The sequence below is a fragment of the Zingiber officinale genome, chromosome 8A, assembly GCF_018446385.1.
Source record: "Zingiber officinale cultivar Zhangliang chromosome 8A, Zo_v1.1, whole genome shotgun sequence".
In the NCBI taxonomy this organism is placed as follows: Eukaryota; Viridiplantae; Streptophyta; class Magnoliopsida; order Zingiberales; family Zingiberaceae; genus Zingiber; species Zingiber officinale.
The window spans coordinates 34,813,548-34,885,203 of NC_056000.1; the positions used below are offsets into that span (position 1 = coordinate 34,813,548).

The 71,656-nt window shown below is 41.2% G+C and overlaps 5 protein-coding genes, 1 long non-coding RNA gene and 1 other non-coding gene across 8 annotated transcripts in view; 1 reads left to right on the forward strand and 6 right to left on the reverse strand.

Annotated features, from left to right (window-relative positions):
• Positions 1–7,052: 7,052 nt before the first annotated feature.
• On the forward strand, positions 7,053–18,489 carry LOC122010680. Its single transcript, XM_042567184.1, has 8 exons — positions 7,053–7,179; positions 7,795–7,862; positions 7,937–8,202; positions 8,279–8,405; positions 8,473–8,757; positions 8,832–8,933; positions 9,044–9,437; positions 18,326–18,489. Exons 1-8 carry the CDS (start codon positions 7,053–7,055, stop codon positions 18,487–18,489), a joined length of 1,533 nt encoding a protein of 510 aa, XP_042423118.1.
• A 314-nt stretch (positions 18,490–18,803) lies between these two features.
• Positions 18,804–20,761, reverse strand: LOC122008423. Its single transcript, XR_006119283.1, has 2 exons — positions 20,097–20,761; positions 18,804–19,417 (listed from the first exon to the last, which is right to left on the reverse strand). It is a non-coding gene; the product is annotated as an uncharacterized LOC122008423 (long non-coding RNA).
• Positions 20,762–20,842: 81 nt separating this feature from the next.
• TRNAL-AAG lies at positions 20,843–20,923 on the reverse strand. The gene has a single exon. It is a non-coding gene; the product is annotated as a tRNA-Leu (tRNA).
• Positions 20,924–21,871: 948 nt separating this feature from the next.
• On the reverse strand, positions 21,872–27,724 carry LOC122008424. The gene is made up of 2 exons (XM_042564152.1): positions 27,643–27,724; positions 21,872–26,357 (listed from the first exon to the last, which is right to left on the reverse strand). Exon 2 carries the CDS (start codon positions 26,321–26,323, stop codon positions 22,193–22,195), a length of 4,131 nt encoding a protein of 1,376 aa, XP_042420086.1. The 5' UTR covers positions 26,324–26,357; positions 27,643–27,724; the 3' UTR covers positions 21,872–22,192.
• Positions 27,725–28,288: 564 nt separating this feature from the next.
• LOC122008425 lies at positions 28,289–33,949 on the reverse strand. 2 transcript variants are annotated; one of them, XM_042564153.1, is made up of 10 exons: positions 33,686–33,949; positions 31,222–31,635; positions 31,021–31,104; positions 30,413–30,937; positions 29,970–30,105; positions 29,724–29,886; positions 29,507–29,635; positions 29,248–29,442; positions 28,918–29,040; positions 28,289–28,695 (listed from the first exon to the last, which is right to left on the reverse strand). In XM_042564153.1, exons 2-10 carry the CDS (start codon positions 31,478–31,480, stop codon positions 28,558–28,560), a joined length of 1,752 nt encoding a protein of 583 aa, XP_042420087.1. In that variant the 5' UTR covers positions 31,481–31,635; positions 33,686–33,949; the 3' UTR covers positions 28,289–28,557. The 2 variants fall into 2 exon arrangements, with proteins under 2 accessions (XP_042420087.1, XP_042420088.1); XM_042564154.1 differs by lacking the exon at positions 33,686–33,949 and adding an exon at positions 31,866–31,991.
• A 12,033-nt stretch (positions 33,950–45,982) lies between these two features.
• Positions 45,983–46,708, reverse strand: LOC122011390 (WPP domain-containing protein 2-like). The gene has a single exon (XM_042567778.1). It carries the CDS (start codon positions 46,653–46,655, stop codon positions 46,263–46,265), a length of 393 nt encoding a protein of 130 aa, XP_042423712.1. The 5' UTR covers positions 46,656–46,708; the 3' UTR covers positions 45,983–46,262.
• Positions 46,709–69,365: 22,657 nt separating this feature from the next.
• Positions 69,366–71,656, reverse strand: part of LOC122008427 (subtilisin-like protease SBT1.7) — a 2,623-nt gene continuing 332 nt past the window's right edge. Inside the window, exon 1 of the mRNA XM_042564155.1 lies at positions 69,366–71,656. This exon is cut by the window's right edge and continues 332 nt beyond it. Within this exon, the coding sequence (XP_042420089.1) occupies positions 69,582–71,656 (2,075 nt within the window). The 3' untranslated portion in view covers positions 69,366–69,581.

The following is a 71,656-nucleotide window of genomic DNA, read 5'->3' on the forward strand; positions in this document are numbered from 1 at the left end:
GTAATATTTTCGGGTTTTTTAATTTTTGAAAATGATTATTTAAATTTTTCATAAAAAAATTTATCAACCCCAAAATATAGAGTGGAAAAAATGTTTTTGGCCATCATTACGATCAGGAGATCGATACGAACGCAAAGGAACTGGTTTCGTGTCATTCTGAGGTGTCTAGGTCATGCATCCGTATTTTTATTGTTTAATTTTGTAATTTAAGAAAATTAGAGATCTGGGACGAACTCCAGAATTCGTCCCAGATCTGGGACGAATTATGGAGTTCGTCCCAAACTGTGAATATATGAAAATTCAAAAAAAAATCTTTTAAAAAATAAAGACTTGACCTATAGAACTCGGATTGGCGCGGAACAAATTTCTATGCGCTCGTATCGATCTTATGATCATAATGATGACACGATATTATTTTTTTAGCTAATATTTTCGGTTTTTTAATTTTTGAAAATGATTATTTAAATTTTTGATAAAAAAATTTATCAACCCCAAAATATAGAGTGGAAAAAATGTTTGGGGCCATCATTGCGATCAGGAGATCGATACAAACGCATAGGAACTGGTTTCGTGTCATTCTGAGGTGTCTAGGTCATGCATCCGTATTTTTATTGTTTACTTTTGTAATTTAAGAAAATTAGAGATCTGGGACGAACTCCAAAATTCGTCCCAGATCTGGGACGAACTTTGGAGTTCGTCCCAAACTGTGAATATATGAAAATTGTAAAAAAAATCTTTTAAAAAATAAAAACTTGACCTATAGAGCTCCGAATGGTGCGGAACAAATTTCTATGCGCTCGTATCGATCTCATGACCACATTAGTGAACTTGAAAACCCAATATAGTTAGTGATGATTAAATTGAAAATATCAATTTGATAGAACCTATGACTTGGTAAAAATAAGAGTTGTTTTGAATAAGGTAAAGCCATTTTGATATTAGAAAATTTTTGATCTATTTTTGTTAAGATTTTGAAAAAATGTTTGAGGCCACTAATGCGTTCATGAGATCAATACGAGCACATGGAAATTTGTTCCATATCATTCCGAGCTCTCTAGGTTAGTTTTTTATTTTCGAAAGGATTTATTTTTAATTTTTAAGAAAATAGAGATCTGGGACGAACTCCAAAGTTCGTCCCAGATCTGGGACGAACTGTGGAGTTCGTCCCAAACTGTAAATATTAGAAAATTCAAAAAAAAATCTTTTAAAAAATAAAAACTTGACCTATAGAACTCGGATTGGCGCGGAACAAATTTCTATGCGCTCGTATCGATCTTATGATCATAATGATGACACGATATTATTTTTTTAGGTAATATTTTCGGATTTTTTAATTTTTGAGAATGATTATTTAAATTTTTGATAAAAAAATTTATCAATCCCAAAATATAGAGTGGAAAAAATGTTTTGGGCCATCATTGCGATCAGGAGATCGATACGAACGCAAAGGAACTGGTTTCGTGTCATTCTGAGGTGTCTAGGTCATGCATCCGTATTTTTATTGTTTAATTTTGTAATTTAAGAAAATTAGAGATCTGGGACGAACTCCAGAATTCGTCCCAAATCTGGGACGAATTATGGAGATCGTCCCAAACTGTGAATATATGAAAATTCAGAAAAAAATCTTTAAAAAAATAAAGACTTGACCTATAGAACTCGGATTGGCGCGGAACAAATTTCTATGCGCTCGTATCGATCTTATGATCATAATGATGACACGATATTATTTTCTTAGCTAATATTTTCGGTTTTTTAATTTTTGAAAATGATTATTTAAATTTTTGATAAAAAAATTTATCAACCCCAAAATATAGAGTGGAAAAAATGTTTGGGGCCATCATTGCGATCAGGAGATCGATACGAACGCATAGGAACTGGTTTCGTGTCATTCTGAGGTGTCTAGGTCATGCATCCGTATTTTTATTGTTTACTTTTGTAATTTAAGAAAATTAGAGATCTGGGACGAATTCCAAAATTCGTCCCAGATCTGGGACGAACTTTGGAGTTCGTCCCAAACTGTGAATATATGAAAATTGTAAAAAAAATCTTTTAAAAAATAAAAACTTGACCTATAGAGCTCCGAATGGCACGGAACAAATTTCTATGCGCTCGTATCGATCTCATGACCACATTAGTGAACTCGAAAACCCAATATAGTTAGTGATGATTAAATTGAAAATATCAATTTGATAGAACCTATGACTTGGTAAAAATAAGAGTTGTTTTGAATAAGGTAAAGCCATTTTGATATTAGAAAATTTCTGATCTATTTTTGTTAAGATTTTGAAAAAATGTTTGAGGCCACTAATGCGTTCATGAGATCAATACGAGCACATGGAAATTTGTTCCATATCATTCCGAGCTCTCTAGGTTAGTTTTTTATTTTCGAAAGAATTTATTTTTAATTTTTAAGAAAATAGAGATCTGGGACGAACTCCAAAGTTCGTCCCAGATCTGGGACGAACTGTGGAGTTCGTCCCAAACTGTAAATATTAGAAAATTAGGAAAAAAATCTTTTAAAAAACAAAAACTTGACCTATAGAACTCGGATTGGCGCGGAACAAATTTCTATGCGCTCGTATCGATCTTATGATCATAATGATGACACGATATTATTTTTTTAGGTAATATTTTCGGATTTTTTAATTTTTGAAAATGATTATTTAAATTTTTGATAAAAAAATTTATCAACCCCAAAATATAGAGTGGAAAAAATGTTTTGGGCCATCATTGCGATCAGGAGATCGATATGAACGCAAAGGAACTGGTTTCGTGTCATTCTGAGGTGTCTAGGTCATGCATCCGTATTTTTATTGTTTAATTTTGTAATATAAGAAAATTAGAGATCTGGGACGAACTCCAGAATTCGTCCCAGATCTGGGACGAATTATGGAGTTCGTCCCAAATTGTGAATATATGAAAATTCAAAAAAAAATCTTTTAAAAAATAAAGACTTGACCTATAGAACTCGGATTGGCGCGGAACAAATTTCTATGCGCTCGTATCGATCTTATGATCATAATGATGACACGATATTATTTTTTTAGCTAATATTTTCGGTTTTTTAATTTTTGAAAATGATTATTTAAATTTTTGATAAAAAAATTTATCAACCCCAAAATATAGAGTGGAAAAAATGTTTGGGGCCATCATTGCGATCAGGAGATCGATACAAACGCATAGGAACTGGTTTCGTGTCATTCTGAGGTGTCTAGGTCATGCATCCGTATTTTTATTGTTTACTTTTGTAATTTAAGAAAATTAGAGATCTGGGACGAACTCCAAAATTCGTCCCAGATCTGGGACGAACTTTGGAGTTCGTCCCAAACTGTGAATATATGAAAATTGTAAAAAAATCTTTTAAAAAATAAAAACTTGACCTATAGAGCTCCGAATGGCGCGGAACAAATTTCTATGCGCTCGTATCGATCTCATGACCACATTAGTGAACTCGAAAACCCAATATAGTTAGTGATGATTAAATTGAAAATATCAATTTGATAGAACCTATGACTTGGTAAAAATAAGAGTTGTTTTGAATAAGGTAAAGCCATTTTGATATTAGAAAATTTCTGATCTATTTTTGTTAAGATTTTGAAAAAATGTTTGAGGCCACTAATGCGTTCATGAGATCAATACGAGCACATGGAAATTTGTTCCATATCATTCCGAGCTCTCTAGGTTAGTTTTTTATTTTCGAAAGAATTTATTTTTAATTTTTAAGAAAATAGAGATCTGGGACGAACTCCAAAGTTCGTCCCAGATCTGGGACGAACTGTGGAGTTCGTCCCAAACTGTAAATATTAGAAAATTAGGAAAAAAATCTTTTAAAAAATAAAAACTTGACCTATAGAACTCGGATTGGCGCGGAACAAATTTCTATGCGCTCGTATCGATCTTATGATCATAATGATGACACGATATTATTTTTTTAGGTAATATTTTCGGATTTTTTAATTTTTGAGAATGATTATTTAAATTTTTGATAAAAAAATTTATCAACCCCAAAATATAGAGTGGAAAAAATGTTTTGGGCCATCATTGCGATCAGGAGATCAATACGAACGCAAAGGAACTGGTTTCGTGTCATTCTGAGGTGTCTAGGTCATGCATCCGTATTTTTATTGTTTAATTTTATAATTTAAGAAAATTAGAGATCTGGGACGAACTCCAGAATTCGTCCCAGATCTGGGACGAATTATGGAGTTCGTCCCAAACTGTGAATATATGAAAATTCAAAAAAAATCTTTTAAAAAATAAAGACTTGACCTATAGAACTCGGATTGGCGCGGAACAAATTTCTATGCGCTCGTATCGATCTTATGATCATAATGATGACACGATATTATTTTTTTAGCTAATTTTTTTGATTTTTTAATTTTTGAAAATGATTATTTAAATTTTTGATAAAAAAATTTATCAACCCCAAAATATAGAGTGGAAAAAATGTTTGGGGCCATCATTGCGATCAGGAGATCGATACGAACGCATAGGAACTGGTTTCGTGTCATTCTGAGGTGTCTAGGTCATGCATCCGTATTTTTATTGTTTACTTTTGTAATTTAATAAAATTAGATATCTGGGACAAACTCCAAAATTCGTCCCAGATATGGGACGAACTTTGGAGTTCGTCCCAGAATAGGGACGAACCAGGGGACGAAATAAAATTCGTCCCCAAATTTGCCCTAATTACAGCCCCGATTATTCCTCTTCCTTCTTGTCACGGGAGCTAACTTTTTCTTCCCTCTTTCACGCGAGCAGCCTCTTGTTCCTTCTTTTCACGCGCGGCGAGAGTGGACGTTGCTCTCCGGCCTCGATTCCACGCTCTCCGGCAGGTAAGCTTTGGGTCCTCATCTCCGACGTGTATTCTCACTTCTTTCCCCTCGCTCGACAGCTACGGCCTCGCCTTGTCGTGCGGCTGACTACGATCGCCAGCTAGGGTTCCTCCTTGTCGAGGCTACCCATGCACGGCAGCCGCAAGCCGCTGGATCCGGGCCTTGCTCGGCGCTGGCAGCCACTGGGAACCGCCGGATCCGGGCCTTGCTCGGCGCCGGCAGCCACTGGGAACCGCCGGAGCAGGCCATTGCTGACGGCTGGTAGCCGCCGGCTGCCGGATCCGGCCCTTCCTGGCCGTTGGCAGTCGCTGGTAGCTGGTGGCTGCCGGATCCAGCCCTTCCTGGCCGTTGGCAGTCGCTGGTAGCTGGTGGCTGCCGGATCCAGCCCTTCCTGGCCGTTGGCAGCCGCTGGTAGCCCGCTTGCAGCTGCACCTTGCCGGATCTGGGCCTTACTGGCGGCTGGCAGCCCCGCGCCATCAGATATGGACCTTCACATGGCTGCTAGCAATCGCTGCCCTAGCTGGTTATTGGCAGCCGCGCCCTAGCAGCCACTTTTGGCCTCTAGGGCTGCTGCCTGCAGCCCCATAGTGTAGTAATGTTATTTGTGGATGACAAATATTATAGTTACTTGTGTACTCTAATATATGATTGTAAGCTTCATATTATTGTTTATGCAGGTTAATTTGTATTTGACGTGGCTTGGATAGACGCTCATCTTTGTTCTTCGTTGTGAGGTATATGTATCTATATATGTTATTTTAATTTAATCATTATAGCATTAGTGTAAGGATGAAATTAATGTGTTTATTATAATATTTGATGTTATTGTTTTCTTTGTTATATATTATTTCATTTGTATGTACATTAAGTACATATTCATCATTAGTTTATTATCATTAGTAATATTGTTTATTTGAAATAGACAAAATGCAGAATGAAAGAAGTTGGATGTATAACAAGAACTTGCCTAATCATCGCGGTTTAACGGATGAATTTATCACGGGCTTGCGACATTTTTTGAATTTTGCATCTAGTCAAGTTGATTATATGGATGGCAATAAGATAAGATGTCCTTGTAAAAAGTGTCACAATGGAAAATTTTTACTTTGCGATAAAGTTGAAGAACATCTTTGTAGATTTGGATTTACTCCGAAGTACTATAATTGGACATCTCATGGTGAACCGTTCATATCTGATGATGATTATGCACGAAACATACAAGTCTCAATTAGTGGTGAGCAGAGTTATTATGATCAATTAAATCCATATCAGAGGATGGTTCTTGGAAAGGATATTCCAATTATTTTATGTAATTTGGAAAGGATATTTCCACCCTCATTTTTTGATTCCATGGAACATCTTTTGGTTCACTTGCCATATGAGGCTAGAGTTGGAGGACCTGTCCATTTTCGATGGATGTATCCATTTGAAAGGTAAAATTTTCATCTGCTATATTCCGACAAATTGAATGTATCAAAATATACTCATTTTATTATAAAATTAATCTAATATAATTTGTTTTATTGCAATCAGATTCTTATATCATTTGAAGAAAAAAATCAAAAATAAGGCACATGTTGAAGCATCTATTGTTAATGCATATATTGTGGAGGAGGTAACAACTTTTGCTTCATATTATTTTGAGCCTCATGTTCAAAGCAAACGACAGAGACCAAGAAGAAATGATGAAGGTCCAATTGATCCCAATATAAACTCATTCTTAATTTTTAACTATCTTGGTCGACCAAGTGGAACATGTAAGGAGAGATACTTAACTGGTCAAGAATGGCAGGCAGCTCATACATATATTTTACTGAATTGTCCAGAAGTATCGTCACATTATGAGTTAGTATATATTTGTAATTTTTTTTTTCTTATGTCGCAACTTTTAGTGTTATAATTTAACTTTTTTATCGTAGGATTTTTGAAAATTTATATTCTGGCTTATCACCACAAGAGTTTGATCGCTTATGCGAAGAAGAATTTGCATCATGGTTCAAATCATTTGTAAGTAGTCAATTTAAATTTGAATTTAATATGAATGTTTGTAATAATTGTCAAATTTGAATTTAGGTTCATGATAATCAAACTCAGATTGAGCAAGAATTGCTTATCCATCTAGCATGGGGTCCGAAAGCAATGGTACGCACATGGCCAATGTATTTCATAAATGGATATAATTTTCATATTCAAGAATATGGAATGGGAAAGAGTACGATGAATAGTGGAGTTTGTGTTAAGTCATCAAATGATGGAGATGCAAGAAATGATTTCTATGGCTTATTGGATGAAATTATAGAGGTAGCATACCCTGGCCCAGAAATGCGAGTTATTCTATTCAAGTGTCGCTGGTTTGACCCTATCAAAGGGATGAAGGTGCATCCACAATATAATTTGGTTGAAATAAATCATAAAAGATTTTATAAAAAATATGAACCATTTGTGTTGGCACAACAAGCAATTCAAGTATTCTATGCTTCATATCCTAGTTTGAAACGTGACAAAATTGATTGGTGGGCTGTGTGTAAAACGAAGGCACGGAAAAAAATTGAGGAACATTGGGAGGACATTGCTTATCAACAAGAGGAAGTTACTAATACATTTCATATAGAAGAATATATTATTCCAACGTTACAAGATCCTACCGGAATAGTGATAAATGTGGATACAACTGAAATTGATGATGATGAGGAGGAGGAGGAGGAGGAGGAGGAGGAGGAAGATGCGGACGAGGAGGAGGAGGAGGAGGAGGAGGAGGATGAAGACTTTGAGTTTTTATAATGAGTAAGTTTTTATATTTTATTTTCATATATTATACTACTTTATTAAGAATAAATTTATTTTCAATTTGTAATTCCTAACTCATAGCTCAATTAGTTTATTTGTCTCAAATATATACAAAACTATTTCATTTTTAAAGTTATATATCTTATTTGTTAATACTCTGTATTTTTTATAGATAATTACAAGTTATATCTTATCGTCTTCTCGGGAGTTCGTGGATTCACTTTTTTCTTAGCAAATATGGTAAGTTCTTTGGTTTCATATTATTTATTATGAAACAAATTTGTATTAAATTTATTATTTGTTTGAATATTCAGAATCTCTTTCGACGAGGTGGTCGTAGACGGAGGCCTCAGCATACACCACCTACAGACACTGTATCTACACCCCCACCTAATCAAGCTGACACTGCAGGACCGTCGCATACACCTTCAACAATACCTTCCTGTGCACCATCGCCTTCCCCTTCCCCTTCGGCTGTACCTTCACCGATCGAGTCCCCAGCAGCCTCTTCCATTCCTTCCCGACATTCGATTGCAGAGAGGCCAGACACTCGAGAGTCTATAGCCCCTTGTGGAGATTCGTAAGTAAAATTAAAATATTTTATTTTATCAATTTCCATAATTCTTTAACATGCTTTTTTTTATAAATTATAATAGGTTCGATAATTCTGTCCATGTTATTCACGAGATTAATAGAATCGTGAATAACCATTGGAGAGGGGACTCGATGAGTTATACTAGCACTCCAGTACCGACTAGAGAGTTATGGTGGAGTGAATTTAAGGTATCTCATTTATTTTATATCTTAAATGAAAGTAAACATATAAATAATTATTTTTTTTCTATTACAGCGATCATTCACTTGGGACATGAATGATGACATGGAAATAAGAAGGATTTTCATGAAAAAATGTGGCGATCACATTCGTCATGTACTCAATCATGCGAAGTCAAAGGGGAAAAAACCACCATTCATTACTGAGGAAAACTGGATAAAGATTACCAATTATTGGGAAAGTGAGGAGTTTAAAACAAGAAGTCACCAGAATAAAACTAATCAATCTTTTAATTCTGGAGACATGTCTGCTACATATGCGGGAGGATCTATCAATATTGATGAGCATAGACGCAGATTGGTAATTTCTTAACACTCCTATTATTTTCTTACTCTATTTAACACTATTTGATTTTCTTTAATCATCTTTTTTAGTCCAAAGAACTAGGAAAGGAGCCTACATTTATAGAAACTTTCACCCGCACCTTTCAGAAAAAAGATAAGACTTGGAGCGGGGGCAGAGCTAGAGCAATCAAGGTTTGAATAAATTTTTGATCTAAATTTATACCTTAGATTCTATTATTAATGTACCCACTATAATAACTTAATGTTATTATAATTATAAATTATTTTTTATTACAATACAGGAGAAATATGATGAACTAGAGGTAGCACAAAGATGTTCTGGTTCTACTAGTGCAGATATGGAGGGGTCTGAGCCATCTGTTGGTACTGATTTAAATTTATGGCTACAAGCGAGTGGAGGATCAAAAAAAGGAGGAAAGATATTTGGAATGGGTTCTTTGAGCAGAATCCATAGAGTTGGCCGTATTTCTTCCTCCTCCTCACAGACCCAGCAGATGACCCACTTGACTGAAGAGGTTTCACAGTTGAAGGATATTTTAAATGAAAGGGATGAAGAAATGAGACAAATGCGCCAAAATCAAGAATTGATTTTACGACATTTCAAGTTAATTTCTGCTCCAAGTGAAAATCCTCCCGGTGACGGTGACGATGGTGATCATGATGATGGCGATGGTGGTGAATCTTAGTTAAATTATTGTAAGTTTTATATTAGATTTTTTTTTACACTTATTGTTATAGTTTCTTTTAAATTTTTACTTTACCTTGCTACTTTGCATTTTATGCCATGTTTTATATTTTTGATCTGTCTATTACTAATCTATGCAATTTAGTTATATACGTGTCAATAATTTTATTATGTTATAAACATTTGATACATGTATTTTTGATTACATAAGGATTTTTTTGCTATCTAAGTCTTTGATCTATTATGATAACCATGTATTAAGACCATATCTCTAGATTTATTTGGTTAATCTTATTTTATTTTCTTACTTCTTCTAGCTATGAAACTCCACTGTTTATGTTGAAGTGATCTTCTAATATTTATTGGGTTTTGTGCAAAGTTGAAGCTTGCCTTGAAGAGATGAAAGGAAAGGTAATGTCATAATGTAAGTAAACTTATTTCCCACTTTGGTTAATTTGTTTACCCCTCTATTATCTTTAAGAGAATGATCAAGATTTCCTTGTAGCCATTAGGAATCACAAGGATATTTAAAGAATGAGACAAGCAAAGATAAAAGTAAAGATTTCCTTGTTTTTCTTATGCGGTCTTGTGTTTTCATTGAGAGACTCCAATCTATTTTTAATTTTTTTTAAAATTATAATCAAAAATCAAAACTCAACTCTACCATTTATGTGATAAATTCAAACACTATATAGCTACTTACTAATTATCAGTAGGATTAACATTTATTATACAAATTTATAATAACTTTAGTTTAATTTTATTGATTATATTAATTAGAATCCATTACTCATTAGAATTTCCTATTTTCCATGTAAACAATGCTTTACTCTTTGAGTTGATAGTAAGAGAGATGTACGTGAGGGAGGGAGATCCAAAATAAATGAAGTGCAAGTTTGTATAATAAACATCTTCAAAATGGAAAATAATCAATAAACTCCTCATAATGATCATTCCCCTTCTTTCATTTGAGCTATGTTGTGAAAATTGTACTAGCTTTTATTAGGCATATAGTGAATCTAGATTGCCTTAGTTAATAGATAAGAAATAACTCCTTAGCTCCAGGAAGATTCTAGCATGAACAAAGTATGACTTGTTTATGTCCTAAGCATTAATTGTAAATGTTTATGTTTGCATGGATTAAACATAAACTAGATCAGTGAAACATACCATAAGTTGGATTAAAGTGATCAACTAGCTTGGTATCCAAACCCAGTTAGAAACTAAAATATGTGAAAGTATATATATGTAGATGTGAGCACATATGATAGGATGAAGCATTAGATATGCACATGTAGGTACAGGTCGAAATTGTATTACCAATTGTATTTCTAATTGGTAATACAACTACCAATTGTATTTCTAATTTTCATTTATGTTGTAGTTAATTTTCTTTATTATAGAATCGTTAATTTTCTTAGTTTTTTTTAAAACAAGACAATATTTAACTTGTTAGTTGCATAAGTTTTAGATGTCTTATTTCAATATGATATCATTGATGTATGTTTTAGATCTATATATATATTGTTATAAATGTTAGTTATTCATTTGTAATTTGATGTAGGAAAAGGAGAACGAAGCATGGAAGAAGGTGCATGAAGCTCCCGGAGCATAACGATTAGTATTTTATTTTATGCTTAGATGTATTTGTTATTTGGATTATGAGTTGTTGAACCAAACTAGTTCTTGTTTTCATGTGTAAATATGATGTTTGTTGAATTGATATATTTGAATGTTAGTTTGGATGTGTAAATATTATGAGTTGATATATTTGTATGTAGTTTGGATGTGTATAAATATGATGTGTGTTGAAGTTTGGTATAAATATTTGAATGTTTGGATGTTTGTTGTTTGAATGTTTGTTTGGATGTGTATAAATATTTGAATGTATTTGATATGTAAAATAGGATGAAGAAATGAAAAATGTTTGGTTGCTGGTTATTGTATTTTGGGACAAATTTTGGGACGAATTTGAGTTCGTTCCAAATTTGGGACGAACCCGATTTTGTCCCTAATTTGGGACGAATCTAAAGTTCGTCCCTAATTTGGGACGAATCTAAAGTTCGTCCCTAATTTGGGACGAAATTTGGGTTCGTTCCAAAATCTGATTTATTTTGATTTACCAAATTTTAGGGATAATTCGGGACGAAATATGGTTCGTCCCGAATTCGGGACGAATTTTTTTCGTCCCGAATTCGGGTCGAATATTTTTCGTCCCGAATTCGGGACGAATATCTGTTCCTCCCGAATTTGGGACGAATATCTGTTCGTCCCGAATTTGGGACGAATAATTTCGTCCCGAAATTGAATGAACCGGGAACTCGAATTTTGGGACGAACTGAAATTCATCCCAAATTTGGAACAAACCAGAATTTGTCCCTAATTTGGGACGAAAATCTAATTTCGTCCCAAATTTGAAGACACTATACAGTGTAGATTTGCAACAAAATTTGTGACGAAAATTGTAGTTCGTTGCTAAATTTGGGACGAATATTTTATTTTCGTTGCAAAATGTGGCAACGACTAATTTGCGACGAATATATTTTCGTCACAAAATTTGTCGCAAAAAATTTTGCGACGAAAATTTTGGGAAAATTCGTCCCTAAATTTGTCCCTAAATTACAGTTTTTTTGTTGTGTGCGTCTATATATATATATATATATAACAAAAAAAATCAAACAAATAAAAAAAATGAAAATGGTACCAACACGAACGACGTCCACGTGCCATGGTCCAGAGCATAAATGTTTCGTGTGTGTGTGTATATACATGTTACCCCGCACAATGCGCGTGTGCAACGTGCGTGGGTGTCTCTCATGCAGGGAGGCGCCCCGATCATTGGAAGTGTTTCTGTGTGTGAGAGGCACCCACGTGCATTGTGAAAGATATCAACGTTGTGTGTATATATATATATAACATTATAGTAGTTATAATTTATACATGCTACAATATGAATAATTCGCGTCGCTAGTCGTCCGAGATTCAGTGTTATTTGGTTTATCACTTTTTTTACAATATGAATACTTCATTTTTAGTCAATATTATATTATAATAGCTATGAATGGTAACTGTTACAATATACACACTTCATAATACAACTTCATCTCTGATCAATATTAATCATATTATATTGCATCAGTTACGAGATCTAACTGTTATACATTCGTAGCACATATGATCTCGTAACTACTATAAGTTTATAATTATAACAATTATGGATCATAGTTATTACAATAGTATAAAAAAAATAAAAAAATAGGCTTATGTGGATGTGACATTCTTTTGATAATAAATAATAAAAAATGAAATATCCTTTTAATTTTGATGCTCGTTTGATTGAAGAAAAATTATGGGTGTAGGACCTTATGTTTGGGATAATGTTGACAATGTAACACAATTTAACTTAGAATATAAACATCCTAAACAAATGTCACAATGCAACTTAAATAGGCAAATAAATTATTCTTTCTATCTTACATAATTTAACTTTGTTAATTAATATATATTTTTTATAATATATAATAAATTGGTATTAGGTCAGTTTTGTTTCATATGAATAGACTTCACCCTATGGACCCTACTAATCTCTAATTTCGATTTTATATATTTGTATATATTATCCCTCCATCATTTTTCTTTATCTTTCCAACTCAATCAATCTCTAGTTTAGAAACCATGAAGTCATGTACTGAATTAATTGAGTCGAGAATCTCTTATCTCTTATCGTTATCTATCTATCCATCTAACTTGTTGCATGTGTTTGGTAGGGTTTTTGTCGCGACTTAGGACATGGATTGAAACCCAACGTAATTTCTCATTTTAGTTAGGTTTGTTTAATGATGCATATACATGTTTATTTGTGAACTTATAATGCTTAAAGGAAGAATATCGTCTTACTTGCAATCTATTCATCAATTTATAGCGATTCAATAGTTGATGAGACATCGAAATCCTTTTATGAAGATAACAATCGAAGGAAAATCTAGCATCAAGAAAGCGAGATGGGTGGGTGCTTAATTGGCTTTTGGAAAAAAGGTGAAAGGGTCTTTGTCTCTATAATAGGTGTTTATGAACTCGTTTGATAGGCAGTTGGATGGAGGATAAAGTTTACGGTTGATAGATCGTATGAACGAGCTAGAGATAATCATTGATTCGATGCAATCTTGTCGGCAAAGAATCTTAAGTACTATTGTTGAGTCAACATGAATAGCAAATCTGAAAACGATCGAGAGATTATAGAGTTGCTTGCTTCGCCTTTAGGTCATGATATTTTAATCAATCAATCAAAACTTCATAGTATCTAAATGTAAAGTGAAGTACCTGTTGTTGTAGATTGAGAGCACTAATACAGTAATATATTTGTACTAAAATAGTAAGCATGTAATGAACAGATAAACAAAAGAGTAAGGTACAGAAATCGTTATCCTCCGATTGAAGCGTCAGCGTGTCGACTGTCTTTAGAGAATATATTGCCGCCCACGGTGCAGAGGCTCTCCGGTAAAATTCTCCCAACCACTTGCGTCGTCCGTAGGTGCACTCCAAAACAGACGTTGCACTCGGACCCAACACACGAACGACGAACAGAGGCGCAACATTTATCCACTCTGAAGCACTGCTTCACCAAAAACAAATCAGACCGCCTGCAAGCATGAGACCCACGAGCTGAAGATTTGCCCGGTTTATGGATTTCCAACTCGAATCCTTGAAATCACTGTCCGCGCATACATGTAGGTCTCCTTAAGTTTGCTAAGTAAGGATGGAAGGATTCCATATATAAGGTTTTCTAACTTTCTTGACTTAGCAATATGGGACTAAATGCATACACATATGCATTAACAAAAAATAAGAAAAATAGTTTGAATTAAATTACAGAACTCAACAGTACCATCATGATTAAACAAACTCAATCAAGTCTCTAATCCTAAACACATATTCAATACTGACCATAGGTCGAGCAATGGTCCATAATCACATTTCTATGTCTCATACATTAATAGTGAGACAAGGCCATCATTAATAGTGAGACAAGGCCATCAAACTCCAAGGTCGATCTTTCAAGTAGTTAACGTTCTAAGTTGACTGTTTATCTCTTACTCCATCCATTTTGTTTTATAATAAAAGATTATTATATTCACTTCAGATGTTCTCGTCTCCAATTTATATAAGTGAAGATAAATCACAAAGTATACTCTATCCATCCTCAGAGGTAGCTCACTTATCGTCCATATTATACTGTTATGGTCAAGTTTGCTTGATTATACTGCCCATTGTGGTTCAAATACATTAGGATTGTTAAAAATTTTGGGCAAAAAAAATCAAAAGAGCATTTTTTTTTTATAGGAATTGTTAAAATGTTGCTCCTCTTTCATTTATGAGAACATTTTAGTAAGTGAGTTGGACTGAGATACAGGAAGATCTAGTAGGTCGGTTGAATCGAGGGCAAGAAGATCTAGTAGGTCGAGGATCGAACGTCAAATGGATAGACTTTTCGCATGAGTGGGGGTCTGTGAACCTTTGTTTGCGGGGGATTTGTTAAGGTTGTAAGATTGTAAACAAAGTCCCATATTGAAAACACATGAAAAAAATCATGAGTTTAAAAGAGAAAGATATCTTCATTGGTATAAGGTCTTTGTCTAAAGACCTTGGTCCAAATTTTTATTATTCACGTATCACAAACGTACAAGCGATAATATTTTTTTCTCTTTCTTTTTCTGATATTTGTATTTTACGTATCACAGTAATGTTATTAGGAATTCAGAATTTATATCAAATAAGGGTCCTCTTGTTGAGATGATGGTATTGTTGGTGCGTGTTGCACTAACGGTCTAACTCAAGTTTTGATGAATGATAAAGTAAGTTAAGTTAGGTTTATTGTGATCTAACAAATTAACCAAGTGTGCAGGAGAAGTCCAGATAGGTCGAAGGACTGACTGGATATCTGGCAAGAAATCCAGCTAGGTTGACGAGCTGACCGGATAGTTGGTACGAAATCCAGCTAAGTCGATGGACTAACCGAATAGCTGGTACAAAGTCTAGATAAGTCGACGGACTAACTGAATATTTGGCACAAAGTCCAGCTAGGTCAACGGCCCGATCGGATAGCTGACACGAAGTTCAGACAGGTCGATGGGCTGACCAGATGTCTGGCAAAATGGTAAGTTAAGGTAAGTCACTGGAGGGGAGTGACTTTGTTGAGGACGTATTCCCCATTTGAGGGAACAATAGGCGTCAATCCAACTTAGATCCATATTGAAAACTTAAGTTGAGATCTTGACTAGATTCTGGTCTCGAGGAGATAGAATCTAATTACTACTCTATTTGTCATATTGTGCTTTGTTTTGCAGGGTAGTATAATTTTTATTTGCATCGGACTAACTTTTTCTTATAATAAAAAGGGTTGTTGGAAAAGGGGGTCCAAGCACCCGAAGCTAGTCCGAGCGCCCGGAGCTGGTTCGGGCACCCGAAAGGGATTCGAATGCCTGGAAGGGATCCGGACGCTCAGAATACTCGAAGCTTATCTCGTCGCCAGTGTGGAGTGCATTGATTGGTTGGTCGACATCACAGTCCAGGCACTCGGAAGGGGTCCGGGCGCCTGGAACTGCTTATATAAGCAGACTTCCACCAAGAGTCAAACACAACTTCTTCTATGATTGTTCTATTGTGCGTTACTCTAAAGACGCTCTTGCGACACTACGAAGCTCCTTCGACAACTTGTGACTCAGTTTCATTTTCCTTGTTATCAGTATTTTTTATAGTTTATGTACTAAATTGTGTAATACTTTTTGCAAATTATTAGTGATTGCCCAACAAAAGCACTCTCACGTGTGGACCTTGGAATAGGAGTCAACGAAGACTCTGAACCAAGTAAAACTGGTTTGTTAGCATTGCTTCAATTTTTCTCTTCCGCTGCATACTTGATTTCTGCTTCGATTTTTGACGAACGATAGGCACCACCCCCCCTTCTAACATTTCTTTACGATCCAACAAGTGGTATCAGAGCAGGTACCACTCTGATTTGGTGCAACCACCAATCAGGAAAAGGGTCAAAAGTTATGGCCTTTAAAAATTTGCTACGTCGAAACTTCCTCGTTTCATGCCAGCTCCCTGTTGGACTTATGACCGCCAAGTGTCCGGTCAACCTTTGACCCACTTGGACTTTCTTTTTATCAACTCTCATTGGACTTTCTTTTCTCTTGTCTAACCTCAGTTAAAACTTTCCTTTGTCTAACTACAGTTAGGATTTTACCTTTACTAACGTGCGATCCTCCTTGACTCACTTGGACTTTCCTTTATCTAACCGTAATTAGAACTTTCCTTTGCCTAACCCTTGAGTTAGGACTTTACCTTGCCTAACTTCCAGTTAGGATTTTCTAGTCAAGTATCCGATCTTCCATGACTTACTTGACTTTTCTCACACATATTGTCAAATATTTGATCAACTTTAATCTACTTGACCTCTTTTTCGCATATTATCCAAAAATTGAAAGTTAAGCTTGAATCTATTCGAGTTTAGTTAAATTTGTCAACCTTAATCCGAAAATAATTACACCAACAATCTCCCAACATGATTTGTATTTAACAGTAGGTTAGACTAGGTTAGTTTACTTGTTTTCCAATTTTATAAGTCTATTTACATTTGTAGTTTAGTTTCCTTAATTCTATATTCAATGCAAGTAGGTGATAAATTTCATTAAATGCTTGGTTTCCTTAATTTCTTGTTCTTCTTTAATTCGTTAAGATCATAGTTTAGGTTAGATAGGTTGTCTTTGTTAATCGACTTTACCATTAGAACTAAAATCCAAAATCTCAAACCAATAACAATTCAATCCTAATATTAGAATTCACTATCTACATTCCTTGTGAGACATGATATGGGTCATTCCTTATGCTATATTAGTGTAGTGGGGCTTCGATACTTAATTGGTTATAAACGCGTCACGACAAAATGTTCTATCAAATTGGCAATGTTGTTGGGGAGCGTAGAGGTGTTTGATAATTTTATGATTATTTTCTATTTTTACATAAAAAAATTTGAATTTTTATTGTTGTTGAGTGTTTTAATATTTAGACGTCCATATGTTTGATCTTATATATTCGTATGTCTTCTGAACCTATTTTCTAGTGTTTTACTATAAGAATAGAAAATTTCTTAAACATGGATCCATATTATCAACATTTTTAAGGTAGGATAGAGAGTCAATACAATCAGCCTAAACAACCTCAATACTACCATCCCGACCCTCATTATTATCAACCTCAGACTCAATGTTATCAGCGTGAACTTCAATATTACCCACCTATAGAGAAGTAGAATAGGCATGAAACATTTTCAAATACCTATAATTCTAATTGGATGGATCAGTCACATTTCAGCTATGAAAGTACACAAAGTCATTTCACTAAGCCATAGCCAATATATCAAAATCCATAGGGATTTTCGGATGATCTTTTACTACATGGTCACATCTAGTCCAATCAGATTGTGTCAGTTCCCTAGGGAACATTTCAAGAGTTCAGTGAAAAAGCTCATACCCCTAGTACCCCTAGTTAACTAGAAGGGTAAGATCTGAAGAAGTTTTTACGGCAAATGATAGAACAATAAACATCTTATCATGTCTAAGCAAAACAAGAAGATGTTGAAAATCAAGTCGGAAATTGCAAATAGATCAAATTGTAGCATCCATCGTCCAGTAACAAACACAAGTTTTCAGTTAGCTTTCCTTAAAGGTCATTCCGACTGGTATCGAGTGTTGGAGGAGATGGATTATAGAACTTTTAACAGTTCTAATTTTGAAGCTTTACATGACTCTCGTCTAGTTTTTGTATTGTGATAAAATAGTTATAGTTGATTCTAACTCTGCTAATATTGTTGTTGTAGATTATGTTGATGATGCAGATGTTCTTGATGATAAGAAGTCTATTGAACCTAACTATGCATTTGTTGATAAGGAGAGTATAGAAACTTGTGCTGTGGAGACAACCCAGGAATCACTTCCTTTAGTTGTAGAGTCAGAATCAGAGCCAAACCGAGAGGAGTCTTAGTCGCTATTTTAGAACCTCCAAATACCTTCTAGCATTATAAGGTTATTATTTTTTTTCTAATTTTTTTTTAGAAAATCTCATGGAGTTATCTAACATTGATTTTATTAGATGTAATACATTTTTCGATACATTTTTCGATACATTTTGTGTAGAAAATAATTGTATTTCATTTTTTTCTTACTCCGTATGCTGTGGAAGGTGTTTGCTAGCTGTTCGTAGTCTTGTAAGTTTTTTAAGCTTCTGGAGTGGCTGCTGCAACTGAACCACCTTCGACCTCCGGAAAAGATTCTTCACAGATCATAGGATAATGAGGGTGATCTTAAATTCAACTCGTAGCATTCCACTTCCATAGTGAATTTCACATTTGAACGCCTCCAGCCACCTGGAGGAACCATGAGACTCTGATGAAGAAAAGAGTGGCACATTATAATTACATTGGGACAGCTCTCTCCTCTACTCATTATCATTCCACTACTCTCCTCTACTCAGGATCATTCCATTTCTGGCGGGCTTTTACTTCTGAATGTTTACAACCTGAAGCTTTTGCTCCATCTCTGGGAACATCTGATTCTCTATTCATTTAGATGAATCAGTGGATTTAGGAAGATTTTACGGGAGCAAGGAAAGTATGCACCGTGAGGCCCAGCAATCCGACCTGCGCCGACAAGTCATCGCCGGCCTTACTCTGCACGTCGAACGACGGCGGTAGCGGCTGCGGTAATCCGGCGACGTTTCCAGTTCAGGAAGTACCGGAAGGAACTCGGCGGCGCCGTCGGTAGTGGGAAGAGCGGGCCCGATTTTATCCCGCGACAGGATCGACGAGTCTGGGAAGGCGACAGTAGTAGCCGTCGGAGAAGAAAGAACGAATGGTGGCGTCGAATTAGGAGTGGCTGTCGACGGCGTCGAGGTCGAGAAGATTGGGAAGAACCTAATCCAGTAGAAACAAAACAAAAGATCAAAGACGATGATTCGAGGAAATCGAAAATAAATAAAACAAAGGAGAAATTTTACCAGAATTATCGAAAGACGATGAATCAAGGAAATCGAAAATGAAAAAAAAAAGAAGGAAATTTTACCATTCTCGAAGAAAAAAGACGATGATTCGAAGAAATCGGAAATGAAAACAAGGAGGAAACATTACCATTTTCGAAGAAAAAAGAGAGGAATTCTTGAAAGAAGATGATTCGAGGAAATCGAAATGAAAACAAGGAAGAAATTTTACCATTTTCGAAGGAAAACAGAGAGGAATTCTTGAAAGAAGATGACTCGAGGAAATCGAAAATGAAAACAAGGATTTTTTTAAAAAAAATTTTTTATCATTTTCGAAGAAAAAAGACGATGATTCGAAGAAATCGAAAATGAAAACAAGGAGGAAATTTTATCAGAATTCTTGAAAGACCATGATTCGAGGAAATAGAAAATGAAAACAAGAAGGAAATTTTACCATTTCGAAGAAAAAAAGAGAGAAATTATTGAAAGACGATGATTCGAGCAAATTAAAAATGAAAACAAGGAGGAAATTTTACCATTTTCCAAGAAAAAAAGAGAAATTTTTGAAAGATGATGATTCGAGCAAATCAAAAATAAAAACTAGGAGGAAATTTCACCATTTCCGAAGAAAAAACAGAGAGAAAATTTCTTGAAAGATCTCCAAAACGGCCGGCGGCGAGACAACCCTAGAGTTTGACATAATAACTAAAGAGAGAATTATATACAGCCGTTGATCGAAATGTTGGACGATAACCTGATCTGATCCCGTCCGTTGAAAAATAATGAATCGGCCGTTGATCGGTACCTTAAATTAGATCTCGTCTGTTTAATAAAAAATTGTTTAACTAAAGAGAGAATTATATATAGCCGTTGATCGAAATGTTTAACGATAACCTGATCTGATATCGTCCGTTGAAAAAATAATGATCCGGCCGTTGATCGGTACCTTGAATTAGAACTCGTCCGTTTAATAAAAAACCTGTTGAGAGTGGGATTTGAACCATTTCGAAGAAAAAACAGAGAGAAAATTTCTTGAAAGATCTCCAAAACGGCCGGCGGCGAGACAACCCTAGAGTTTGACATAATAACTAAAGAGAGAATTATATACAGCCGTTGATCGAAATGTTGGACGATAACCTGATCTGATCCCGTCCGTTGAAAAATAATGAATCGGCCGTTGATCGGTACCTTAAATTAGATCTCGTCTGTTTAATAAAAAATTGTTTAACTAAAGAGAGAATTATATATAGCCGTTGATCGAAATGTTTAACGATAACCTGATCTGATATCGTCCGTTGAAAAAATAATGATCCGGCCGTTGATCGGTACCTTGAATTAGAACTCGTCCGTTTAATAAAAAACCTGTTGAGAGTGGGATTTGAACCCACGCCCTTTCGGACCAGAACCTTAATCTGGCGCCTTAGACCAACTCGGCCATCTCAACATTGATATTATACTCAATAGACTTTTAAAATTATTTTGTTTCTTATCTTACTTTAAACAACAATTTAATCCTTTGGTATAAAGAAAGAATAATCTTCGCAGTTTGTTCCAAGTCATTTTTCTATTTACACTTATACTTCTACCTCCCCTAATTGCACTAAGAACAAAACTTCAAACCTTGCTTTCTTGCTTTCATATGTTAAAATGAATCTTGTTTGATAAAGTAGGGAAGGTCATTGTTCATAACTTTGATGAGCATAAAGAAAGTAGAAAAATGAAATCATTCATCTCATTGATTACAAATATAATCAATGCAAAGTGGCAACTCAAAGTTCATTTCTTTTGTCTCCCCTTTTAATAGAACTTATATTCTTTCATCCTTATTGTCATCTAGAGTTAAAAGTACTACAAATAATCAAAACTTGACTTGATAGATCCCTACCTCACTTGTGCCCATAATAATTGCTCCATTAATTAATATATGCTTCTCTATTATATATGGATCAATGTAGGTTTGCTTTATTTTTGCTAGACACATCAAGTTGAAAGTTATCGCCAGCAAACTTTAGCGCAAAAAAGATAGAATTGACATGACAATTTATTTTATTGATTTTCGCCTCTTCATTCTTAGTCATATTGTTACTTTTGTTGTGTTTTTTCTTTCATTAATTAGCATTGGATTAAAGGCCATTTTAACTTTAATCATATAATTAGATTGGACAAGTCAAGGATTAGCCCAACTAGGCAATCGAGGGTGCGAATTGGTCGATCGGTCCAAATAATCTAAGCAATCCAAGTTGAGCCTAGTAGGATGGGCAAGTTGGTCTGAGTAAACTGGCCAAGACAAGCGAATGGACCATTAAATACATAGATATTTTTATTTTTATTCTTTATCTTTCATAAGAATAATTATTTCATTGCCCGACAATATATGAAATGCACCATAGCATATATCTAACGTTAATGTGATACATCCCAACAGCTATGCATTCAAATAAATACAGCTTCAGATGATACAGAATAATTATTTCATTGTTTGTGTTTGAAGAATAACATTTGAAACAGAAGAATGGAAGACATACCGCCTGAGACTGACTGATACAGATTCACAGAATGCCTCAAGGAACAGTTTGCCACTGCAACTCAAATCCAAATTTATCAAATTTCTCCCTTTCCATACAATGCACTTCCCCAAGACCCTCCAACAAAAGCCAGTCAAATGATTTGTGAGTATTTACAAAGCATCAGAAAGTAGTCTTGCTGCAGTGGTTTATTGAAGAGAAATGACAGTTTCAAAAGCGCCCACTAGGGCCTTAACCTTGCTTTTCCTAGATTCAACAAGCTTGCTTGCAGTTTCCTCAATCACATGGTTGAGCAAATTTTTTTCAACTTTCTTATCATCAGCATGTTTGTGTCGTAAAATAACCTTGATGGACTTTGAGGGAGAAGTACTTGTGCCTCCAACATCTGATTTCATCCAGCTTCTGAAGCTCTTTGTTGGTGATAGTTTAGCATTCTGGTAATCACCAACCGTTTTAGCTCGCCCAAATGTGAGCCATGCTGGAGGAGAGCTGCTGTTAGGCTGAAGGTTTGCAATCTTACTTCTACTGAAAATTAACTTGAGAGATGACCCAACTTTGTCTTCTGAGTCAAAACTAACTCTCCGTGATCTACTCCGCCTTTCAACTTTGTGAACATCTCCAAAGGTTCTCCGAGCCTGGGATACCTCGTTAAGCCAAAAAGGTTCATTGCCTCCACTCCTTTGAGATCCAGATGTTGCATGCTCTTTTTTCCTGTCTGAAAACGATCCGAGTTTCCTAAGTTTTTGTCTCAATGCTTTAAGATCTATCTTCTCCAAATTAGGCTCGTTGGCACGGGTGTTTTTCCCCTTGACAAAAGTTTTCCTAGCTTTTGCTTGATTGTTCATGGTGAAAGAAGGTGCAATTGTCATATTCTTCCTCAGCTTAAAGCTTGGTACCCTGGTAAACCGAGGTTTGCTAGATGAAGGGGTTGGCAATGGCTCAATCACTTCATTTACAATATTTTGCAAATTATCAGCAACCTTAATTATCTTCTCCTTCTCTTGATTTCTTTGACCAGGTACTCCTTTTGAATAAATGGATGGATTGGATGGAGGTGAAAAAGTTTCCAAGACTTTCTTTTTCCTAAAGCATGCAACGGCTTTGGTGGCTTTGTTATTTGATTTAGAAGGGGGTGAAATTGAATCAATGATCACTTTTGGTGCAACAAAGGCAACTGCATCACAGGCAATTGTTGGATTGTCATGGTCACTTTCCGACCTAACGACTTTGATTGCTTTCTTCAATGCAGAATTCACCTTGACAATATTTGGCCCATTCGATGCATATCTTTGCAGTTCTACAACTTTATGTTTTCTAATGTCTCCAACTTCCTTAATTCGGATCTTTGGCTTGTTCAGCTCCCTCTTTTTCTTGTCGTGTATGCTCAAACTCTTCAGGTGGATATGTTTTAGAGAGAATGAAGCTTGAGGCATGCTGATATTAAATGCATGGGTTTTTTGAATTAGTGGTGCCTTTAGCCTCACTCCCAAAGCTCGTTTAGATGCTAATTCTTCACTAGGTCTTTGCTTAGCAGATTCTTTGCTTGTACACTCCTTAAATTTCAAATTTGATGGCCCCTTAGATGATTGATGAACAGTTTCCATCTTGCTGTTTATCAATTTACTATAGGATTCCTCTTCTCCAATTGATGTTAGACACTCACCAGGCACAATGTCATCTGTGATTGGAGTTGGAGGTATCAATTCCATGCTTGTATGCTCTACTGAAAATGCTTCTGATGGATTTCCTCTTTCACATGCAGAATCAGTGTTTCCCTCGACAGTTGATGAAACCATAAAGTCAAAAAGTTTTTTAGGTGACTCGTCTACTTCAGCGATGGTTGCATCATTGTGAAAAGAAAATTCATTCTGTATGGCTGTTCTTTCAAGTTCCAGTGGTGTCTTCAGCTTCATGCCCAAAGCTTGTTTAGATTCTAATTCTTCACGAATAGGCCTTTGCTTAACAGATTCTTTGCTTTTATAACTCTTAAACCTCAAACTTGATGTATCCTTAGATGATCTATCAAGAGTTCCTATCATGCTGTGTATCGGTTTATTATAGGATTCCTCTTCTCCGTTTGAAGTTTGACACTCACCAGGCACAATATCGTCTGTGAATGGTGTTGGATGTATCAATTCCATGCTTGTATGCTCTACTGAAAAAACTTCTGATGGATTTGCTCTTTCATATTCAGTATCAGTTTTTCCCTTGGCAGTAGATGAAACCATAGACTTTAAGTCAATAAGTTTCTTAGCTGACTTGCCTACTTCAGCGATGACCGCATCATTGTGAAAAGAAAATTCATTCTGTATGGCTGTTCTTTCAAGTTTCAGCGGTGTCTTCAGCTTCGTGCCCAAAGCTCGTTTAGATGTTAATTCTTCACGACTAGATATTTGCTTAGCAGATTCTTTGCTTTTATAGTTCTTTGATTTCAAACTTGATGGCTCTTTAGATGATCGATGAACATTTTCCATCATGTTGTCTATTGGTTTATTATAGGATTCCTCTTCTCCGTTTGAAGTTTGGCACTCACCAGGCGCAATATCATCTGTGAATGGTGTTGGAGGTATCAATTCCATGCTCGTATGCTCTACTGAAAATACTTCTGATGGATTTGCTCTTTCATATTCAGAATCAGTTTTTCCCTCAGCAGTTGATGAAACCATAGACTTTAAGTCAATATGTTTCTTAGTTGACTTGCCTACTTCAGTTATGACTGCGTCATTGTGAAAAGAAAATTCATTCTGTATGGCTGTTCTTTCAAGTTCCAGAGGTGTCTTCAGCTTCGTGCCCAAAGCTCGTTTAGATGTTAATTCTTCACGACTAGATCTTTGCTTAGCAGATTCTTTGCTTCTATAGTTCTTTGATTTCAAACTTGATGGCTCTTTAGATGATCGATGAACACTTTCCATCATGTTGTCTATTGGTTTATTATAGGATTCCTCTTCTCCGTTTGAAGTTTGGCACTCACCAGGCGCAATATCATCTGTGAATGGTGTTGGAGGTATCAATTCCATGCTCGTATGCTCTACTGAAAATACTTCTGATGGATTTGCTCTTTCATATTCAGAATCAGTTTTTCCCTCAGCAGTTGATGAAACCATAGACTTTAAGTCAATATGTTTCTTAGTTGACTTTCCTACTTCAGTTATGACTGCGTCATTGTGAAAAGAAAATTCATTCTGTATGGCTGTTCTTTCAAGTTCCAGTGGTGTCTTCAGCTTAATGCCCAAAGCTTGTTTAGATGCTAATTCTTCACGAGCAGGTATTTGCTTAGCAGATTGTTTGCTTTTGTAGTTCTTCGATTTCAAACTTAATGGCTCCTTAGATGATCGATGAACAGTTTCCTTGCTGCCTATCAGTTTATTATAGGATTCCTTTTCTCCATTTGGTGTTTGACACTCACCAGGCACAATATCATCTGCAATTGGAGTAGTCTCTACTGAAAATATTTCCGATGGATTTGCTCTTTCATGTTCAAATTCAGTGTTTCCCTTGACAGTTGATGAAACCTTAGACTTTAAGCCAAAAAGTTTATTAGGTAACTCGCCTACTTCAGCGATGAGCGCATCATTGTGAAAAGAAAACTCACTCTGTATGGCTGTTCTTTCAAGTTCCACAGCTACCGGTGTATGAACTAACACTGTTTCTGTGTTAACTAACTCATGCTGATCAATTCCATTTTCAATAGATTCGTCAACTTTTGCTGCAGCTGAATTGTCAAGAGATGCGATAGTTTTTTGCTCATTTATTGGAGAACTAAGCTCCAAGCCTGCCAGATTGAGAGTTGGATTAAAAGTCAGAATGATCTTATCAGGTGGAAGATCAATCTCCTCGTTGAGTTTGAACTTATCAGAGATTTGTTCTTTTGTCTGACCTGTCTTTGACTTGATCTCCAATTTCTGGTTTGGAACACTCGTGAAGTCTGTTTTTTGTCTATGTTTCACAGATACGAAATTCAGTTGATCGTGCTCTTCGTTCTGATTATTGCCAAAAGCCCTTGAAAAGGAGTGCTTTCTCGAAGCTTCCTCGCCTTCATGCTTATGACCATATTTGCACGTATCATGGCAAGAACCTTGAGAAGGCACTAAGTACCGAGAAAGAATGTTCTCATTACTAGTTAAGAAAGTCAGTGAGCTGACGGTATCCATTTTTCTCTGCGTTTTGCATAAATCGTGACGTGAACCTTGCAAAGGCATCAGGTAACGAGGGAGAAACTTCTCGTCGCAATTTGTTTTTGCGGTTGCATTTGTCCTTTCTTCTCTTTCAGGATCCAGTGATTTAGGAGCTGCTGGTGGAGTAGGATTTTGCTCACCCATTTGAAGAAGAAATACCTGTAATTTGTATCGACTTCTGCAAGGAACAAGGCCATGAGCCAGAAAAAACACCAACAGCCGAGATGCGAGGAAGAACTATAGTAGCCAAATAAAATTTAACACTGACATCACATTTTGGGACAATGAACATAAAGATTCACTAATAAACATGAAGACAAAGGTTTCGAGAAACAATTATGGCATAGTAGTCTATGATTATTAAGCGAAAGATCTACCTCAAATCTCAGAGTAAAACACTACTACAAATAGCCATCTTAACTATAGAATTTTCTTCAATCCTTACTTTCTTGTTGTTCATCGAATTGCTTCAAAGCAGCTCTAAAAGAATTGTAAAAGAAGTCAGTAAGTCCATGTTGTGTCGAATAGGTCTCGCCTCTGAGTTCTATCTAAATGTATATTTTAAGAAACTATGTGGAAAATTTTAAAACAAATATCTCAGGATTCTTTCTATGTAAAATGATAAATCCATATGTTGGCACTGAAGGAGATTAATAAACTATAAAGAACAACAAAGGATAAATGTAAAGAATTACAGAAAAGGTAAAAGAAACATAGTTCATCTTCAATACTGAGTCAAGAACATCCATTCAAAAGATGTTCACGATCAATAGGAAGCAATTAGACTACTGCTTTCACAAGTCAAGTACAAAGAAAACTGTATCAAATCACTGAAAATTGCCTGAAGATATTTCGAATTAGAACTCGCCACAATTCACCTTACTGAAGCAGATTATAATCAAACATAAAAGACCAGAATTGTTAGATGAACATTTTTATTCAGCAACCCTCCTTATCACTCTCATAGAAAAAGGGCAAATGGATTATCACGAGCAAATCTGCTTGTTGGTGAAAAGAAAAATGCACTTAGTGCTCAACGTGGTGTGTAAGATCGATTATTTGCTTATTACATAACATAAAAAAAGGAAAAACGAAATCTTATGCAAAGACTATTTGATTTATGGCCTATATGTTGAAAGAACAAATAGGCCTTACTAAGAAACATAAAGATCCAAACTTTCACGAGATCCTTTACCACAAAAAGGATAGAAAAAAATAATACAAGCTTCCAAACAAGTCGAACATCCAAATAATAAAACCACGCTCAGCGACGGCTACATTGCATCAAACTTAAAATACTCTGAGAAACATTCGATGCCTCTACCAGATCCCAAAGCTAAAACAAATTGAACAGGCACTACGCAAGAAACCCTACGAAATCGATCGAATCGTGAACCACACCGAACATTAGGCGAGATCAAAAGAACAAGCGGAGAAATGAAGAGAGAGGGGAAAGATCGTACCTTTTCGGAGATTCCCGCGCGCGAGGAAGGGAGCGAGCGGGAGAAAGAGAGAAGAGAAGGAAGAAGGGGAAAAGAGAACGAGGGAGGCAGCGACGAGGGGCCCACGCCAAGCCTTCCCGTAGGCCGGGAAGGTGAGTGGGTCCCAGTGGAAAGAGAGCCTGGAAAGAGGAGTTTAACGCGCTTCTCGTGCTAATTAAGGAAACCATAACGAATCAAATAAACTTGGCATTATATTTAATTTTTCCTTTTTTTCAAAAAAAAAAAAAACAAGACTTGAAAAATATTTTTATTTTTTATAAATATTCTTTTTTTAATAAACATTCTTTCAATCATTTTATCAGGTATTTAGTTATCACCAAAAAAGAACATTTAAATGAATATGGACAATAATTAATTAATTCATTTTAAAGTTGAACTCAATTCAATATAATACAACGAAAATATTATTAGTTCAAATTTTAAATTATAATTTAAAATCACTTAAATTTGAATTTAATTCAAATTATTTAAACTTAAGTATATTTAAATTAAAATTATATTAAAAAAACAAGAATTCAATTTGAATTCAGCTTGCAAACAGCTCGTGAATAATTAAATAAATATTATTAGTTCAAATTTGATTGAAAAAATTATCAAACTTTTCAACTTCGACTCGAATTTGAGAATTTTAAATATAAATTATTGTTAGCATCATGGCAAAACCCTAAAAGGAGACTCCTTGAGTTTCCTCATAAACACTAGTAATAAGAACACTATTACATCGACAAGAAGATGAGTTCTTTTCGGCTTTGTCATCGCTTTGCCGAGGACAATGCTGTCATTTTCTCATCATCATATCGTAGTCTGAGTAACTATGCCAACTGAATGACAACAGACAGACCTGAGTTCATTTTGTTTTCCAAGTTTATTTGGATCCTAGTTTGAGTTTGAGTCGAGCTTCATGTCTTGGTCAAGCATCATCAGTGTCGGTATTTGCCCATGGTTAACGAAGTCCACTTTGTTCATCCTCACACAGCATAGGACATGTTCTGGTAGTTCCTCCTGCTTCTGTGCCTGCATCAGTCGATCAACAACATAAAGAAGTTGCAGCATTTTGATCGAAAACAACCGGAAACAGTTTAAAGAGCAGATTGTGCTGTTTTACAGGGTGATCGAAGTTCAGGCACAAAACAGCCAATGTCGATCTCCAACCAAATGTTTTTGGTTGACTTATGACAGTTCTACAGTCTATATGACTAATAGACTTGGTTGGGTGAATGTTTTGGTTGACCTTACCTGGATGGTCAAACCGAGATCAAGTATTCCATGCTTCAGCCTTTCTCTGAATGCTTCGAGCCCCTTTCTCGAAATATAGCTAAAGCGATGAACATCCATGTCAATTTCAAAGTAATTTGGGCCCTGCAAATAGCAAAAATACAGTTCTTTGCTCATGAGCATACAAACAAAAATACAGTTCATAAAAAATCATGCTACTCCATAGAAAACAAACAAGTCGTAGAACTTTTGGATAAACACTGATGCATGGCTCCCGATATGGTTCACATTCAAATACAAAATGCACTTGGAATCACAATTCTGTTACTATTCATGTAATATGGTGTATACCTCGTAAAAGTTGTGTTGAGGTCTTGAGAGCACTGGTTTTTCATTGTAAGCTTGTACAAGCTTCTTTTCAGCGGTATTCAAATGGAGATCCTCAGGATTAACTAACCCGGTCAATATTTTTAGCCTTTCTCTATAAGGAGCGATCGAGTCCATAGGAAACCCTTTAACTTTTTCTACTTCATCATCTACGAATCGCTGTGGAAAATTATGGATTTTAGACGTGGCCAATCGATTAGTACAAACTTATGGAGCAACTTACCCTAATGCTGTCCTGAAACTGCAGAGAAATATCTTTGTCAAAATTGTCAGACACCTTGAAGTACAGCACAAGGCTGACTCCTTCCCCATCGCTATCACCCAGAAACATAGCAGCAGGATAAGTTGGGAGCTGTCAATTTGTAGAAGTTTTCATGATTCAGAAAAAAAAACAACTTTTTGCACAAAATAAATATAAATATCGACAAATTCAAGTATACCTGGATGTTAACAATAAGCAGAGAGGGAACTTTCTCATGTGGCTTTACCGGTGGAAGCTCAATGTGCTGAGCGATGTTGTTTACTTTACGTGGACAGAAGAACAAATCTACTCCAATTGGAGTGTATGGACTATAGCTGGGAGCAAAAGCTTTCTTTTTGTCTCTGGATAAGAACATCGTATGCTATCAATTAAATTGAAATTCATAAGCAATTTAGACATAATCATAAGTACATGACATTCGTGCCTGAAGTAGCTCTCCCCTCGAAGCTTGAAGGAAGAAGGTTCAAGGATGGACCAGCATCCTTGCATTGGCTTTTCACCAGATGAGAATGGAACTGATAGTCCTGCTCTAGGATGATAGAGATAGTTCTTCAAAGAACCTATGTCAAAATATAAAATCATGGACAGAATGTGTAGGTCTTATTATGAAAGCTATCACACAACAACAATAGCTCAAGAAAAGCATCCTCGAGACAGAGTCTGATCCTGACCTTGCACATTTAAGTGAATAGTATTGTCCTAAAGAAATTTCTAATACTCAAGACTCCTTTATCTGTTCCTCTCAAACCCATGTTAGACAACACTATTTCACAGCATCAATAACCTTATCGAAAATGAGGTGTTGCTAGATACTCGTACTTAAGTCCAACTAACAAGGGCTACAAATCAAACAATGGATTTACTTACAAAATTCAGAGATCTCTTCTCCATCTTTGGATGTTCTCTTGAATGAAAGCCTGATCACTGCTGATCTCCTTTTCTGACATTGTGGGCTAGCACTAGGAAACTGTTGGACCTTATCATTAAAGCTGATGGAAGGAACTAAATGAGGTGGACAAGATGAAGTCAACTGCTTCAGCATGCTTTCACAATTTTTTTCAACTGTGTTTTGTCTGTTTTCTGTTATATCTTTGAAACTACCGTAAATATCCTCCAACACCTTTTTCATTTTGTTACAGTTCTCAATCTGATTTCTATGCGTTGCTTCACCAACCTTTTCCAGTGTCACTCCATCTGCATTCGCTGATTCTTGTTTGCTAAAATGCATTTCAGTTTTGCCTTGATCCGTTTCTATGTATTGCTCAACTGCCACAATAGTTGGAGTGGCTTCATTAAGTTCCTCGAGCTTGTAGACAGCATCTACTAACATGGATGCATTCTCATGGGGAATAAATTGGGTACCAACTGAACCATTTACAGAGGGATGAACATCTACAGAGATATGAAAGATTAAGAAATATTGCTCATTTAGCATTACTACTGTTAAGGTTGAGATCAATATACTCAAATAATACCTCCACAAACACTACTGAAGTCATCATCAGACTCGGACTCCAAAATACTGACAGAATCAAACCATACTTCTTCTTGGCACATCACTGCAAAATTTCAAAATCTTGTCATTGTTGCTCCTCATAAATCAAATTAATATATGCAAACTAAGAAATAAAGTCACAGGAGGACTAAGCTGGAAGTTTTGTGAATAGATTTGATACCATTTGTCTCCATCTGCTTGTGATGCCATTGCAGTTGTGTGAGATGAAATGCTAGACTGGAAACCTTAGACTTCCGGCAAGATGTTGAAGACTTAACGTGAACAAACTGGCTGCGAGCAAATTGATTTCCAATATGACTTTTTCTAGTAGCAGATGCATCAGGAACTGATGCAGAAACTTTTCCATGGGATCTTCTGAACCGAAGAGAATGGTTTCTGGATCTAGGTCTTCTCTTTGATGTTGATACACAAGTACCCATGGTAGTAAATCAGTATTAATTTGCCTAACAAAATATCTTGATATTAACTTAATCAAATATTGCCAATTCTGTGCAGTAACATGCATTAATTGTAGGTGTGTCTATGGATGCATAAATCTGCTACATAGATGTTGAGAGGTCGCAGTATCATGGTCCTGCAAGATGCAAAGCACAAGTTAACGGAGGTAAATGTATTTAGCAACATATATTAGCTCATATAAGTGCATGTTTATCAAGAGATATCGACATATTTCAAGTTAATCTTCATTGTAATAGAAGAAAACCGCTACTTGATCGAAAGTAATAACTATAACTAATGCATATGGATAGAGTTCTCCCTTAATAGAACATTGAGTAGGCACAGAAAGGATGATAGACAACGAACTTCTGTAACTTCTTCTAGTTCCATTATTTCTGAGAAAACTTGCCGATAGATGCCCTAATGGCTTTGTGTTGAAGGTAACTTTTTGTGTTGTGGGATAGAGCATAAATCTTCCTCAACAGTGGTGGCCATTACCCAACTATGAACTAGCTCAAGGCCTTATCCTATAATGCACGGGAACTTTTAGAGAAAGAGAAGTCAAATCACAGATTACTTTAACATGATCTGCTTCCCCTTCTTCACATGCCTGATAGCTAAGGCAAATTAAATGCATTCAACTTTCTAAAATTGAACTATTAGAAGGCCATATCACAACTGCCTCTTATACCACTGGATGACTAATACCACTTGCTACAATCTGCCGCCTCAGATTATGTGCTTGTACATTCAAAGCTGGTGTTTCTGAAATGTAAAAAAATAATCTTACCCATACCCACAAGTTTCCGAGGTGGAATCTTTGTCTCTCATTGTAGAACAACACAGACACACACAGAAAAAGACAAGCGACATTCAATATGATTTAGCTTCGGCATATGGAGAAAATCTAAATCTATATAATATGAGAAATAAAACTATAACAAATTGATATTAGGTGTACAATATATTCCTCGATCCACCTTAGACTCCTCTAGCAACGCCAATGGAGAAAAGTGGAAACCTTGCCTTTTCTTTGATTCACATGGAGATCAATTCGTTAATTTTGGGATATCATCCATGTGTCTAACTACTCCTCACCTTTAATGCTCTCTAGACATCAAAATGGTCTCTCTAAAATGAAAAATCTCATCTCCGAAACCCTTGGCAAATTTATTTGGCCCTTTAGCTATACTTGGGCTGGCAGCACCAACTATTTGGGTTAACTATGAGGTTCTTAAACTTAATGTCTAGACATTACATCAAATTCAATAAATAGTTTAACAACTCCTAGCAGAACTCTGAGTAGAATGCGCATCCCTCCTGCCCAGCTTAACCGTGATTTACTCTCTCTGGATACCTGTGGGGCCGGACCCAGGGGGCCGCTAAGGTGGCGGTTCCACCTTTATGCAACTGAGTAGAATGCGGCTTAATTACTAACACAGCCAAAAAGCACCACTGACAGATCCAGATTTAAAGATCTAGAAAAACTGCAAAACATGCATGCTTTTGCAAGCTAAGCAAATGAACTTCGAAGGCAAGCAACGTCACTAATTATAAAAAAAAGAGGCCTAAACAACTTTATGTGATAGACATGACAAAAGAAAAACATGAAAATGAAAACTTACCAAAACTGAGTAATAACAACAAAAAAACGTCAAAGATTTTGAAGATGTCCTAACAAAATACCTTTAAGCCAAAAAAAAGTCAAGATCCAACAAACAAGTAAACAACTGCTCAAATATATAATAAATTACAAGATTAGCTGTTACGAAACTCCGAGATAAGGAATATTGAATATGTTAGACAGGTATTTATTGATGAAGTTGACTTGCCATTTTCATAGCAAAGGAACTCCGGAACCAACTTTACATATTCAATCTTCTCTAGAGAGAAAAAAGGAAGTGATAAAGCTTTTGAAGAAGCAAAAAGAAGCAACTAGTAATCACTAAACTTATGCATCAAAAAGTTCAAAATCCAATAGTAAGAGCAAATAAGGAACATTTTTTTTTTTATCAAAAGATAGATCGGCGGCAAAAACACCTCGATTAGGAAAACAAACCTAATCTCAACGGCATTGGCACGAGAAACGCCTAGAAACAACGATACAGCGATTTTTTGGAGGGCATAATCAACAAAGGGAAGATTTTTAAGCAAAAGTGGCATTTTGGGACGGGAAAAGATCAAACCTGCGAGCTCGCCGATTAAGGACTCCCCTCCATCAAGCGCGAGAAGGTGAGCGAAAGGGAGGTGTATCTCCGGCGATATATTGCCTCTGCCGCCCGTCCGCCGGAGACGAGAGGTAGAAGACGAGGCACCGCCGCGGCTTATAGTGTTGCCTCCATGCCACAGGCGCCTGCCAGATTCGAAGCTCGAGATTGAAATGGAGGGTTTACTGTGACAAGACGTCGCATCGAATGCGAAACCTACCCGTTTAAAGGGGAAACGATGAAGAAGCTGCGAATTTATTTTGCGCACTCTTTTTAAATTCCGGCAAAAAATCATTTCACCCCCTCGAATTTTCACCTCATGTTTAAAAACAACCTCATAATTTCAAAAATTGAGCATAGCATAGATGGTAACAGTTATAAGTTGAATTAACAATACATCTCATAAAATTTCAAAACCCATAAAATATCTCATAACTCTTTTTTTTTACAATAAAAGTTTTTTTTTGTAAAAGTTTTTTTTAAAAAAAATATTCATCCATTCTTTTAGAAATATCTTTTTAAATATTTTGAAGGTTGTTAAACTTCTTGTTATTTTACTCTCTAACTAATAAAACTTGCATTTGCATATTAAATCCAAAATTGCATATTATAATAGATATGTACTATTCTATTCGAGCCCATACTTCAAGATATCAAAATGCATATATAAGTGAAGGATTTCCTAAAAATAAATAAATAAGATATTCATCATATTATTGGAGTTTGTGCATCTCATTAACTCCTATCATTTCAATCAGCCTTATGTAAAACCAAAAAGGAGACAAGATGAGTCATTTGAAGGGAACTTTTGAATGCGTCTACCTTAGCATGCAATGAACTTGCATTAACATTAATTCAATTAAAGCTTGAGGTGTTATATTTAAAATGATTAAATTACTCATTTATTAATGAAGGGAAAAAAATTTAGAGGTATTTTAATAATAATGACATTTTATCAAGGGCATGTTAATGACTGTAGTTGTGAGGGATCAAAACTCAAGAGAGAGTTTCATTAGTTTTTTTTTTTATATCTCCACTTAAGTACTTGTCACTTGGACTTTCTCAATTTATCTCCCTCCCAACATTAATGTGACGTTTCTATATTTAAAAAAATATAGAAACTTAGAACAAATTATATATAAAATTTATTTACTTACTAATTTGAAATTATGTTTGTTGGATCAATTCTCCTTGAATATAATAATGGCCCATAAGGAGACAAATCAATGATCACAAAGTGTGGGGAGAGGTGTTTCATTTTTTTTTTTATCCACTAATTGATAAAAGGTGGAACCGTTACCCTAGCGGCCCCCTGGCCCTGGCCCCACAAGATTCCAGAGGGAGTAAATCACGGTTAATGCTAGGCAGGATAGGTGGCTGGGGGTCGAAGGAATTTTTTTTATCCACTAATGCAGCTATAGAAAGAGGCTCATCTAGTATGGGTCAACTGTCGAAGTGAAGGTCAAAGTCAATATGATCAATGCCAAAGTGTCAAGAGGCTCACCTATGGTGGCCGAGCGGAGGACGGCTACAGCAGTCGATCGAGGCAATCAGGCTGGTCAAGTAATAAGTGTCCGAACGGACCAACCGTCTAGCTCGAATAATACGATAAGACAGCCAGACGCTCAGTATGAAATAACAAGACGCTAAGGAGACCGAAGAACTTGTCCGAACGAGAGGGGCACACTACTATACTCAGTCACCGCAGGGAAGAGCAGCTGAGGTCAACAAAGCGGAGGAATCTCGACCGAGCGACTACCCGGTTTGACCAAGTAACGGGACCTGGCCATCAACGGAGCTAGCGGAGGCGTCCCGGTCAAACGGCTACCACACTCGGCCAAGCAGCAGGACCACTGTTATGTTTCTCGATATCCTTCTAGGAGATAGTGTCGCTGACACGAGATATAGTCGATAGACGAATCGTACGGCAGAAGCTTCTACTGTCATGTAAGGGATATGCATGCCCTGTTAATGTATGATGTTAGAGGTACTTTCTTGATAGATTCCTTCATATGATATATTGGAGAACGTGTCCATGCCTTGAGGAGCATGCACGTCACCCACCAGGGCTCTATATAAAAGGGGACCCATCACCGATGGAGGTACGCATGATTACTATTTATGCTTACGTTACTGTTGTTCCGTTTTCTTCTACACTTCCAATGACTGACTTGAGCGTCAGAGGGTTAACGTCGGGGTTCTCTTCCCTGGCTCGACACTAATGTTGCTTGTTTTACAAAGCAAGACGTGATATACAGCAGTCAGTGCAGCAACCACATCCCCAACTTTCCACCTTCCCGTTCTCGGACAAAATCCTTTTGGCGTCGTCTGTGGGAACGTAGCCTGCATCCAAAACGAGAAGATGAAAGATGTTAAACGACTCACCATGGTGACGCTGACAAAGGAGGAGCTCGACATGCTTATATAAGCTCGAGCGACAAGGATAGTGGAACAACAACAACAATAGGCGCTAACCGAGCGTCAAGTGCATGAGCCCGCGGGGTCAACGGCCGGGTATCAAGCAGAATATAGAGACCGAGCGGAGCATGCATCCGCTCGGGGATAGAACAAGAAGTCGACCGGTATATATGGGGAGGTACCCAATGCGTCGATCCCTTTCCATCGAGTGATGTTCTGGACTCCATCAGAGGAACGGGGCCGAGCGGACAAGGATTGGGGATCTTCCTCGGACGACGCATTCGTTCGGGACGCATGACAAGGGAAGGCGCCAAGGAACGATGATTTGCCCGAGCAGATCAATCAACAATTCTCGCAGGGGACTCTAGATGACCCTCTGCTCAGGCACTACGCCCCGCTGACGATCGGGGAATATAACGGGAGCACCGATTCGGACGACCACTTGGCCAAGTTTGATAACGCGGCCACACTATATCAGTGCACCGACTAGTTTGAAGCGTCGGGTATTCCTCACCACTCTCTCCGGATCAGCGCAACGTTGGTTCAAGAGATTGCCGAACGGATCAATCCACAATTTCAAGGACTTCCGAGTGGCGTTTCTATACCACTTTGCCAGTAGTCGTCGCCACCAGAAGACAAGTGTCAATTTGTTCTCCTTGAAGCAAGGGTCCAGAGAGGCACTGAGGGCCTACATCCAGCGCTTCAACCAGATGACCATGGACATTCTCTTGATCTCCGCAGAAGTATTGGTGAACGTCTTCACCCAGGGCCTCACCGAAGGGGAGTTCTTCCAGTTATTCATTCGAAAGCCGCTGAGGGACTTCGACGATCTGCTCAGGAGGATTACGGAACACACAAATGTAGAAGAAGCCCAAGCGGCCAGAAGAAAGGAGGCATCTGTCGAGCCCCCAGTAGCACTCGAGTAGCGACAATGGAGCAGCCATCAACCCCCAAAGGGGCCCCGATCGGGAGGATCCCACAACACCAGGAGCCGAGAACACATGTCGTGCAGTATGTAGCTGTCGGTCACCCAAAAGCTGCAAAACATAAGGATGGACACCACTATTCTACTCCTTCCATTAGTCAGCGACATACAACACGCACGACCGCTATAATCTGATGTTGATTGCAAGCTAACCGGCTCCACGAGGATATCGTCGTCGGTCACCATCACCCAATTGGCATTATAGACTCCGATTAACTAACCGGAGGGAGGAAGAGAGAGGGGCGTCCGAGCGTTGACGTCGTCAGCCCCAGCAGAGGAACGACATGAGCCCCGCCCGAGCTCCTGACGAGCAAAAAAGAATGATCATCGGTGGGCCGACCGGTGGTGATTCCAATTGAGTAAGGAAATCGCATGCTCGACGATTGGAGATTCATGCTGTTGAATGCAGTAAGGGGAAGACTGAAAGATCTAAAATAAGATTCGGCCCCCCCCCCCCCCCGAGAGTTAGAAGGAGTGGAAATCCCTCACGACGACGCCCTGATCATCCGAGTGATAATCGCTAATTATAGTATTAACTATATCTTTATTGATACAGGGAGATCGGTGAATATTATATTCAAGAAGGCGTTCGACCAACTGCAAATCGACAACAATGAGTTTCAACCCATGATGACCCCACTCTACGGCTTCACAAACAACAAAGTGTTGTCGATCGGCCATGCACGACTAGCCATTTCGTTCGGAAAGGAGTCACTGAAGAGGACAAGGATGACGAACTTCATTGTGGTGGACGCGCCGTCAGCCTACAATATCATACTGGGCCGACATACCCTCAATGAGTTCCTAGCAGTAGTGTCCACTTTCTGCCAAAAGATTAAGTTTCTGGTGGACAACGAGGTGAGCGAAGTCAAAGGCGACCAGTTGGCCGCTTAACGATAGTACGTTGAGATAGTCAAGTCCGAAGCAAGGACCGCTCGAAAGAACCCGCGCTTGGAGGTGAATGCTATCATGGAAGAAAGATCGATCAGCCCGGGAGCGCAGACCACCTGTAGCCCTTCCAGGTCGGGTGAGAGGTGCGTGGTTAAATCCAAGTAATATTGTAATAGAGTATGTCTTGTAAACACAAGTGAATGATGAATAAAATCCATAAGTATCCAAAACTTTTGTGTCGATCGACCAAGTTAAAAGTCGAGCGGCGACTATAAACCCTAGTCTACACCAACGGTCGAGCGGTGACTTTAAACCCTTGTCGTCATCAACGGTCGAGCAGTGACCTTAAACCCTATCTTCGTCAATGGTTGAGCGGCGACCTTAAACCCCTATCTTCCTCAACGGTCAAGCGACAACCTTAAACCCTAGTCTATACCAACGGTTGAGCGGCGACTTTAAACCCTTATCATCATCAACAGTCAAGCGATGACCTTAAACCTCTGTCTTTGTCAACGATTGAGCAACGACCTTAAACACCTATCTTCATCAACGGTTGAGCGGCGACCTTAAACCCCTATATTCATCAACAGTTGAGCAGTGACCTTAAACACCTATCTTCATCAACGGTTGAGCGACGACCTTAAACCCCTATATTCATCAACAGTTGAGCAGTGACCTTAAACCCCTGTCGAGCGACGACCTTAAACCCCTGTCTTCATCAACGGTCGAGCGGCGACCATAAATCTCTATCATCGTCAATGGTCGAGTGATGACTTGAAACCCCTGTCTTCATCAATGGTCGAGCGACGACCTTAAACTCCTATATTCGCCAACGGTCGAGCGGGGACCTTAAACTCTTGTTGTCGTCAATGATCGAGCAGGGACCTTAAACCCCTGCCTTCGTCAACGGTTGAGCAGCGACCTTAAACCTCTGTCGTCGTCAACAGTCGAGCGACGACGTTAAACCCTTGTCTTCGTCAACAGTTGAGCAGCGATATTAAACCCCGATCTTCGCCAACAGTCGAGTGGCAACGTTAAACCATGATCTTCGTCAATTGTAGAGCGACGATGTTAAACCCTAATCTTTGTCAACTGTCGAGCGGTGACGTTAAATCCTGGACTTCGCCAACCGTCGAGCGGCGACGTTAAACTCTGGTTTTTGTTAACTATCGAGCGGCGATATTAAACTCTGGCCTTCGCCAATCGTCGAGCGGCGACGTTAAACCCCTGTCTTCGTCAACCATCAAGCGACGATGTTAAACCCTGGTCTTCATTAACCTTGAGCGACAACGTTAAACCTCTGTCTTCGTCAACGGTCGAGCGACGACCTAAAACCCAAGTCTTCGTCAACCATCGAGTGACAACGTTAAACCCTGTTCTTCGTCAACAGTCGAGCGACGACTATAAACTTAAGGCTACAATGAATAACGGTTGATCAGCCACTCTAAAACCAAGTCTACGACAAGTGAAGGGGAAGAACGAATATGTAAGTCGAGAATAAGGCTGAGCAGGAAACGTGCTGCTCGAAGAAGCAATAGTTTCCACTAAAATAAGGTCGTTCGGCAGCTGTGAAGTGATCGCTCGAACATCCTAGTGACTAGTTACATCGACAATCAGGAGGACAAGGAACCACACTTAGAAAGTTTTCAAAAAATGGTAAGTGGTTCATAGTCCTACTCGAGCCGAGCGACGAAGCATGCATGAGTAAGCATGACAGCCAACAAAGCAAAGAAACACCGAATGACGATTCATGATGAAATACAAAATCAAATAAACAAGAATACGTCGAACGGACGATCATGCATTAAGACTTAAAATTTTTTTACAAGTTGGTGAGGAGCAGTACAAAATGAGGCGAACTTAGTAGGAGGTGGGTTCACTCCAGATAATCCAACACATCATCGGGCAACAACTCGGTCATCTTATCCCGACTGATGACCTTGTTGCTCAATGCGAATGGAATATAGTCACCGCCCTTCAGCTGGTCAAGCGACCCATCAATGGCGAGGTTGAAGAGGCGAAGCACTCGGTCGGTGAGCCGATCGTTGAAAAGGTCCAAGTGGAGGTAATCATGCTTCAGGGTCTCGAATTGGCTGGACTCTCCGCCCTGATAGTCCTTCAAGGCCGTTTGGAAAGCCTCCAACTCTGCCTTCAAAGTGCTCAGCTCGGCATCCTTAGCGGCGAGCTGTTCTTGCGCCACTGCTTGTTCAGTAGATCAACTTTCTCGCTCAGAAGTCAGAGTTGCAACCGCCTCCTTCAGGTTTTGAGTCAGGATCCGAGCCTCTTTGTTCTTGATCTCTAGGTCCTCGATGGCTCGGAGCTTTCTGGTATTGGTCGAATGGATCTTCGCCTAGAAGGAGCTAGCCTGCTTATTGAGCCCCACCAGTTGCAAGGCCTGCTCAACGCTCTTGCCCCTCTCTGCCTCCAGCAACTCGACACTCTTTTACAAATTGGCCTTTAGTTGAGCGGCCTCAATAGTCAGCTGATCCAAGCGCACCTCAGAAGTCGCTGGTTGGCCGCTCGGAGCACACAGTTGTTGGACTTCATGCTCTAAAAATACAAGCGTCTGGCACATGGTCAGGCTTTCGTCCCAGTACTACAACAATAGAAAAATGGTAAGGGCCGAGCGGATAAAAAGGAGCAAGTACAAAGGCAACATATATACCCCAGTGGACAACTGGGTATAACTGTTCGCAAGTTCCCCTGGAGAGATGACCGTCGCACGAGCCCGAGCATCGGCTCATATTTGTGCGATCGACCCCTGGATCCGTATCTGGTGCTCAAGGGTGCGAGACGCAATGTCGTCCGGACTGCGTCACTCGTCAGTCAGCAAATGGATAATTGCCATTATTTGCCTCTGGCCAATCGGACCAGAGGGTTCTGAGGTAGCTCTACTTGTTGACTGGGGCGTTGTGACCGGTCGGATGCGGGAGACTTAGGCCACCGATAAGGATTGAGGCGATATGAAAACGATTGGTGGTGCACATATTGTCCCTAGTGGCAGCCTGGACAACGACGGTGTCCGGTCAGATGATAGTGAGGTGTGGAGCGCTATGACTCCTTGCTCAGGAAGAGCAGGCGTGGATGTCTTGCTCCGCTCGGAGGATTGTCGTGAGCAGCCTTGGGCTGGAGTCTGCAGGGCGGAAGTAGTAGAATGCGAGGACTCTTCCGCGCGACGTCTCTTGTGGCATTGCAGGGGTTCGCCTGAAGTGGCCGACTCAGAAGCCACTACGATCGACAACATTAAGGGTCGTTCGGGAGGAAGGTCGGCTATAGCGGCCGCTGCATCACTCGTCGATGTCTGACTTCTCCCACCCTCACTGGTCGGCACTTACGTTCCTTCGATATCGCCGAGCGAATCCTCATAGGAGTCGACCGGCTGTAAGCCTCGACTCTCCAGTTCGGCCACTACCGCAGCATTGATCTCGGCGTCCACGAGTTTGCTCTTGCAGGCCAAATGCGCACTTTAACATGATGCGAGCTGCAAAAAAGAAAGCAAAATCAGTTAGATTCAAAGATGAAAGAAAGAAAGAAAGAGCATACCTAGGTTGGACGGAAGTCGTGTGCGTATCGGACTCAAGCCGAACACATAAAGGACGCCCTTCAATAGCAACCGGTGAATGTGGTATTTCTGACCGGCTAAACTGGAAGCTGCCTGGAGAAAGTCTGATTAGCTTTTGTACTTCCCGAGCGATGGGGGATTTATCACTTCCATCTGTCAGCCAATCGGGAAGTCTGGCCGCTCGAGAAAACGAAAAATGAAGTAGTGGTCCCTCCAATACTTATTGGAGGACGACATCTTATCAAAAAAGACCAAGCCCACTCGGGCTTGGAACAAAAAGGTCTCTGGCTCGGATAATTTAGGGTAATAAAAATAATGGAAGAGCCGAGGAGTCAAAGGAATGTCATGCAGACGGAACAAGATAACAACCCCGCACAACAGTCTGAAGGAGTTTGACACTAACTGATTAAGGGAAATATGAAAATATTTGCAAACAGCAGAGAAGAACGGATGAACAGGGAACCACAGGTCGACGATAAATTGGTCCTTAAAAAAACACAAAAAATCTGAGGGTGGTTTGTGTGGGCGGTCGTACGCAGAAGGAATAGCAACTTGGTAGTCAGATGGAAACTGGTAGGAGGGTTTCAGACTTTCAATATCGTCCCCGTCGAACCTAGACTCGGTGGAAGTATACCAGAGCCCAGGGGCAGAGATAGGGGGTTGCGAAGAACCAACCATCGAAAATAAAAGATGCAATAAGGAGCAGCGAACGAATTCAGATAAGGAAAAAGTGAAGAAGCTTACAAAAAAAGATCGCCGGATAAGAAGAAAAGGTGAACCATTGCAGAAGGCTCAAAGATGAAGGCACACGAAGTGAAGAAGATGGCGACATAAGCGAGGTTTATAAACCTCGCGACCGATCGTCCTGAGCTGTCTGATCCAGGGTTCGAAAAACTAGGAGAATATCGGATAGTATAATTTGAAAAGACATCTATCACATCATCAGTGGATATCTGTCTGTTATGTCAAACGTGCAACGGCAGAAAGTGGGACACGTGACGTTCAGCTAACGAAAGACATTAATGAGGCTTAATTAAAAGGTATGATTGCGTGCTCGGTCACAATGATTAGAGATTTGCACAATCTTCAAGAAATTTAGATGACGTCAGCTAATATGAAAAGTCACTCATTCGAGGGAGCGTAGAGAAAAGAAAAATTTCGCCAAGTGTTGTCGTCCATTGGGATCGGCACAGAGAGTGGGTTATCACACTGCTGAGCGACGAATTCACTATATGCCTTGGTAGGTATGATTCAAGCGGCAACTACAAATGAAGCCTAGCGAAATAAAGCCGAATGACGTAAACTCTTGTTCCGAACAGAAACTTGGGAGCGTATCTAGTCTGATCGGATGTGGAAGCCACTAGAGACTCTACCGGTCCAGTCAATCGGACTTGCAACCTCATTCGACTAGATTTGAGGTGGAGGCTTGTGATGCGGCGATAGAGGGCGGCCCACCCGACACAGGTCAACTACCGAGGTAGAGGTCAAAGTTAAGGTGGCCAACGCCAAAGTGTCAAGAGGCTCGCGTACGGTGGCCAATCGGAGGAAGCGGCCAGTCGGGGCAATTAGACCGGTCGGGTAATAAGTGTCCAGGCGAGCCAACCGTCTAACTAGGATAATACGGTAAGATAACCAGATGTTCAGTGTGGAGCAACATGACGTTAAAGAGACCGAAGAGCTTGTCTAAACGGGAGGGACACACTACTACACTCAGTCACCCCGCAGGGAAGAGCAGTCGAGGTCGACAAAGTGGAGAAATCCCGACTGAACGGTTACCCCGCTAGGCTAAATAGCGGGACCTAGCCTCAACGGAGCGGAAGAGCCTTGACCGAGCGGGGTAGCCGCTCGGCCAAGCAACGAGACCACTGCTATGTCTCTCAATATTCTTCTGGTTGATAGTACCGCTGACACGAGGCATGGTCGACAGGTAAATTGTACGGCGAAAGCTTCTACTGTCTTGTCAGGAATATGCATGTCTTGTTAAGGTATGGTGTCAGAGATACTTTCCTGACAAGTTCCTTCATAGGACATATTAGAGAACGTGTCCTTCCTGGCTTGGCACTAACATTGCTTATTTTACAAAGCAGGGCGTGATCTACAGTCAATCAGTGCAACAATTACATCCCTAACTTTCCACCCTGTCGTTCTCGATCAGGTTCATCCACCATAATGTTTATATTTTATTTTTTAGATATTAAAAAAAATAATTAAAGGGGAAGTGGCGATGGTCCCAATTAGACTTTTTAAAAGCTTAAGAGTTATGTCCCTCTTTAGAACTAATTAATGCTTTTTTAATTTTATAAAATTTTAACGTAAATGTTAATATTAAATTTGTAATCAAAGGAGAGTAATAGGCGCTCCTATTGAATCATAACATATATATCCACACACACACAATGTGTCTTGGGCATGGGTGCCCAACTCAGCTTGACACGACTTTAGGCTATGCTCGACGAGATACAATCCTGTATAGGTTGAGCCATTTTGGACACGCACCTGCTTGACACAACTCAGGCTATTCTCGACGCAAGACTAGCCTGAGCTTATGTTTATCTTCTTGTAGTTGTCTCAAGCCATGCTCGACATGATTCAAGTGAAACCGTAGTTAAGTAGGCCTGACCTGGCATGGCATGTTGACACCTCTCCTTTCGGTAGTCCAGTGTCATCCAAAAACACGAGCATGACCCAATGGAAACCATACTAATCCAAGTTCAACTAGGCGCGGCCCATGTGGTCCTCTATGTAAGCTAGTCGAATACCAACCAGTAACACAAGTATGGCCTGAGGAGAACAAAGCCGATAAAAGTTCAACCAATTGGCACCACAAAATGCCACCACTTACCCGACCATACTAGTGCCAACCAAGAGCACAAGCTAGTACTAGAAAATATTATTAAAAAAGAAATATATCACCCCAGAAAATGCGATGAGTTCATTTCAGTACACAACAAACCTTTTCAAAGTACATGAGAAAAGTGTAATATTTAGAACCAAGGAAATAACTGACCAGCAGGATGAATTCACCATCCTCAACTGAATATCAAATGAAGCAAGCAAACATCTTTCAATCGATTATTACTACAAGATATCTCTTTCAGACATTTGTATGGATTCTTATGAGTAAGAATTGTCATTTCGCTAGAATAACAATTCAATCCAACTTCAAGTTCTTTATTCCAGGTCTAACACTTGAGCTGCGCATTTCAGTTTTCAAAAGTATCATGTTCTTATCCCAAACATAGTGAACAAATCATCACCTGAACTGAGCTTCCAAAATTTTCAGTATGAAAGTATCAGAACAGGTAGTTTAGTCCCGAGTAAACGGAAGATCATCATCGTCATCAAGTCATGTTTGTTTCAACTAGTTTGATTTAGCTACATGAAACTTATCCTCCATACCATTCAGCTTCTTAAGTTGAAATCAATCACCGTGTGAGCTGGATGAGCAAGAAAAACTATCATTCTGAAGATTATACCATGTCTAACACTTGCAACACTCCTATAAACCAAAAATAGGGATTTCAAATGAAACACCCATTCTATTCCATGAACCAAACTAAAGGTATTCCTATTTTACTCTTGCCAAGTTTGTGTTTCTAGGAATAATTTTTTCATTCCTTATTCTTTGAAACAAACACATCATTAGTAAATAGAACCTAATGAATGCTTTTTGAACATATCTATTGAAGTTACATCTAATTGTCGTTGAATATTAGTAAATTTTGTTTTCTGATTTCTAATAACTCCGCATATTCATTTTATCATTCTTATCTCTACTATACTACTGAGGAGACAAAGATGAGATCTTAAAATTATTCCTTAGGGAAGAACAAGTTCTTTAGCTGTCCAACACTTACTAATAACTAATTGGTTTCGATGATAGAGCCCATCAACATAGCCTTCATAATGAAGTCACATGAAAGAAAAAGGCTTCTCGGTGAGTTTCTACTTTATTGCCTTTGTTAAAGCAAACTGGCTGGCCAAGTGAGCCCCTACAAATGATTTCATCAAAGAAATTCATCATCCACAATATTACCAAACCTAAATAAAATTCACTGCTTGCGTGTAAGTGCACAAGAATGGAGGCTAGCTAGTATATCTACTATTTAGTACCTACAATGGTAAGACTAATACCAAACAAATGAATAGAAAGCTTATTAACATGTGTTAACTGTCACAACCATCCACCATGTATCAATTGGACCTTTCCATCCTTCTTTTCACTTAGGATAGTTCTCATCTAATCATCTTAAACAATATAACTCAGTCTGTGATAGACCAAAAGAAGTCAAGAAAGATGAATGGAACTGAAAGATTGATGATGTGAAACTAGTAAATTTTACAATTTGGACATATAACTGCAATTATAACGAGTCTAGAGCACTGAAATAGATTAATTTTCAATTTTACCGCAGAGATAAAAGAGGGAATCCGTGAGGCAAATCCACAAGTGAACAATGAGTACAAAAATCCAAGTTTTGATGAATACACTTGGAACACAGAACCAACAAAAATAAACCAACACTTGAAATTCAGCCACCATCACATAAGTGACAATTTAAGAAGACCATAAATATCAATCCAATCACGCAATTTCAAAGCACGAATTTTTGGTAAACAGTAAGAAAAGCAAACGAACCAAGGGAAACATAAGAATCGACAAGCAGGTACAGAGGACTAAGGTTTCCTCACAGGCATGCCTAGCTTTGAGGGTTGACGGAAGAGGCAGCGGCCCTTGCCTTCGCAGACTCTATCACCCTTCGGCTGATCTCCCGGGAGTATACGTGGAGGACGTCGATTCCGTCGTCATCGGCGCCGCTGCTGGCAGCGGCGGCAGAGCTGGCGGTGGAGAAGGCCTCCTCCTCGATGGCGAGGGCCGAAGAAGTGCCCTCTTCCTCTGAGAGGAGGCCGTAGCGCTTGGAAAGGACGGATTGGGTGGTCAGCGTCTCCACCAGACGATGGATCACCGCATCGCGAGTCCGCTGCGTGGGAGGCCAGATCTTGAGGGAGAACGACGGGACCCCGCTGAATCCCACCGGAGCCGAGCTCTCCGATCCGGCTCTCGTGTCTGCGACGGAGGCGGTTTCGGCCATGGATGGCGAGGGAGAATGATCGGGATCGAGAATTCGGAATCGGAATTGGGATCGACGAGAATGCAAGGAACGCGACGCTGCGCTTTATGGGTGCGGATGAAAGCACGTGCCCTAGCACGTGCAACTTTCTTTTGTTTTAGACAACTTTACCACACAACGCACTCATTGTGAAACTGAATTTTTCTTTTCTCTTTGTTCTCATTTTTTACGTACATTTTTTTCTCTGTTTTTACCAGCTGGTATACAAATAATATCAAAGCCTCGGCATTTAAAATTTAGATAATTCATTCGATAATATTTTAACAGTTTCGAATAAAATGAAATAAGCAATAGTGATCATCATTAGACTCCTTATAATTTTAAAAATCCAAATGATCCAAAATAATTATAATCTGAATACTCGAAATCGATCAATAAATTTTGATCCAAACTCACTAATTGACTCAGATAGATTTGATTAGATTTATTTTAAGTCTTGTAGATTTTTAATGTTGCAAGGAATCCAACGATCATCCATTATTAATTTTAGCTTCTCTAAAAGTATTAAAAATGTAATAAGAAAAAATCAGTAAAAAATCTCGTATTGGACTTTATATATGTGATCCGGCGGTAAGAACAGGGGACCAGGTCAACGCCACATGGAAGTCAAAGAGTCGGGCGGTTCATCGAAGAGGGTCGGACCAACCAGGCCGACCGGAGAAAGGGGTTTAACCGACCGGGCGACCGCCCGGTGTTTAGCCGATGGCAAAAGGCACCCCTATGTAAGCCGGGGTTCCGACGCTCATTGAACAAGATCGTAGGCCGAGCAGACGGCACGCTCGGCCGAAGGCATGAAACATACTGCTAACGGTCGCCACAAAACACATTACCAAAAACTTCCCAAGTGGACCATCATATTTGACTGGTCGGACGGAAGGCGGACGTGGGCCGGTCGGGTGCCCGGCAGGAGTTCGGGGAAACAGACAAGGGACATCTTCTGACAGCTGGCATGCTTCGTGATATGGTTATACTCCAAATCACGCGACAGGGGGTTCCGCTGTCCCATCGAGGACATGCTGGGACTGTAGCAGTATGAGTCAGGTAAGCTCACTGACAAGCCCTTACTAGGGTATGGGCTACGGACACGTGTACACCTCGGTGTGTGTGCACTTGCTTCTCCGCTGCCCTATATAAAGGCCCCCATCCTTCACCGGAGGTACGTATTCTGATATTTCGAGAGCCACTTGCCACTGCTTGCTTGCCTGACTTGAGCGTCGGAGGGTCACCGCCGGGAACCCCTTCCCGACCCGACTTCAGTGTACGTTCGTCGGAGCTTCGTGCAACCAGTTGAAGATCCACACCAGCAACCGAGGAGCGTCACGTGCCCAGCGTCCGTTGGTTCAGCATTCGGACAGGATCAAATTGGCGCCGTCTGTGGGAACGCTCCTGTATCCGAACGGAAACAATGGACGAGGCTGGACGACAACACACGATGACGCTTTCCACAGAGGAACTTGACGCTCTGATCGAGTTGAGGGCCGCCAAGCTCGTGGAACAAAAACAGAAAGCAACAGCCGAGCGGCCAGAGCAGCAAGCGACATCAGCGTCTGGCGGTCGAGCGGAAGCACCACCTGCCACCGTTGCATTTCATCGGGCTCTATTCCGCACCCCCGAAGCCGCACCCACTCATAGAGATCGGGGATCTTCTGATGAGAGGCCGAGACGAGATGATAGAAAAGGGAAAGCCCCCCGAGCGGACTCATCGCCTAAGCGGATTAATCGCCAATTTTCAGAGGCTATTCTACGAGACCCTCTGCCCAAGCACTACGTGCCTCCGACGATCGGTGAATACAATGGAACCACCGATCCAGACGATCATTTGGGCAAGTTTGATAACACGGCAACCCTGCATCAATACACAGATAGGGTGAAGTGTCGGGTTTTCCTCACCACCCTATCTGGATCGGCTCAACGATGGTTTCGGAGGCTGCCGGATGGATCTATCACCAGCTTCAAGTACTTCCGGACGGCCTTCCTCCATCATTTTGCAAGCAGTCGGCGCTATCAAAAAACCAGCGTTAGTCTGTTCGCCATCAAACAAGAAGCCCGTGAATCGCTCCGAGCTTACATCCAGCGGTTCAACAAAGTGGCCATAGATATTCCAATGACCACCTCGGAGACCATGATGAATGCCTTTACACAGGGCCTCGTGGATGGGGATTTCTTCCGATCGCTCATTCGGAAGCCGCCCCGAGACTATGATCACATGCTACACCGGGCCAACGAATACATCAACATGGAGGAAGCGCAAGCGGCCAGGAAAAAAGAAACTCCAACCGAGCGGACCCCTCCTGCCGAGCGAAAACAGCACGCCGCTCATCAGCCGCCCAGAGGACCGAGGGCCGAAGTAATCCGCTCCCCCCATGCCAGGTCTCACGTGCAAGAGGTAGCTGCCGCCCGGCCCAAGCCAAAGAAGAAATGGACCCCGATGTTCTACTCCTTCCACCAGACGGATACGCACAACACAAGGGATTGTCGAAGTCTTCCCTTCGTGGCTCATCCCGTTCCCCGAAATGTCGGCCGACGGTCTCCCTCAGTCGACAGGCGACAGAGAACTAATGAAGCCGATCGGACGCGAGCTGATAGGCGACAGCAACAGACTCCCGATCGGCATCGCTCCCCAAGGCAGGAGAATCGCCGAATGTCCAGAGAACGGTCTCGACCATCCGCTCGGGAAGAAGAAAATAGAAGTAATACTTCCCGAGGCGAGATCAACATTATCGCTGGCGGGCCGACCGGAGGAGACTCCAATCGAGCAAGAAAGGCGAGCGTCCGGCAGCTCCAGATCTATGCAGTCGGCTGTAGCCGAGAGCGAGCGAGTGGACCAGAAATCAGTTTTGGGCCTGGGGACTTGGAAGGAGTTGAAGTGCCCCACGACGACGCTCTGCTCATCAAAGTGGTAAAAGCTAACTACACTGTTCACCGCGTTTTTGTTGACACAGGAAGCTCGGTCAACATAATATTCAGAAAGGCGTTCAATCAACTACAAATTGACCGGGCCGAGCTACTTCCCATGACAACCCCCCTCTACGGGTTTACGGGCAATGAAGTCCTTCCGGTCGGACAAATACGGATGGCTATTTCATTGGGAGAAGAGCCGCTCAGAAGGACGCGTACAGCAAACTTCGTGGTGGTCGACTCCCTCATCGTACAACGTCATTCTGGGACGACCGGCGCTCAGTGAGTTCCGAGCGGCCGTCTCTACCTTCCACCAGAAGATCAAGTTCCCCGTCGAAGATAAAGTGGGAGAAGTACGGGGAGATCAACTAGCAGCTCGGCGATGCTACGTCGAAATGGTCCGAGCCGAAGCAAATTCCGCTCGGAAGTCGCCACGGATAGAGGTGAATGCTATAACCGAAAAACCTCCCTCTTTAGTTTATGAAGAAAAAGAGGAAGTGCAGATACACCCGACCCGATCGGAGGCCACGGCATTCATCGCATCCGACCTGGAGGTGAATCAGAAAGAGGAGGTGATCCAATGCCTCCGGAGAAACCATGATGTCTTCGTCTGGTCGACACACGAGCTGCCCGGAATTTCTCCAAGTATAGCGCAACATGAGCTACACGTCCGACCGGACGTACGGCCAGTAAAGCAAAGAAAAAGGGACTTCAGCGCCGAGCAGAATTCCATCATCCGAGCGGAGGTGGAAAAACTCTTGGAGGCCGGCCATATACGCGAGGTGCAGTTCCCGAGCTGGCTGGTGAACGTAGTATTAGTCTCCAAGCCGGGCAACACTTGGAGAGTATGCATAGATTTTCGGGATCTCAACAAAGCTTGCCCGAAGGATAGATCAGCTGGTGGACTCTACGGCCGGCTGCGAATTAATATGTATGCTCGACGCTTACCAAGGCTATCATCAAGTGCCGCTCGCCAGTGAAGATCAAGAAAAAGTCAGCTTCGTGACGGCCGACGGTACCTACTGCTATAATATGATGCCGTTCGGATTGAAGAACGCGGGAGCCACTTATCAACGCTTAATGAACAAAGTGTTCAAGGAGCAGATCGGGCAGAATCTGGAAGTTTATGTGGACGACATTCTCATCAAGTCCGTCCGAGCGGCCGATCTCTTCAAAGACATGGAGGAGACCTTCCGAACGCTATGCAAATATGGAGTCATGCTAAATCCCCAGAAGTGTCTGTTCGGAGCAAAAGGAGGGCGTTTCTTGGGGTACATAGTGACCGAGCGGGGCATCGAAGCAAATCCCAGCAAGGTGAAAGCTCTACAAGACATGCCGCCTCCAAGAAATACAAGGGAAGTGCAGCGTTTGACCGGTCGGATAACTGCTCTGTCTAGATTCATCTCCAAAACTGCCGACCAGAGCTTTCCTTTTTTCAAAATCTTGCGCAAGGCCACTAAGTTTCACTGGGATGAAGAATGCGAGCGGGCGTTCGAAGACTTGAAGGCATATCTGAACTCCCTCCCGATATTAGCCAAGCCGGCTGCGGGTGAGCCATTATGTATTTACTTGTCTTCAACCGAGCAAGCAATCGGCTCGGCATTAGTGAGGGCGAGCGGAGAAGAGCCCGTGTATTTTCTTAGTTATATTTTAAAAGATGTTGAATCTCGCTACACTGGGCTTGAGAAGCTGGCTTTCGCTCTGGTCCTCGCCACTCGGCGTCTTCGTCCATACTTCCTAGCGCATACCATCATTGTCAAAACCAATAGCCCGCTCGGGCGTGTATTATTGAATCCAGAAGCGTCCGGGCGGCTCATCAAATGGACGACGGAGTTAAGCGAATTTGACATCCAGTACCAGCCCCGCTCGGCAATCAAAGCACAGTCCTTGGCAGATTTTGTGACTGAAGTGCAGAATTCAGAGCCAGAAGCTATGTGAAAAATATTTGTGGACGGATCATCCACTCGGCTCGGAAGCGGGATTGGACTGCTGCCTCCAGAAAAGATGCACTTATCCGTCCGGCTGGATTATAAAGCTACGAACAATGAAGCAGAATATGATGCCCTCATAGCCGGCTTGCAGCCAGCACGACATGTGGGTGCCGGTCGGGTAACGCTTCATTCGGATTCCCAGTTGGCCGCTCAGCAGCTCACAGGTACTTTTGAAATCAACAACGCTCGGCTCAAGCTTTACGCTCAAGCCTTCGAGAAACTCAAGGCCGACTTTAGAGAAGTTATTATCCAGAAGATACTCCGAGCGGAGAACCAAGCGGCTGACGAGTTAGCCAAACTTGCAAGCTCAATAACGTCGATCGCCATCTAGCAGCCAATTGAACAAGTATCTTTGGTGGCGCACGTCGACTGGATGGAGGCCCTCACATTCCCGAGCGACTGGAGGACACCCATCACGGAGTTTCTGCGCTCGGGCGCCACACCGTCCGATCAGAATGAAGCTCAGCTGCTAAGGAGGAGAGCCGGTTGGTTCACACTCATTGGCGATCAGCTTTACAATAAGGCTTTCTCACGCTCGCTGTTGAAATGCGTGAGTTCTGAGGACTCGGCTTACATCCTCCAAGAAGTACATCAAGGATCATGCGGAGAGCATCCGGGCGGACGATCGCTGACTAAGAAGATCCTGTTGGCCGGGTACTTCTGGCCAACCTTACAAGCAGACGCCGCTCGGATCGTGTCGACGTGCCTTTCGTGCCAGAAGTACCATAACTTCTATCACCGACCGGCAGAGGAAATGAAGGCATCAACAGTCTCATGTCCGTTCGACCAGTGGGGAATGGATATCGTTGGTCCATTTCCTATGGCGACCGGACAGCGGAAGTTTCTACTAGTGGCGGTCGATTATTTTTCCAAGTGGGTGGAGGCCGAGCCGCTAGCCAGGATCACCGAACAAATGGTCAAGAAATTTATTTGGCAGAACATCATCTGTCGGTTCGGCATCCCCCGACGACTTATTTCCGATAACGGGCGGCAGTTCACAGGAAAATTGCTTGAAGATTGGTGCAAAAGCTATGGCATTGAGCAACACTTCACATCTGTAGCCTATCCCCAAAGCAACGGTCAAGCCGAAGTAGCTAATCGGGAAATTCTTCGCATTCTGCGCGCTCGGCTCGACCATTTGGGAGGAAGTTGGGTGGATGAAGTGCCGGGCGTCCTATGGGCCATCCGAACGACTCCAAAGGAAAGAATGGGTGTCATGCCGTTTCATCTGGTATACGGCGGCGAAGCGGTGATTCCCGTCGAAGTCGGTGTCAAATCCGTCCGGATCCAGAATTACGATGACAACAACGCCGAGCGGAGGAACATGGAGCTGGATTTGGTCGAAGAAGAGAGAGTCAAGACATCCGTCCGGCTGATGGCGTACCGTCAAAGGATGAAGCAGAATTACAACCGGCGAGTAATCCCAAGATCATTCCAGGTCGGTGATCTTGTCTGGAAGAAAGTGAAGCCGGTCGACGACGTCGGCAAGCTAGAAGCTCTGTGGGCGGGTCCTTTCAAAATCATCGAAAAGCTCCGCTCGGGCGCTTACTATTTGGAGGATGAAGACGGACGGCAGCTAGATCGGCCATGGAGTGCAAATCATCTCCAGCCTTATAGAGCTGGGTGAAAGGTGCACTGATGTAATTCATTTTTGTGTATATTATAGTCGCTCATGTCCTTGTAATGCAGGAAGCAGAAATGAATAAAAGGATGGCTAGTATGCCCGCCGAGCGGTTGTGTTAAAGATTAGCCGTGAAGACCGTCGAGCTCCGACGTTAAATATCGAGAGACGAGCCGACGTCTATAAACGTCCGAGCGGAAGACCATCGAGCTCCGACGTTAAATATCGAGAGACGAGCCGGCGTCTATAAACGTCCGAGCGGAAGACCGTCGAGCTCCGACGTTAAATATCGAGAGACGAGCCGACGTCTATAAACGTCCGGGCGGAAGACCGTCGAGCTCCGACGTTAAATATCGAGAGACGAGCCGACGTCTATAAACGTCCGAGCGGAAGACCGTCGAGCTCCGACGTTAAATATCGAGAGACGAGTCGGCGTCTATAAACGTCCGAGCGGAAGACCGTCGAGCTCCGACGTTAAATATCGATAGACGAGCCGGCGTCTATAAACGTCCGAGCGGAAGACCGTCGAGCTCCGACGTTAAATATCGAGAGACGAGCCGGCGTCTATAAACGTCCGAGCGGAAGACCGTCGAGCTCCGACGTTAAATATCGAGAGACGAGCCGACGTCTATAAACGTCCGAGCGGAAGACCGTCGAGCTCCGACGTTAAATATCGAGAGACGAGCCGGCGTCTATAAACGTCCGAGCGGAAGACCGTCGAGCTCCGACGTTAAATATCGAGAGACGAGCCGGCGTCTATAAACATCCGAGCGGAAGATCGTCGAGCTCCGACGTTAAATATCGAGAGACGAGCCGGCATCTATAAACGTCCGAGCGGAAGACCGTCGAGCTCCGACGTTAAATATCAAGAGACGAGCCGGCGTCTATAAACGTCCGGGCGGAAGACCGTCGAGCTCCGACGTTAAATATCGAGAGACGAGTCGGCGTCTATAAACGATCGAGCGAAAGATCGTCGAGCTCGGACGTTAAATATCGAGAGACGAGCCGGCGTCTATAAACGATCTGAGCGGATTAAAACAATAAAAAGTACGACCAATGTCCCGAAGCACGCGATTTCGATACCGTTCGATCGTCTCTACGCTTCAATTGGCCCAGTATCCAAAAGTACTTGGCATTTGGTAAACGAGCTCTATCATCAAAGAGCATGGTATATTTCGCCGAGCGGGGAGATCACGACGATTACTTTGTTACAATCCCTTTTGGGGAGCACGAGAAGTAATAATGGGCGAGCGGATAAGCACACATTTTGGTTAAGGAAAAAGACAGCAAATACAAGGAAAGCATTGCATTAAAATTAAAACTTTAGGCCGAGCGGCCTAAGTACAAAAGGGATCATATCTAATCGAGTGGCCGAATTACAAAAGTTATTCGATATAATCGTAGAGGGTCTTGGGGATGTTATCCAGAAGCACCACCTGATCACCGGCCGAAATATTAGTGGACTCTGGAAGAAGGCCCTTGGACTCCAGATATGTCATGGTAGCGGTCATAGCCAAGTCGAAGGCTGTGTACATCCGCTCACAAATTTTCTCCGAGAATTCGGGCGAGCGGATGTAGCCCTGTCTCAAGGCAGCGACTCGACTTGGCTCGGCATCTTGATATTCTTTGAAAGCCGCCTGGGAGCCAGTGAGGGCCTCGTTCAGATTCTGAAGCTTTTCCGCGTCGGCCGAGCGGCCCGCCTTCTCCCTGTCGAGCTGCTCTGTCAACTCCTTTATCTTCAGCTCCAGGCCCAGAGCCTCCACGTTCTTTTTCTCCAGATCGGAGATAGCTGTATTTTTCCGAGTGGTGGCCAGGGTTATTTTTGTGTCGAGTGACTTGACTTGTCGCTCGGACTCGGCCAAGGCGTGGGCCTGATCGGCTGTCTTCTTCTGCTCGGCCGCCAGCAGATTTTGAGTTTTCTTCAGCTCCTTTTGCAGCTCAGAATATGAAGGGCCCTGAGGGCCGGACGGACCAACTGCTGCCTTCAGTTGTCGCAGCTCTTCATCCACCAAGGCTAGGCGGTTGGAGACTGTAATCTCCTCCACCCATCTCTGGCAAAAGAAAATTAGAGTTGTTATCGGCCGATCTGAAATAATGCATACAAAACTTCGAATAGAGCGAACTTACCCCCGTGGCCTCCCGCATGTGGCTATTGGCCAAGTTTCAGAGGGGGATCAGCGCAGTGCGTGCCCGAGCATCGGCCCACATCTCAGCTAGGGGCCCTTTCAAGGTGATGGTGTGCTTGGGCGTGGTTGGGCGGTCGGCCTCTGGAAGCAGCTCTTCAGTCGGGAGATGAAGAGTGACCCGAATCGTGCGGCCATGACCGGGGGTTGTCCGACCGGCGATCGGAAGGGGATCAAAATCCGGTGCAGAAAACTGGGAATGAATGGTAGAGCGCTGGACTGAGTGGCGAGCGGGCGGAAGGGTGCTGATTGGAGTAGCCTCAACTGGAGCAGCTGGCTCGTCCCATTCAGAAGGCGTCCGGTCGGACGAAATGGTTTCAGTCTCTGGCGCCTTGCCCCGAGCAGTCGCAGTGACCCGCTCGGATGGTTGGACCGCGGAGGTTGCTGACCGCAGGGGAGTCTCCACTCGGCGCCTCTTTTGTAGAGGCTGCTCCTCCTCCCGAGCGGAACCTTCCTCGGGGGCAGTTGGTTCTCCAGGAGGGGTGGCTCCGCTGGCCACGTTTTGCTGAGAAGCGGGAGCGGCCGACTTAGCTTGAGTCCCGCTCTCTCCTTCGTGGGATCCGACCGGCTGGATACCCAACGCTTCCATTTCTCTAGCTGCCGCGGCTTCCAAAGCTGCCGCCTTTCTCTTCAAAACGCCAGCCATCACCGAATCCATGACGATATTGATAACTATCATTTTATCATGATATTTTGATCCATGTAGGCATACATTTTAATCTTCTCATATGTTAAAGTCATGTTTACACCATGTTTCATGAGTTAGAGCCATTTATGGACCTAATTACAAATTATATCATATTTGTGGTATTTGATGCTAATATTTGGTTATATTCTTTGTAGGCATCAAGGGATCATGGATCCGAGGTTGACCAAACCAGATTGAATACTAATCCAAGCTTAAATGAAGAGATCAAGCTCTGGAGTAATCTGGATCGTCCATTCAAGATTAAGAGAGATCTAAGCCATCCATTGAAGATTTGGTCCATCCGAGCTAGGAGAGAGTAGATCAGGACCCTTGATGAAGATCTGAGCCTTTGGATCAGATTTAGATCAAATCTCACCGTTGGATTATACTCTGAGAAATCTCATCCGTCCATTCAGATCTCAGATCTGGTTTAAAAGGGAGAAGCTACAGCGCTTTTTCCTTCGTCAACTTCTACAGTGTGAGACGAAGAACAGAGGAGCGCGATCGGCTTCGGCGATCTCGATTCCATCCACCGCCGGCGAGCAAGCGAGGTCAAGGGCGTTTCCCTTCCTCCGGTGATCTTCCATCTTCGAGCCGGCGACGCCATTTCAACCATCTGATTTCTATTTCTGCAACGATTCCCGTGCGAAGAAGAAGCAGAGAGGAAACCAGATTCGAAGCGACCAGATTTGATCTGGTTTCCTGATCTTTAAGCCAGCGATTCTTTTTCCTTGGTGCTCCGCACTCATTTGAACCAGTAGAAGTGTTTGCTTCTAACTCCTTTGATTTCTGCATCGATTTCTAATTCTAGCTGTGTTTCATCTGATTCGATTGGTTATTCACCACTTGTGTGCTGTGGACATCTTCGTCCAATCCAATGAGTATTTGGGAATGCCCTAGCTCACTTCGGTTCAATACTTTTCTCTTTAATTTCTGCATTTCTGTTTTCCAATTTCCAGCTTCGTTTATTGTCTCTTGGCTGTTTAGTTTCATAGATCTGAATTGGTAAGGTTACACGAAGTTTAGATCTGTTTCTTGTTGTCTTCGATGCATCTGAATGTTTGTTAACTCTTTGAGTGGAGATATGATTTGTTCTTGAGTTCATTGTTTAGTTCATAAATGCAAGAATCTGAATTGTTTGCTTTGTTCTTGTCTTGTTCTTATTTTGCTCTTGTTTAGTTTCTAATTTGTTTGGATCTGTTAATGATGAAATTCACAGCATAGTGTGACAATATGTTGTGGGTTCATGATTAATAGATAGATAGATAGGATTTCTTCAATTGCGTTAGATTTAGTTTCATACTTGTCTTGCTATTTCATTCCTTAATCCAAGAAGTCAATAAAACCCAAAACCCCAAGAAAAATTACAATTCAATCCTAAAATATTAAGCATTGGCTACATTCATTGGGAGACGACCCGAGTTATCTCTATGCTACATTAGTGTAGAATGGATTCGGTTACTTAATTCTTTTGATACCCATTTCACGACAAAATTAGGGTTTATCAAAAATTGGCGCCGTTGCCGGGGAATGTAGCGGTGTTTGATATCTTAGGATTGTTTCTTTTTCTTTTTACATATAAAAAAAAAAATTTGTTTCAATTGCTTTCATGTTCATATATCCATGTGTTTGGTATTATATGCTCCTGCGTCTTCTCATTCTATTTGCTAGTGTTTCAGTGTAAGAGCAGGAAATTTCTTTGACCATGGATCCATTTTATCAGTACTATCAGCCTTAGACTTGGTTGTATCAGCTTGAACATCAGTACTACCCACCTGTGGATCAATCAAATTTCAGGTGCGAGGTTACACATAGTCAGTCTACTGAGCCATATCCAGCACATCAAAGCCTACAAGAAGTTCAGAATGATTATATAGCTATGCGGAAAAAGATTCGTGGTATTCAACAATTCGAGGAGGAGACATTGCATGAATATTGGAAAAGATTCAAGGAACTTTGCTCCAGTTGTCCTCAACATCAAATCAGTTATCAGATGCTTGTCCTACATTTTTATGATGGGTTGTCACCGATTGATTTGTACATGGTGGATAAAGCTAGTGGAGGGCCCTTGATCAACAAAACTCCTGATGAAGCCATGAAACTTTTGGAAACCATGGCAGCCAATCCTCAGCAATTTAGAAATGGACAACCGGTTACCTTAAGAGTTAATGAGACCTTCCCTACATATGTAGAGGTGTCTGAGCAGAGGGATTTTAGTGTTTTTGACAGACCCGATCTTCATTTTATTATTTCACAGGACTCCTCTAATACTTCTTGTTGTGATGCTGTAGTTGTAAAAATTTCTGACTCTACTGATAATGTTGTTGTAGATGTTATTGATGATGTAGGTACTGATGTAGATGATGATGTAAGTGTAGGGGATTGCACATTGGAAGCAATACCCCAAGAATCACCTGAACCAGATGTTGATGATGAGAGTGTAGGGACTTATGCTGTGGAGGCAGAGCCCCAGGAATCACTTCCCTTAGATACACCACCTGAGCCAGAGCCTGAACCATTACTTGATGATGAGGAGGTCACAATCACCATTCTAGAACTTCCAGGTACCTTTCAACATGACAAGGTTAGTATTTCTTGTGATTTATTAGAAAATTTCATAGAGGTACCATTAATTGACTTTATTGGATGTGATGCATTTCTTGACACATGCTTTATAGGGACTAATATTGTTACATCTTTTTCTTACCTTATATGCTTGCGAGGGATGTATACTTTCCATCTTTATAAGCTTCCGGAGTGGATGCTTAAATTGAACCGTCTTCAGCCTCCGGGGAAAATTTTCAAGGAGCATATGGTGGGAGGAGAGGTCTTGACCTCAATACACAATATTCCACTTCTAAAGTGGATTTTGTACCTTAACCGACTCCAACCACCGGGAAGAACCATTTCAATACCGGCGTGGATTCTAATTCTTAATCGTTTGCAACCACCAGGAATTAAGGGGAGTTTGTTCCTTGCTTTTATATTTTTGCTCTATACCTTTCTTTAGTTTCATACCTTACATTTGCATTTTGCTTCTATACTTTGCATGTTGTTTAGTCTACATAGCATTTCATTTTAAATAAAATTCTCCATGAAATTTTTCTAGTTATACTTTTAAGATGGTAAAAGCTTCTTAAATTTGATCATCAATTAGGGTCATTTGACATGATTGGATGCTTTTCTTGCATGATATTGGTTAATTTGGTGGTGGATTCCAATTTGATCAATTAGGCATGATTGCATGAAATTACCTAGAGAGGACCACCCTTAGCCTATACTTCATTACTTTATTTTGTGTGACATGCACTCATAACAATTGAAACTCTAGAACTTGCTTAGTTTCTTTTCAAAGTCACAATGGCATATGTGTGCATGGAGATAAAGGATATTGTCATTCTTTTCCCTCATAAATCCTAATTCCTTTTCCTCACAATCTTCTTGAAACATTCTCATCTAGCATTTTAATTCTTAATTCTCTTTGCTTGTTATATTTCTTTTATTTCGTTGAGAGTTTTGGATTAATTGCTTGATGAGTTAGCTTGACTAGATGGACAAAGATTAAGTGTGGGGGAGGATTGTTTATCATTGAAGACATGGAAGTTCCCTAATACAAGTTGATTGGAGATTATAGAATTGTGAAATCATTTGTTGATTGAATTTCTGAAACTGTCCAGTTCATTGCAGTGCAAGAAATCAGTAGGATGCTTTGTGCCCAATTGTTGATGCTATTTTTGATCAGCGTAGTAGTTGCTTCATAGTTCAAGAATTCTTCAGAATATAAGATAGAACTATAAGCTGTCCAATTCTATTCAGTAATTGATAGCAGAAAAGGAAATGAGGGTAAATCAAAGAAGGAAGGGATTTCCATAGATCTAGTGTGCCATTGTGCACATGCTTCATTTCTGCTTAAGTGAATTCTGTATTAGTTGATCTGAAGTTATTTTGATTCTTTAATACTGGAACTATGAGCTTAAGTTTGCATAATATCATAACCTAGTTCAGTTTTGAGAAGTCTTAGATTGGAATCTGATCTCTGAGAAGGAGAAGCTTAAGAAATTTAGTATATTAGATACCACCACTGATTTCTGATCACATCTTGTTGAAAGTATATTCTGAAGCTAAGAATTGAGTGTACAGTTCTAAAATTTTCAGAACTTGAACCTAAATTTCTAGTTTAATTCTCAAGTAAGTGGGAAGAAGTGTAATCAGTAAGAATCTTGGAGTCCAAGTGTTGCTGCTGAAAATAAGAAATAATACTCTGCAAATAGATTTGTTCTGATTCTGTTGGTAAGAGCAGAACTGGATTTGCTGAAGAGGAACTGATTGTTTAGTAATCAGTCTTATTTCTGAATTCTTATGGAAATTTCAAACCTTTGGAGTTCTTCATGAATCTGAAGTTCGGAAGTGTTACAGCAGAAAAAAATATGCAGTAACATAGACTGATTAAGGAAGAATTGGAAGAAGGCTGGAAAATGGTAGTTGTTGGACAGGAAATGGATTCTGAATTTGGAAAATCAGATATAGAGAAGAATGCAAAAATGTTAATGTAGAATCATGACAATGCTGAATCTTAGACTTAATGCAGAAGCTGGAAGCTGCAGTGAAACAAAATCTGTGTTCCCTTGCAATTGTGTGCCAACTTTCTTTTGCAATTAACAAATCAGTGAAATGTTCAGGCCGAATTTTTGTTTTCTCAGTGACAAATGTATTCCCTTCTTTCCAAGTCTTCAATGAATTTGAAATCTGGAGTATCATGAGATCTGAAAAAAAAAAACCTCTGAAACTGTGAATGCAGAATTTTGGTGTGACTGCTGGGATAGTAATGATTTCTGAAATTATGGGAGAAGCTTTAGGAAAGGATAGTAATGATTTCTGAATTTGATTACAATTTAGATAAGAGTTGCAGATCAGTTTGGAATGAATTCTGAACTGTTAGTGCCAAGTTTGATTGTTGTTTACTTACTAGCGACTAATTTAATTGAGGCGCCTATCATTTCAGTATCAAATGACATCCTTTTCCAAGCTGGATTCTTTATGACTCAAGTTGAAATTATCTTGAAATTGGAATTTTTACACTGAAGTCTTAAGCTGCAGATTTCAGGAACTGGCCTCAATTTTGGAAGTTCTGAAATGAGATTCTAACTCCAAATGCAGAAGTTTCTGGTGCTTGAATTAAGATCTGGTTCCTGTAAGAATCCAATGTTCTGGTACCACTGCGCTAAGTAAATTGAGATGCATATCATGCCAAATGGAAACTTCAACCTCAGAGTGCTACTGGAAAGTTGCTGGTTGCTGTAGAATTCAGTTGGATCCTTCACTTATTGAATTCTTGGTGGTAACTTTCTGATCACTGAAGCAGTAAGAAGGAAGGGTGTTTGGGATCTGCTGTAAATACAACAAGTACCTGATTTCTGAAAAAAAAAATAGTAATCTGCAAAATCATATAGGAACTTAAGTATGGCAGTAAGGTTTTGAGGTTGAATCAGATCAGCATTACCCGCAAAAGAATTTTGGAAATGCTGCTACAACAATCAACTCATCAAGTTGTGTTGGTTCAAGAGGAAGCTGAAATCTGGAAGTTTAGAGTCCAAAACGTTAGACTGATCCCCAAAGTTCGAATCTGAAAAATCAGAAACAGAGAAAGGAAGAAAAAGAAAATTCTGCAGAAAGGAATTACTGATTTCATTCAATTGATGAAAGGCTACAGGTTAAGAAGGTTACTGATTCTGTTATCTGTTTGGATAGCTGATGTTGCTAATGAATTGCTGTAATATCGATTTAAGTCATCTTTGAAGGGCTGTGACCAAAAGCTGCAGAATTTGAAGGGAACTGAAGAATGCAGCAGCTGCTGATTTCTGCAATCTATTATCTGTTCGGCCAGTTTTGAAGTCTGAATTTCAGAATCCAGAATTCAGCATTGTTGTGGCTGCTAGGATATGTTGTCGTGGTCAGGTTTTATTGGAGATCTGATAGGAGCTGTATTGTTCAGAAATGGAGAGTTTTCTGCTACATTGGGAGACACTTGTACCTGCAATACACCACAAAAAAAAGAGGGAGACAGAAATCAGATTCTGCAGAATGCATAATGGAAATAAGAAGTGTGCCTGTAAACATTTCAGTTAGTTATGATTTGTTTCATTGTCCGAGACGGTCAATGTTTTAAGTGTGGGAGAAGGGAACTATTTTCCATTAGCTAATATGAGATTGTTTAGCTTTCAAAGTGATGGAATTGAGTGTCAAAACAGTGAAGAAAAAATTGGCAAATCAAGAGTGTATCAATTGTGAAGATAGAGTATCAAGAATTTTGTTTTGCCATCAAATTGAAGGAGAGGTTAGCTTGGTCTTTTGAATTGATAAAAACAAATGGTATTCATCTTTTACACATAAAAAATGGTCAACTCATCAAGTAAATTCCTTCCATACTCTCATTCTCTTCATTGATGCCTTTTCTTTTGCTATTTCATTCACTTTCATTGTTCTTTTTGTTTCCATTTCAATTCTTGTTGATAAAATCCTTTGGATTCATGTATGCTATGTTTTATAGTGGTGGAGAATTAGAAAATAAGCAAGCTTATGGTAGTGAAATGTTGTGAGTTGCATTAAGTTGAACTCCACTAATATGCATGTTTGAGTGTGAGGGCTAGAATAGGTGAATACCTTGAGAGATTGTAATTTGCTTAATTTTTCAATTGGATTGAAACTACCATGCTACTGATTATTGTAGGGATTGAATTCATGATTGTTTGTGATCTTTAGATGGTCTTAGTTAAATTCCTATTACTATCTTCTAGGTATTGCTAGGGAATTATTGTGGAGATGTTTGTTTTAGTTGTTTCTTTGTTTTGTTTGCTTGCACGGGACGTGCAAGAATAAGTGTGGGGGAATTTGATAACTATCATTTTATCATGATATTTTGATTCATGTAGGCATACATTTTAATCTTCTCATATGTTAAAGTCATGTTTACACCATGTTTCATGAGTTAGAGCCATTTATGGACCTAATTGTAAATTATATCATATTTGTGGTATTTGATGCTAATATTTGGTTATATTCTTTGTAGGCATCAAGGGATCATGGATCCGAGGTTGACCAAACCAGATTGAACACGAATCCAAGCTTACATGAAGAGATAAAGCTCTGGAGTAATCTGGATCGTCCATTCAAGATTAAGAGAGATCTAAGCCATCCATTGAAGATTTGGTCCATCCGAGCTAGGAGAGAGTAGATCAGGACCCTTGATGAAGATCTGAGCCTTTGGATCAGATTTAGATCAAATCTCACCGTTGGATTATACTCTGAGAAATCTCATCCATCCATTCAGATCTCAGATCTGGTTTAAAAGGGAGAAGCTACAGTGCTTTTTCCTTTGTCAACTTCTACAGTGTGAGACGAAGAACAGAGGAGCGCGATCGGCTTCGGCGATCTTGATTCCATCCACCGCCGGCGAGCAAGCGAGGTCAAGGGCGTTTCCCTTCCTCCGGTGATCTTCCATCTTCGAGCCGGCGACGCCATTTCAACCATCTGATTTCTATTTCTGCAGTGATTCCCGTGCGAAGAAGAAGCAGAGAGGAAACCAGATTCGAAGCGACCAGATTTGATCTGGTTTCCTGATCTTTAAGCCAGCGATTCTTTTTCCTTGGAGCTCCGCACTCATTTGAACCAGTAGAAGTGTTTGCTTCTAACTCCTTTGATTTCTGCATCGATTTCTAATTCTAGCTGTGTTTCATCTGATTCGATTGGTTATTCACCACTTGTGTGCTGTGGACATCTTCGTCCAATCCAATGAGTATTTGGGAATGCCCTAGCTCACTTCGGTTCAATACTTTTCTCTTTAATTTCTGCATTTCTGTTTTCCAATTTCCAGCTTCGTTTATTGTCTCTTGGCTGTTTAGTTTCATAGATCTGAATTGGTAAGGTTACACGAAGTTTAGATCTGTTTCTTGTTGTCTTCGATGCATCTGAATGTTTGTTAACTCTTTGAGTGGAGATATGATTTGTTCTTGAGTTCATTGTTTAGTTCATAAATGCAAGAATCTGAATTGTTTGCTTTGTTCTTGTCTTGTTCTTATTTTGCTCTTGTTTAGTTTCTAATTTGTTTGGATCTGTTAATGATGAAATTCACAGCATAGTGTGACAATATGTTGTGGGTTCATGATTAATAGATAGATAGATAGGATTTCTTCAATTGCGTTAGATTTAGTTTCATACTTGTCTTGCTATTTCATTCCTTAATCCAAGAAGTCAATAAAACCCAAAACCCCAAGAAAAATAACAATTCAATCCTAAAATATTAAGCATTGGCTACATTCATTGGGAGACGACCCGAGTTATCTCTATGCTACATTAGTGTAGAATGGATTCGGTTACTTAATTCTTTTGATACCCATTTCACGACAAAATTAGGGTTTATCAAAATCGGTGCCGGATCAAAAGCCGGCGCAGAAAACTAGGAATGAATGGTCGAGCGCTGGACTGAGTGGCGAGCGGGCGGAAGGGTGCTGATTGGAGTAGCCTCAACTGGAGCAGCTGGCTCGTCCCAGTCAGAAGGCGTCCGGTCGGACGAAATGGTTTCGGTCTCTGGCGCCTTGCCCCGAGCAGTCGCAGTGACCCGCTCGGATGGTTGGACCGTGGAGGTTGCCGACCGCAGGGGAGTCTCCACTCGGCGCCTCTTTTGTAGAGGCTGCTCCTCCTCCCGAGCGGAACCTTCCTCGGGGGCAGTTGGTTCTCCAGGAGGGGTGGCTCCGCTGGCCACATTTTGCTGAGAAGCGGGAGCGGCCGACTCAGCTTGAGTCCCGCTCTCTCCTTCGTGGGATCCGACCGGCTGGATACCCAACGCTTCCATTTCTCTGGCCGCCGCGGCTTCCAGAGCTGCCGCCTTTCTCTTCAAAACGTCGGCCATCACCGAATCCGTGACGATATCCGCTGCAAGGGAAAGAAAAGAAATCAGTTAGCAATTAAAGCAAATGCCCAAGCAAAGTTCTTACCGAAGCCGGTCGGAAGAGGAGTCCGTATGGGACTCAGGCCGAAGATGTACATCACTCCTTCGTGAAGAAGCTTGTTGATGTCAAGTCGCAGACCGGCTAGTATATTTGCAGCGTGGAGATAGTCCGGTCGGGTCTTGAACTTCTTCAACTCGGGAGTGGGGGGTAGGCTGACCTGCCACTGGGTCGGGAAGTGGGCCCGATCGGGCATGCGGATGTAGAAAAAATAATCCTTCCAGTGTTTATTGGAAGTAGGTAGCTTGTTGAAGAAGACTAAGCCGGGTCGAGCTTGGAACATGAAGGTGCCCGGCTCGGCTTGCTTAGGGTAGTAGAAATAAAAGAAGACCTCCGGTCGGAGGGGGAGTTGTGAATCTTGAACAAAACAACAACACCGCAAAGGAGACGAAAGGTGTTGGGTACTAGACTGCCGAGCGGCACACCGAAATAATTACAAACATCTAGGATGAAAGGATGTACAGGGAACCGCAGACCGGCGGTAAATTGGTCGCGGAAGACACAGAAGGCTCCGCGCGGCGGCCTGTGCGGCCGAGCGGAAGGACCGGCCAAAAGAAGTTCAAAATCTTCGGGGATTTCGAAATTGTCTGTCAGGATATCAAAATCACGCTGGTAGAATCGGGACTGCATGGTGGTGTACCATGGGCCGAGGGGCTGGTCTTCAGGGTGCGAAGAACTAGCCATTAGCCGAGCGAAGGGGGCCAGGAAAGAGGACAGAAACAAGAAGAGATCGCCGGAACAGTATCCGGGAGCAAAAACGGGAGAAAGAAATGTAAAGAAAGCACCGGAAACAAGAAAGGCACGAGGAGAACCTTACGAAAAAGAAGGAAGACCGAAGGGAGACACCGGAGATCGCTGGAAGCAGGAGAACGCAACCGTCGGAGCTCTAAAACGCTGGGGGCAAGGGTTGAAATCGCAAAGGCAGATAAGAGAAGGAGAAGAAACGAAGAATTTATAGGGTGGAGGCCGGGCGGCCTCCACCGTCGGATCCAGGTCACGGGAATCAAGGCGTGCATCGGGCCGTCCATTTCGAATCGCTTTGATCACATCAAAGCACCATGCCACCGCCGCCGTACGATGATGGCATTACGCCACGTGGCATTCAACCATTCGAAGCATTTAATGAACGCATGCTCCGCTTTAATGTCGAAGATTGACGCAGAACACGAGGGGATCCAGCGAATGCCATTGAATCAAGGCCATCTCTGCGGCAGACCGATTGGCCACGAGGGGATATTAGCACGACGGAGCCGCCCAGCTAGACTCGTAGTCCAGTCAGTCGGACTAATCGCCTCCTTCGACTAGACTTGAAGGGGAGGCAAGTGATCCGGCGGTAAGAACAGGGGACCAGGTCAACGCCACGTGGAAGTCAAAGAGCCGGGCGGTTCATCGAAGAGGGTCGGACCAACCAGGCCGACCGGAGAAAGGGGTCTAACCGATCGGGCGACCGCCCGGTGTTTAGCCGATGGCAAAAGGCACCCCTATGGAAGCCGGAGTTCCGGCGCTCATTGAACAAGATCGTAGGCCGAGCAGACGGCACGCTCGGCCAAAGGCATGAAACATACTGCTAACGGTCGCCACAAAACACATTACCAAAAACTTCCCAAGTGGACCATCATATTTGACCGGTCGGACGGAAGGCGGACGTGGGCCGGTCGGGTGCCCGGCAGGAGTTCGGGGAAACAGACAAGGGACATCTTCTGACAGCTGGCATGCTTCGTGATATGGTTATACTCCAAATCACGCGACAGGGGGTTCCGCTGTCCCATCGAGGACATGCTGGGACTGTAGCAGTATGAGTCAGGTAAGCTCACTGACAAGCCATTACTAGGGTATGGGCTACGGACACGTGTACACCTCGGTGTGTGTGCACTTGCTTCTCCGCTGCCCTATATAAAGGCCCCCATCCTTCACCGGAGGTACGTATTCTGATATTTCGAGAGCCACTTGCCACTGCTTGCTTGCCTGACTTGAGCGTCGGAGGGTCGCCGCCGGGAACCCCTTCCCAGCCCGACTTCTGTGCAGGTTCGCCGGAGCTTCGTGCAATCAGTCAAAGATCCACACCAGCAACCGAGGAGCGCCACGTGCCCAGCGTCCGTTGGTTCAACATTCGGACAGGATCAATATGATTCTATATCAAGCTCAACCTAAGTTTTTTTTTATCAATTCTTCTTTATTACAATTTAACACCTCTAGATAAGTTGAAATAAATAATTGGTGACACTGTTGGATTCTTTACAACCTCAGAAATAGGTTCAATCAAACTTGTCTAGGTTAATCTAAGGTCTCTAGGTTGATTAGTAAGTTTTGATCGAAATCTACTGATTAACCTAGACAAGTCTGATTGTATACATTTATGAGATTACAAGGAGTTCGACGGTGTCATCCATTATTTCTTTCGACTTTTTCGTACGTGTTAAAATGTAATAAAGAAAAATCGACAAAAAACATCATGTTGGATCAAAATCCACTGATTGACCTAGAAATTTCACATTGTAATAATTTCATGTCTTGCGAATTTTTTGATTTTACAAGGAGTTAAACAGTACAGTCCATTATTTATTTTAATTTTTTTGGAGGTATTAAAATATAATTAAAAAATCGATAAAAACCCTTGGCCCTGATATGATTTCATATCAAACCCAACTTATTACATTTTAACACTTTCGGAGAAGCCGAAATAAACAATGGACTACACCGTTAGACTTTTTTAATCCTAGAAATCCACAGAACTTGAAATGAGTTCAATCAGACATATGTAGGTCAATAGTAGGTTTTGGTTAAAATCCACTGATCGATCTAGAGATCTTAGATTATAACTGTTTCCATAGATTTCTATGACTACAAGGAGTCTAACGATACCCTCCATTTCTTATTTCGTCTTAATTGAAGGTATTAAAATGTTATTTAATGATCATTTAAACTCTATCAGGGCACATTATGCATGCAAAAAAGAGAACAAAGAGTTTACATGCCAGGAAAGAGAAAAGAGAGAAGAGAAAAAAAAGTCAATTTTGGTAGGAGGAATAGAATGGGAAGATCATATAATTGAGTGTATCATTTGGTAAATGTCAAAGTAGCATACGTCTTTTCGTCAATTCAAAAATCTATGTGCAACATTTAGTCAATTCGGAAACCTATGTGTGCCCTTTAAGGTTTAGATGATTCATTTGATAACATTTTAACACCTTTAGATAAGATGAAATAAGTAATGGAGAGCATCGTTGGACTCCTTACAATCTTATAAATGTAGAGAACCTGAAATAGTTGTAATCTGAGGTCTTTAGGTCGATCAATGTGTTTTGACCGAAAACTACTAATTGACTTATACAGGTCCGATTGGATTCATTTCAGGTCCTATGGATTTATGAGGTTGCAAGGAGTTCAACGATGTCATCTATTGTTTATTTTGACTTCTTCGAATGTGTTAAAATATAATAAGAAACAATTATCAATAAATCTCACGTTGGACCTGATATGAATCATATCAGTTCCAGCATGAGATTTTTAGTCAATTTTTCCTTATTACATTTTGACACCTTCAGAAAATTTGAATAAATAATAGACGACACTGTTGGATTCCTTGCAATCTCAAAAATCCACATGACTTAAAATGTGTTCAATTGAACTTGTCTAGGTCAATTAGTGGGGTTTTGATCAAAATCTACTAATCAACTTAAAGACCTCATATTGCAACAATTTAAGGTCTTGTGATTTTCTGAGATTGTAAGGAGTCCAATAGTATCGTCTATTTTTTATTTCGACTTCTCTACAGTGTTAAAATATAATAAGAAACTACTGGCAAAAGAACCTTACATTAGGTTAAAACTCACTGATTAACCTAGAGACCTTTTATTGTAACAATTTTAGGTCTTGTGAATTTTTGATATTGCAAGGAGTCCAATCATGTCATTTATTATTTATTTTTCTTTTCTGGAGGTGTTAAAATGTAATAAAAAAAGTTAATAAAAAAATCTCAGTTGAATCTGATATAGAATCATATCAAGCTTATGTTAAATTTAATAGAAATCATATCAGGTCCAATATAGATTTTTTTTTAATGGGTCTTTTGGTCCATTTAGGCCCAACTTAAGATACACTTTGTGGTTAATTAGGAAACTATGTGCACCATGTAGTAAATTGCCGTTTGTTTTTTTTTGTTGAGTCAGTAAATTTTATACATAGAATATTTTTTATATTTAAAAAATCAACCTTGTCAGTATTATTTAAATTCAATTGCATCATTTAAAAAATTTAAAAATTAATATAAAATTGCGATGCTAATCACTAATTTTAAAATGATTTCAATCATATTTTGATTCACTTTAAAATTTTGATTAAAAGCAACTTTCATATGAAAATAACAACAATAATAATGTGAAATTTATAAAAAGACACAACACTTCCCCTTGTTTAATAAAGCGCTGCTGGCCGTTAACTGGAAACGATACAAGCCCGTTCCATATCGAGCGTCCATTCTAGGGATCGCATTTGTCGCGAAAATTTACGTCCACGTGAAGGCCAGAGGGCTCGCCACCACGTGCTTCCGGTCGGACCACTGGAGGCGGCCGAACGCGGCGGAGCCAGACGGCTGCGACGCCGCGGAGAAGCTCACCGTATAGCTCTTCCTCTCCCCCGCGCTCACGAAGTTTAGCTCCTGCGGGTCCACCGTCACCTTCACCTCCGCCGGGGCCGTCACCGTCGCCGTGTACGTCCCCGGCGTCCCCACGTTGGTCAGTGTGCGCGTGTGCCGCATCGTCGTCGTCGTCGATGGGCTGCCGCCTCCCAAGCCGCTCGCAGTCTTGAATGCCACCGAGAATGAGGGGTAGTTGAGGTCCGACACCGTGTAGATCTCCTTGCCGTCGCAGATGACGTTGGGCCGCCGGGAGATGATCTGGATCTGGAGCGTGGTGTAGTTTAAGGCGCAGAGGAAGTCGATGTAATCGTCGGCAGTGATGTCGTAGACGAGGCCGGGGTCGAGGGCTTTGGGCGGATCCACGTGGCCAGCCCCAAAATCGAAGGGCGTGGCGCCGCCACCGGTGGCGACGTCGAGGATGCGGCCGCCGTTAGGATAAGCGGCGAAGGCGGTGGTCATTAGGGCGGATTTAATAGCGCTAGGGCTCCAGTCCGAGTGCGCCCCTTTGAGGAACGCCGCCAAGCCGCTGATGTGGGGGCACGACATGGACGTGCCGGAGATTATGTTGAACTCCGTTCTCCGCGGATCTTCTGCTTGCCCTGACGGCCCGACCTTCCCCGTCCATGCGGCGAGGATGTTCACCCCCGGTGCGAGGATGTCTGGCTTCAGGATGTCGGGAGTGATGGTGCTTGGCCCGCGGGAGGAGAACGCCGCCACCACCGGCGATGGCGTGACGCCAACTATGGTCCCGCCGAAGGCAATGGTCGCCGTGGGGCTCGGATCTGAGAAAAGGTAAGACTTGATGGCGTCCCCCGCCTTTTGCCCGACGGCACTCGTTGGGAGGAGGTATGCATCGGCGACGAGCTCCTCCCCGTGGGCGGCGGTGTTGGTGAGGATCATACCGGCTCCTCCGGCATCCCTCACCACGAAGCCCTTCTGAGCGCGCGCATTGAATCCACGGTCGCAGAGGACGATTTTCCCGGCGACCTTTTCTGGGAGAAGGGTTCCCCGCATGCAGAGGTTGCCGTTAGTGGCGTTGGTGGCGTTGCCGGCGTAAATGAAAGGGTAAGGCGAGGAAGAAAGGGGCTTCCCGCTGTAGAGAGAGGCGCCGGTGAAGTTCGTTCCGTCGCCGAGCACGACGTAGGCGGGGAAGTCGCGGTCGATGGTGCCGGCTCCGACGGTGGTGATCCACGGCGCCACGTTGGAGACGGTGGAAGCAGAGGGACCAGCATTGCCGGCAGAGCAAGATACAACGACCCCTTTAGCCACGGCACTGAAGGCCCCAACGGCGATGTTGTCGCGGAAATAGTCCGTCGTGCTGCTGCCGAGGGAAAGAGAAAGGACGTCGCATCCGTCTTCCACGGCCTTGTCCATGGCGGCGAGTATATCGGAGCCGAAGCACCCGCCGAGCCAACAGACCTTGTAGACGGCGATGCGAGCGCGGGTGGACATTCCGCGGGCGGTGCCGGCGGCGTAGCCGAGCAGGCTGGCATCGGATACGGCGGTTCCAGCGGCGGTGGAAGAGGTGTGCGTGCCGTGGCCGTCATCGTCGCGCGGCGACCTCGACTCCCTGGACTCGTCCATCGCGCCCATACTGGCCTCGTACCCCTTGGAGAAGAACCGAGCGCCAACCAACTTCCGGTTGCAGACGGCGGCCGGCTCAAAGTCCTTCCCCTCCTCGCACGCGCCCTTCCAGCTCGCGGGGACGGGGCCGAGCCCGGCATCGCCGTAGCTCGCGCGCTCGGGCCACACGCCTGTGTCAAGCACCCCGACGACGACGTCGCCCTCGGCGTTAGACTGGGGTACCAACCCCTCGCGGTCAATCCCGAGGAACTCCGGCGTGCGCGTCGTATGGAGCTCGTAGCGGACCTCGGGCTGGACTCCGACCACGCCGGGTCTGCCCTGGAGCGCGCGCGCCTCCGCGGCGCTGAGCCGCGCGGAGA

Bases quoted from the DNA above. Each gene is read 5' to 3' on its own strand.
- LOC122008424 (XM_042564152.1), bottom strand. From the start codon at position 26,323: ATGGGTGAGCAAAATCCTACTCCACCAGCAGCTCCTAAATCACTGGAT.
- LOC122008425 (XM_042564153.1), bottom strand. From the start codon at position 31,480: ATGGGTACTTGTGTATCAACATCAAAGAGAAGACCTAGATCCAGAAAC. The intron at 29,636-29,723 runs GTATACTTGAAT...ACAAATTGACAG, and splicing joins TGCTTATTGTTAACATCCAG to CTCCCAACTTATCCTGCTGC. The intron at 28,696-28,917 runs GTAAGGTCAACC...CGACTGATGCAG, and splicing joins ATCTCGGTTTGACCATCCAG to GCACAGAAGCAGGAGGAACT.
- LOC122010680 (XM_042567184.1), top strand. From the start codon at position 7,053: ATGAATAGTGGAGTTTGTGTTAAGTCATCAAATGATGGAGATGCAAGA. The intron at 7,180-7,794 runs GTCGCTGGTTTG...TATTTTTTATAG, and splicing joins GCGAGTTATTCTATTCAAGT to ATAATTACAAGTTATATCTT. The intron at 8,406-8,472 runs GTATCTCATTTA...TTTCTATTACAG, and splicing joins TATGGTGGAGTGAATTTAAG to CGATCATTCACTTGGGACAT.
- LOC122011390 (XM_042567778.1), bottom strand. From the start codon at position 46,655: ATGGCCGAAACCGCCTCCGTCGCAGACACGAGAGCCGGATCGGAGAGC.